Consider the following 60,362-nt stretch of genomic DNA (forward strand, 5'->3'; position numbering starts at 1 on the left):
TAAATGTAAGAAGAAAGCTAAAAAAGCAAAAAAGGAATATCCTCTCTATATATAGTCACAAAAAAAAGTAATTGAATAAGAAAAATCTCGCAAGCTTTTAGAAATCAACAAGGAAGAAAGAAATATACCAAATCAAAATCCCATATACACGCAAACACAATTGGCACGTTTGGAAGCAAGAAAATATCTCATAGAAAAAAAATTGCCTATGAGAAGTGTTGATATGACAGGTTTCTCAAAAGAATTTTGTTTTGCTTGTTTGTGTAGCATGAGAAAAAAAAAGGATGGAAAAGTAAAAGAATTTTTTTGCTTGTTTGTGTGTTGAAAAAAAGGGTTGAAAACTTTTTCTTCAGCAAATCATCAACACCAATCAGATCATAAAACCACATGAAGGATCTCCCAAGATTAAAAATTGACAACCTATTATCGTCCAACCAAAATCTCACTTTGAGAATGGGTAGATCAAGTCCCAAATAACACGACCAAAATCTCACTTTGAGAAACACCACCACCCATACAAAAAGACATACATAAAATTCCTATTATTCATCAGAAAAGCTGAGACTCTCAAACCAAAAAATCATGAAACAAAGACCAAAAAATAAGAGATTATCAACCATAAACAATCCCATGAAAAAGCAAGAAGAAAAAAAATAGCACCAACATGCACAATTTTCACAAAAACTCACAATCAACAAACCATCATAGAAAAATGCGTCCCACTAACGAAGTGAAAGAAAAACAGGTAGAAAAATTTTAATTCGTCTCTTTCAACCATACCGACACCATTTCAAGAAGACCAACCATCTCTACCTTCAAATTCCTTCAACCGAACCAATATCATTTCAAGAAGAGACTCTTTGCAACATCGAACAAAACCATTATTTGCAACATAATATTAAGCATCCATAATCTTAGAATTACAACCATAACACATATCTAGTCCAAGCATTAAAATCATAATCATACAAACTTAAACTATTATAAAAATTTAACAACCATAGTCTTAGCATTACAACCATAATTTTTGAGAAGTGTTTTTCGTATTAGTCAAATTAATGTAAGACAGCGGTAATCTCTCCAAAGCATGCATTCAATTCATAGACAAAGAACTTTGTTGCTTCTTCACTCGATACATTGAAAGATTTTAGTTTCTTCATTAGGACAACGACTTAAGTTTTTGTAAATTGTGACATCTAGTTCAAACTGGTCAGCATTTGGGTTTTGCTTCAAAATAAAATTGTGAAGCATGCACATTGCAAGCACAATATTTACTTGTGTCTCATACTTGTATCGTTGAGGCATTTTAAACATAGAAAAATGAGTTTTCAATAAATCAAATGTGCACTCAACAACATGCCTCAATGATGCATGACGATAATTGAATATTTCTTCCTTCTGTTTCAGTGAATGAGCTTTGGGATTTGTGTATTCTTGTAAATTTTTTTAAATGGTACTAAGAATTGAGTTATATTAGGATAACCTATATCTACAATGTAGTATTTTCTATACATATGAAAACATGTAAATGAACATGTCAATATACCAATGATAACAAATTTAAAAAAAAAAATCTTTAGATTTGAAAATATACCTTGAGTTTCTCATAGTGGGTCGTATTTTCTTCTATAAAGTGCATCATACAAAATTTTTGAATCAAATGTTAAACCCTCCCATCCAGCCAATACACAGTCAAACTTTAAGTCAAAGCTTATTGTAACCATCACATTTTATGTGAGTTAATTCTTTAGATTGTAAAATCATGCTTGTTTTTTTATTAGTACACATACAAGTATATGAGTTTTGTTAATGACGCTAATGCAGCCTTGCAAAACAGTATTATTATTTTAGACCTATAATTATTATGAATTAATGTCTTATAAAAATATTATGAATTACAAAGAAAATTTGATTTCCTTGAATTATGAGTATAACTAAGGGTCACTACTTATTTTTGGTGGAATTCTAGTGCCTGACATTTTAATATACTTTGGTATAAATGCGCAAATTGCATCTAATACTTTAATAAAATGCCTGCTAATAGTTTCACAGGAATGCAGAAATACATATTGAATAGCTCAATTGTGAACAAGAAAATAACAACTCCTTTTATCATTACCCTTTGTTCGCAATATATTACATAATTATTGAAATGTCTTAGGATTCATATATAGTAAATCAAGCAACTTTAACAATTTTCATGTAACAAGTTGTGTACAATATCCACTCTCTTGTGAATGAAATCATGAACAACATTTTTCATACAACATTTTTTTATAGTAACTCACAAGGATGAGAAGAAAGAGAAAGGGAGGAAGACAGGGAACTTGGGACAAGAGAAGAGCGAACGACAGTGAGAAAGGACTCTTAAAAAGGTTATGAGTTATTATAGAATGAAAATCAAGATTCAAACTTTTTTTTTGGTGTGAAGTTACTCTCTATGCAGCTTCTTTTTTCATGTGGGAGCTGGCTCCTCTATCACATAAAGTTGTCCAGTGAGAAGTAATACTAGTTGTGTGATGTTTTCATGATCCAACGGCTGTTAAGCCCGTACCACCATATTATGATGGTATCAAACCATGGTATATATATATATATATATATATATATATATATATATATATATATATATATATATATATATATATATATATATATATATAGTTTGGACTCAGTACGTGGGAAGTAGTGCAAAAGAATTGAATATGAGCCAGATTAAGATTGATGCAATCTGAAATTTCAAGAAATATATATGTCCTACTTCAAATTTCAATTTGGGTTCAAATAAGATCTAGTGAACTAAGGATGAATCTGAAACCAAGTTTTATAGGATATTAATTTTATCAGATAAGTTTATCTATATCTATACTATTTATAAAGGAGCAATGAGGGGCAATAATGTACAAAAATATTTTGCTTTATATATATTTTAAAATGACACAGGCCTTTTTTAAAAATTGTGAGCGTCTTAACCATTAGGGTAAACACTTTTTCTTGTTAGTTTTCAACAAAACAAACCTACCACATCATGTACCTATATGAAATGAGCTAATTAATGGGGATAATCGAACTTAATTGAGCTTGACTGCCTGTTCAAGCTTGACTCGATTTTCTATATCGAACCCCAACCATTGTTCAAAGTCAGTTCATTTAGTTTTCCAGACCAGTTCGAGCGGAGCTTAAATGGGCCGAGCTCGAGCTAGCTCGGCTAATTGTGCAGCTCTATCCAGGTTTGATAAAAATGCACCTTGTAGATCCCATTTTAAGGCTCGTATATTTGAGACTAAGATATTGGTTTTGGACTAAAGCTCAACAGAGCCAATCCATTTTCCATCACCAGTTGAGGAATTGGGCGTAATTGGTGTGATTGGCTATGGAGATTGGTTTGAGTGTAGCCATATGGGTCCAGTTGGTTCTTTACCCTAATTGGTTCAGATTTTACATATAAATAGACTCGAACGCCAATGAGCATTGTAGGTGTCTTACCACATTTGGTTATGAAACACCCCAAACTATCTACCAACATTTGAATATGAAATAATTTTTTTTACTGAATTCAATCGATTGTAATCAATTAGTTGCATGAATCTGTCCTCATTTTTCATATCGAGAGAGGGGTGTAAAATGGGAAGATTTTTATATTATCGAGAATTGGCAAAACTTGGAATGGTATTTCAGGCTTTTCCAAGAAAGCCTTTCAATGGTGGTCTAAGTCCATCTATGGCAAATGGGCTGCATTCAGACTGGTGAGCCGATTGAAGGATCTCCATGGTCATATTATCAAATGGGTAAAGAAGAATGGGAGAGTTAGGCTCAATGAGATTCGTGGGTGGGAAGAACTATTAGCATCATTTCAAGCCCAATTGGACTCATTTTCAGCAGATGGCCCTTCTAAAGAGCAGTTGGTATCTGTAATGGGTGGTCTAAGCAGATCTATAAGAGCTTGGAGGCATCGGGATGAAGTAAGTTGGAAGCAAAGGTCTAAAATAAACCAGTTAAAATGTGGGGAGCAGAATTTTTTTTTTTTTTACCTATGGGCTTCTCATGTAGACACACTAATAAGTTTCCCTTCATTAGGATTGGTGCTCAAGCATTTGAAGGTGAGCAGGAACAGATTATTTCAAAAAAAATATTTTCTAAAAAGGAGAGTAGTGGGGGACTGCTTCATAATCTTCCTTAGGTTGTCTTTCAAAGGATCAAGCTAATTCTCTAATTATGCCTTTCTCTTCTCGAGGAATTAAAAATTATGGTGTGGTCGCTTCCCTCAAGTAAGTCTCCTGAACCTGATGGATTTTCTTCTCATTTGTATAAGTACTTTTGGATAAATTGTAAGCTTCAGTTGCTGCAAATGATTTCAAAATTTCAAGATAATGGTGCTCTGTTAAGAGAGATTAATAGGTCGGAGTTTTTATTTATTCCTATAGACCTAAATGTGGAGGATGTTTCAAGATTCTGACTTATTTCTTCATTGAATAGTTTGTATAAGATTCTCGCTAAGCTTCTTGCAAGTAGATTAAAGTTGGTCCTGCCCAGTATCATATCTCCTCCTCAAACAGCTTTCTTTTAAAGATCGTCTATTGCATGATGTTCTTTTGGCCAATGAAATTGTGCATTCACTGAGTGCTTATGGAAAGCTTTTTTCCTTTCTTAAACTTTATGTTTTTAAGGACTTTGATTCAGTTAGATGGTTTTATTTAGAAGATTGTTTGAGGAAAATGGATTTTAACAAAAAAATTATAAAATTGGATTGTGGAGATGGTCACTACTGTAGAAATTGTGGTTACAACTAATGGTGTGAAAGGGCGATACTTAAAAATGCAACATGGCCTTCATCAAGGCTGTCCACTTTCGCTTCTCCTTTTTAATGTTATTAGTGAGGCTCTAAATACTCTTTTTAGGAGAACAATGTTGTCAAATTTTATTGATCAACTGGACCTGCTTGGCCTTGAGGGGTGTTGTTTGCTCCAATATTCTGATGATATTGTGATTTTTGGCTCCAAGGTTCTATCTCAAATGATGAGAATTTGGACTTTGCTACAGGTTTTTGAGGTGGTTTCTAGCCTACAAGTTAGTGAGGATAAATGCAAGTTGGTCTTGTGCAATTCTAAAAGCCAAAATGTAGCTTTTGCTGAAATTGTTTTTGGGTGTCAGGGGTTTTGAGTTTTCCAATCGATCACTTAGGCCTTAAAATTGTGCAAGGTCGTTTTCTTATGCAAATCTGAAATTCACTTGAGGATAAGGTGCTTTAAAAATTTCAGTCTTGGGAGAGACCTTTTTTACCGAAACCGATGAGGGCAATTCTTTTTAGGCATGTACTAAATTGTATGCAGTTAGCTTTGTTTCATATGCCAAAGAAGGTTGAAAAGAGAACAAATTTTTTTTTAGATCATTTCTTTGGGATGCACATGCTTCTTCAAATCATTAGTTAATTGGAAATTAATTACATCCCCGGTGGACAGAGGTGGGTTGGGCATCAGAAGGCTATCGTTTCTAAATATTGCTTTGTTATGTAAACAGTGGTGGCATCTTTTCACTGAAGAGATGCCTTGGTCCAATTTCTTAAAGGGAAAGTACAGATTAGTGGGGCCACCTTCAGCTCGGTCTTCAAATTCAACATGGAAGAAAGGTGAGTAAGTGTAGAAAGCAATATTTAAAGCTTTCGATACTTTCAAAAAGGGGTTGGTCAATATTGATTCATTGGGCCAAGTTAAATGGGCATTCAGTAAATATGGTTGTTTTTCTGTTGCTTTCCTGCTATATGGCATACAATGAAGATGGTATGTCTTGGCTCTCGGTTAATACTATTTAGTGCAGAGGACCTTCGCCTAGAGCGTTGTCTTTTGCTTGGGTGTTACTAGCTGGAAAGATAAACACTAAAGACTGCCTATAGAAGATTGAAATTTATTTAGCTAACAGATGTTGTTTATGTGAAAATAGCATTGAAACTATTGAGCATTTGCTTTGGTTCTGACCCTATTTTCAATAAATTTTCTTCCTTGTGTGGCTGGATCTTACAATGGAGCCAAATCAGATCTCCTGCTTCAGGTAATTGACAACTAGGCCTATGTCTATTAGGTTCTCATGCAATTGGAAGAAAGTCTGGAGATGGTGGTTCATATCAGCTTGGTGGAGAGTTTGGGAGGAAAAAAACAACAGAATTTTAAGAAGAAGAAATCTGCCAAAGTCAATTTTGTTGTTTATCCAATTCTGATATGTTTTGCACTGTGAGGCTTAATTGGAAGGATTCAGATCTCTCGTAGTTGGGCCACCAGCGAATAGAGTCTTTGGTGTGTCATGGTGTCTTGGGGGACGCTCAACCTATATAATATTGAGCACTTTCATTTGTAAACTTCTTCTGTTGTTTCATTTGTCTGATGATTCATCATCATCAGGCTGATCTTTATATTTTCTTCTTACTGATAGTTAATGAATTTGCAAAGGCTTTGAAGAAAATGAAATCAAGAAGAGCAGTTGGCCCAGAGGCTTGAAAATGCTTGGGAGAGAAAGGTTTAGAATGATTGACAAATCTTTTTAACAAGATTTGACGGACAAATAAAATGCCTAATGAGTGGAGGAAGAATACTTTGGTGCTTCTATATAAGAATAAGGGTGATATACAAGATTGCACAAACTATCGTAGTATAAAACTCATGAGTCATACTATGAAACTTTGGGAGAGGGTGATTGAGTCTAGGTTGAGGAAGGTTGTCATGATATCGGAGAATCAATTTGGTTTTATACCTGAAAGATCAACTATGGAAGCTATACATCTTCTTAGACAACTTATTGAGAGAAATAGAGAGAGGAACAAAGATTTGCATATGGTTTTTATTGATTTGGAGAAGGCATACGATAAAGTACCTAGGGACGTTCTCTGGTGGACAATGATGAAGAAAGGTGTTTCTCTCAAGTACATTAGTATGATTAAAGATATGTATGAAGGAGTAGTAACCAATGTCCGCACTTGTGGAGGGGTGACAACCAATTTTCCTATAACGGTTGGGTTACATCAATGATCTGCTTTAAGCCCTTTCCTATTTGCTATAGTGATGGATGAGCTTACGAGATCAATTCAAGAAAATGTGTCGTGGTGTATGTTGTTGGTTGATGATATTGTTTTGATTGATGAGTCTAGAGCTGGGGTTAATGCTAAGTTAGAATTATGGAGACAGACATTGGAAGCAAGATGTTTTAAGTTGAGTAAGAGTAAGACAAAATATATGGAATGTCGGTTTAGTAAACAATAAAGTAGTGATGGGAGTGTAGTGAAGCTTGGTGAGCAAGAAATACCGGTGGATGATTGTCTCAAATATTTGGAATCTATCATTCAAAAGTATGGAGAAATTGATGGAGATGTAAATCATAGGATAAAGGTTGGGTGGATGAAATGGAAAAGTGCAACTGGAGTGTTGTGTGATCGTAGAATGTCATTGCGGTTGAAGAGAAAGTTTTATAGGACAACTATTAGGCCCACTTTACTATATGGTACGGAATGTTGGGCTGCCAAGAGACATCATATTCAAAAAATGAGTGTAGCTGAGATGTGTATGCTTAGATGGATGTGTGGAAATACAATAAAAGATAAGATTCGGAACGAGGAGATACGTAAGAAGGTAGGCATTGCACCCATTGAAAATAAGATGAGAGAGAATCGTTTACGGTGGTTTAGACATATTCGATGAAGGCCTAATGATGCTCCAGTTAGAAGGATGGAGAAATGGGAAAATATATTAGTTAAAAGAGGTCAGGGTAGACCTAGGAAGACATGGATGGAGATGATAGAAAAGGATATGAATGCTTTGAACCTCACCGAGGATATGACATTGGATAGAAATGATTGGAGGAGAAGGATTCATGTGGAAGACCCAGAATGATTTTCTTTTTTGGTTCATATCGTTGACCCCAATTGTTTTGGGATGAAGGCGTTGTTGTTGTTTGTGTTGTGATAGTTAATGAATTTCCTTCACAAAAAAATAGTTTAACATGTATTTGAAAGTATTTGCTACCTTTGTAAGGAATCCATGCAGTCCCAATCAATTAGGGGCATGTGAAAAGAGAAAGTATTTGCTACCTTTGGTAAGAAATCCCCTAGTTGGAAGTTATAGGAGAGGTTGTTTGACCCCTCATAAATGCATTCAATATGATCAAAATAGTAGGAATAACACTCTGATTATATTTTTTCGATGTAAAAGCCGAGCTCATAATCAGTTTGAGTTAAACAAGCTGAGCTCGAGCTAACTTGTTTATAAAAAAATACATTGTTTTAGAGCAAGAGAAATAGGATAACAAAAAACATGTAAAATACATCTTATATTTCTTATTACCTAGTGAGCTTATACGAGTGGAGCATAACAGAGTACCTATTGTTCATATTCAGTTTGTCGAGCCTATTTTACAAGTTTGAATGAGTTCTTTACCAACATAACATGAGTCGAGCCACGAGCAGCTTGGCTTGTTTCCAGCCCTACCCACATCAAACAAAGAGGATCATAAATAGGAGATTCCTAAAACTCCCCAAAATAATGAATCGCTGACCTTGGAGGGTGCTTGGGCCAAAGATTCATGATCTAGAAACCCTAGTTTTCATATCGCACACGACTCACTTCACTTCTAAGAACTGAGGTATGCAAACACACCCTTAGAAACAAGCTTGGATTTGGCTGATCTATTTGCACCCCAAGCAAAGGTGAATAGTAAGCCAACCTACTTGATTTTTCATCGGTATGAGAAATGGCCCAGTCAAATCAGTCCATCCATTGTTTTTTTTATAGTCAAGCTCGGTTTAGGCAAACTGAAAAAATGCAATGAAGTACACCTCAGGTAAATTACTTATTTGACGGCATGTTAGAGCAGTTTAGAATACTTGCAATGAAATGTTCAAGGGTTTGAAAGAAAAGGCCATGAGGGTGGTGGAGAGTCAAATAAAAGATAAATTTGGGGCTAAATACACCTTGAAAAAAATCAAGAACAAGTTCAAGCATGTCAGACCTAACTTAATAATAATAAACCAAATAGTGAACACTTCGGGGTTTGGATGGGACTCATAACTAAAAATTCCTATGGTAAATACTGAAATATGTGTTGAATGTGTGAGAAAAAACCCAACATAGAAGAATTATTAGAAACCAGAAAATTAAAAATATTATGAATATGTTGTGGAGATTTATGGAAAATCAACTACTATAGGCAGTTATAAGACCATTCACTTAGAAGTACCACAACTACCATCTTCTGTCAAACATGGCATGTAGGAACTTAACTCATCATCACAAGCTTCAAGTGATGAGACACCCATGAGTAGCTCACCACCTACCGTGCCCTCATCTTCCAACAAGCATTCAATTAGAGAAAAGCGCAAATTCACAATGATGATTCTATCATGGATATGCTAGGCAGCATTTCTGCATATGTGAAGACCATCAGTGATGATTCTCCCTGCAAATTAGCAAAAGAATGTAATGTTATATTAAAAGAAATGTAGGATAATAGTCAGATTATTGCTCTCAAGCGCGTGAAGGCGTTGGACTTATTGATAGCCCCTTGGTATGCATCTACGTTCTTGAGAATAGATCCAAGATTTTTGAGTCATATGGTTGGACTATAAATTGTCGCTAAATATTTAGGTATGCATTTCAAAAGTAATCACTTATGATGCATATTATAACAATGTTAAATGTTCAAATATTGCATGTTATCACAGTGTTAAATGTTCATGTATAATATACATGTTTATTGCATTCATGTTAATCTTATTCGATTGTGTGCATGTTATTCATGTTTATTGCATGATTATATATGTGTATATAGAAGTATATACTTCATAGTTATTGTGTTTGCATTCATGTTATCACAATGTTACATGTTACTCATATATATTTCTTAATATTTGTGTATGCAGAATGATTAAATATGTATACACAAAAGTATATACTTCACAGTGATTGTGTTTGCATTCATGTTATCGCAATGTTGCATGTTACATATATACACTTCATATATTTGTGTATACAAAAATATAATGACTTCTCAAAAAAATCTTTTTTATTTACTCACTATGGTGGTGTTGATAATTTTTATACGTAGTTTGAGAAGTTCATATAGGACAATAGTTCATGATTCTATATATAGGGGCAATGATTTTGTATGTGATTGTGTGTTGGGTCACTGGCAAAATTGTTTTGACCTTTTATACATGAGAAAAGACACATACATATAATTATGCGAGACTCTTCGCAGAAGTAGATTATTACAAGATTCCCATGATGTAGGTGCTGAAGAACAAGTTCTAAATTTTTTATCGACACTTGATCACAATGAGTGAAATAGAGCAGTGCAGTATGTGTTTCAACACTCATGACAAACAATTAACAAGTATTTTAATTTGATATTAAATGTGTTGATGATTATTTTTAAGTATGGAAAGATGGGACTTACCTGGATTCACGAAATTCTTCTTTAAAATCGTACGAACACCATTGCAAGCTCTGATCGTGCTTTGCTTGACAGGAAGGTAAAGACGGGGCAAGTTTTCTTAATCTTTGTAGCTCAAATCGCACTGTCACGGATTTCATTATGCAAATCAAAAAATAAAACATATATAAGCACCTAATCCAAAGCATATATGAAATAAAAATAAGCGAATTAGAGATATGGGGAAATACCTTTTTCAGATTCGAAGGTTTGTTTTATCGTTCAAGCTCATTCTTCTATCTGTTAGCACGTAGAAGTGGCTTTCTTTAATGGCTTCTAGACAACGTACATATTGGCAAGGCTTAGGTAGGCTTCTTCTCTAGGGTTAACACATAAGTATGGGATTTTCAATTTTTTCGATAATTTTTAGATGCTTCAGGGTTGTGAGTCCCTATTTATAGATTTCAGCACACTCATCCAAGAGAGTTTTCTCGTACGAAAACTCGTCTCAAGAAGAGTCTGCCCATCCTGAAAGACGTGCAAGATGGTTGGAATCAGATAGAGATAAGCCTTGAAGCTTATCCACATGTTTGATACAACATACAATATTATGATTGTGTCGTCCCCTAGCAAATGAGACACCTTGTTCTGTCGTCTAACAACAGACGACGTTCCTGGTTCTGTCGTTCAGTAATGGACGGTGGTGCCTATTCTGTCGTCCAGTGAGAGGGGGCTCGATTCTTGTACCTACACACTTATCTTGAGAAGCATGTTAGTAATCAGACATCATGAAATTTTTGGTGTCTACATATGACCTTCTTTATCATTAATGGATGTGATTTGGTTTATGACAAAGAAGTAGGCACACAAGGTTTGAAACACTAAGTCATCAGGATTGAATCCATTCCTACCGAACGAGGTCAGGCTAGTGTTCGAAGGAGAACTGGATTGTCGAGACTGTGATTGGTATCGCCGAACAAGGTCGATGCCAGCATCTGAAAGAAGGGGTTGGGCTATTAAGACCATTATGAGTCTCATCGAGCGAGGTTGGATCAGTCCAAGGACAACTGGATTGCCAAGACCATTTGATGGTCTTGCTGAGCGAGGTCGGTGCCAGTGCCAAGTAGTGAATCAGGTTTTCAAGATTGTCTATGGTCTCGCCGAGCGAGGCTGGGCTGGTTTGAGAAATACTTTGTTTAGAAAATAAAATGTTAGGCGTCAGGCAAGGATAATACAAGATAAATGTTGCTCATTTTCATGCCTTTTAAGCCTGTTTTGATTTTAAATGCCTTTTGATTGATTTTCTTTTGAGAATTTTGTGAGGACAAATATAAAAAAATGTACACATTTTGTGGGTTCATGGATAGGGTAGAATTGTCTCAGTAAGACTTTAGGGTAGAGGTGACCTTCATAGTATGATCAATTTAGACGTAAAACTTCTTGCCCTAGCGAGGGGAGTTATTCACTGAGGAAAATGGCAGATCTTCATGTGTACTTCTTAGACTCAATAGCCCTATGACTAGACTATTTGATGCATTAAATACTCTTTTATGATATGTAGTGAGACTCGTGTATTTGTAATAAAGTGGGTAGTTTATGACAGTTATGAATTATTGATCATATAAGGTTACAGATTTTTGTTTTTTTCTTCAAAAAATTAGAATCTTCCTAACAAGTTAATTCCTGCACTTAAGATTCTTACACTTTAGACTTTCTTCCTCTTACGTTAGCCTAGGATAGCAACACTCGGCTTCATTAAAAATTTTCTCTTTTAATTTTGCCTTGGTTTCAAGTGACTAGTTATAGGGATATGAGATTAAGTCTCAAGGTATTCATGTTTGATCTAATGGTTCCCATTAAAGCTTGAACTCTCAAGGATTAGAGCTTGATGAGAACGTGTTCTGATGCATTTTCTTCTCCTAGGTAAATTCTCTAGAGTTTTTATTTTTAACTCAGAGAGCTTTATTCCTCACTTTTTGTCATCCTTTGGACTGAGGCCTAACAACCATGGATCTCATGACTTCTCAGTTCATGAGGGATGCCCCTAGCTACCCAACCTTTGGCTCTATAGGTCATATGACTGGAGCCTGCCACCTGGCTATAGGGCTAGAGGTAAGTATTGGTTATCTCCTAGCTCTCATTTTTTATTACAACCTCTACCCCTGAGCAATCGTGTGGTCAGAGCCTGCCACCACGTCATACATCCAGAGGTGAGTATTGGTTTCTTTTTTTTTTACTTTTCAATGTTTTCTTCATCGAGATAAAAGAAAACTCTCTTCAAGTGACCAAACTATGAAGTTGATTAGCATTGAAAGTATTCAATACCCAACCATTTTTCCTGAAGTGTTTTGTTGCCTAGGTGGGTTTCCATCGGATCCATATTCATGCATCGATAATAATCGCGTGCTCATATAATTCATCCATATAGACTCATGGGCTAGAATTATTGGATTAAAGTCCATTGGCTTCATTGTGTTGTTGCCTTATCTTTCCCTCAAGACTTGGATGTCTTACGTGGTAGACTCTCGTGTGCAAGGACCTACTTGAGAGAATGACTTTCTTAAAGAAAGATGAATATATTTTAGGAGAAATGTTTGACCTTTAATGATCTTTCAATGCCATGCTTTGCATCATGATAAAGTTATATCATCTTCCTATGACTATAGGAGTCAAGGTGAACTGGATTGCTAAGACCATTATGGGTCTTGTCGAACGAGGTCGGATCAGTTCAAGAACTGGGGCATTAAGATCGTTTGTGGTCTCATCGAACGAGGTCCGGCTAACGTTCAAGACAACTGAAATGTAGAGACCATTATGGGTCTCACCAAACGAGGTTGGGTTAGTGTCCAGTGGTAAACCGAGATTCCAAAGACCATTTGGATCTCGTTGAACCAATTTGAGATTTGTAACTGTTAAAGGTTTCTTCTTGTCTAAGATATTTAAACTTTGAAATGGTTTTACAATAACCTATCTTTGGGTTTTAGGTAGGTTCAGATTCCTTTGACATGTCCCCACATGATTTTGGATAGAAAGACATCATTGAGAATTGTGTAAAAACATGATAAAAGCTTCCTTGGTTTCATCAACAGGAATAGCATGCTCCCGTAACAAAGGGAATAGCTTGGACCATGATTTTTTTTTGAACTTTTTTATTTTTTTTATTTTTTAATTTATTGCAAAACTTTTCTATTTTTTAGTATTTTTTATTTTTTGATTTTTTTTGTTTTTGGTTTTTCAAAAAGCTATTTACAAAGTCTAGGTCTTGAAGGCTTACCTGGGGCCTAGGATGGTGACTCAAGTCAAAGATCTTTTTTTCTTTAGACCATGGTGGTTATGCCCTAAAGTGCGGTAACTTTGTTTTGAGCAGGGCGTCTTCCTTTTGCTGAAGGAGAGACGAAGGAGTCCAGGCTACCTTGTAACTTTTTATTTTGAGAGATGAGTTTTTGTAGGGGAAGAGTCAGTCATGTGTTGTCTCTTATGACGGGCCTCTCTACTAAGCTGATGTTAGTTGACCACTTTCTGCAATGCTTCTTCAGGACCCACATGAGCTTTTTTCTTTTTCCCCTTTTTGTTTGGGTCATTTGTAATTAAGTCCTTGGGTTCACACTCTGAGTGCAACTAGGACACTGGGGGAGAAACCTTTATATGATTGTTATCTGGTGTGCCCAGATCAATCATGTTTATTCGACTGGCTTCCTGATTTTCTCATGGAATTTCTTTTCCTTGTACCCTTTGCCCTCCTTGATAACAGTTTTGGGGTAGCAGATGCATCAAACACGAACAATTACTACAGATGAGGGCTCATGGAATATAAACCATTGTGTTGACAGAGGACCCTTGTTTCATACTATTTCTCAAGAACCAATTTTTTCTTGCTACACAAGCTCAAATCACCTTTTCTGTGGTGTGATTGTTGTTGCTTGAATCTTGTTGTTCTTCATTCAGAAGCAAATTTTCACTGTTTATGTGGTATTGAATAATATACCTGAGGATGAAACATTCTTCGATATCATGCCCCGCAGCTCTGTGATATCGACAGTATTTAGCTGAATTATTTTCCTTCATTTGCGATGGGTTAGACACTTCGGGTAGCCCGAGTAGGCTGTCTTGTAATAGCAAATCCATGACCTATGATGGAGGCTGCTTAAACTTGGCAAGCATTCGATCTTTGGTCTACTTAGGATTTCCCACATATAAATCACTAGAAGCCATTTTGATTGTCTGCCTTTCATTCCTTATCGTTGTTCTTTCTGAAGATTTGTCTTGAGGTTCTTACAACATTGACCTGGCCCTTAGACGTGTCTGACTTCCTGTAGATGTTGTGCTCTTTGTTGTTCTTTAGGAACCCATCGTACACTCCTCTCTTGATACCTACTTTGAAGGTTGTAGCCTTTTTGATGAGTTTGACATATGTTTCAACTTGAGCCATGTTGATCAGGCTTCATAGAGGTTGAGAGAAGTTATTCATCAAGATGACTAGTGCATGAGAGTCTGAGATCGGTTCATTCATTCTACTGGCCATGGATCACCATCAATTTATGAACTCATGAGTACATTCCTCTTTCTTATATTTCAGTTCATACAACTAGCTTATGGGAGGAAGGGCTTCAACATTAAACCTAAATTGTTCCATGAGCATGTTTATGACCTACTTGAACTCCCTGATGTTTTGGAGGTTTAAGATGGAAAACCATTCCAATGCATCTGGGAAACCAATTAATTAGCCTCCTATCGTTATTTCGATATTTGACCATACTTTCCATGAACAGGGATAAGTGAGTCCTTGGGTCTCCATTTTCACTGAATTTCAAGAACTTGACAGGTATATCATCATCTTCGTCACATTCCTCAGGTAAGAAATCATTCATGGAGTTTTTCCTCTGGTCCATGTCCATGTATTTCATACTTGATGTTAGGCTCTGAACCATGTCTTCTAGTGATTTGGTATTTCTGTCTGACTCAGACGACATGGTTTGGATTGGTCGGGTCAACCAAAATCTGTGGACTTTCCTCTCCAAATCAGACACTTGGGACTATCTCCACAGATTGTACTCCCGGTCTTCTTGTGGCTCTGGAGTCCATCTAGTTCTTCTTCTAGACTCTTTGTCGGACTGTGCCCTTTCATGTTTTAACCTGTGGCCTCTTCGAGCTCTTCTTTTGGCTCATGCTTGTTCCCGTTCCAATTGTTCTTGGATCTCTCTCATCTTATCTTTCATCCTTTTCATGTTCCATCTAGCCTGTGCTAGCACATCTTTTTCCTTGGATCGGGCTTTGAAATACGAGGTCCTAAGGGTTTGTCTCTTGGTGGACTGACCTGTGCTAGAATTGTTTGTCTCATAACCTATAGGAGGGACTTTATGAGACTAATGAGGGTGTCATTCTTTAGACCAAGCTTTGAAATGAGAGGTCTTAGAGACTTGTCTTTTGATAAACCCGTCCATGCGAGAACTACTTATCTCATAACTCGCATGGGAGACTTTGCGAGACCGATGAGGGTACTGACGCGAGTTGGACTCAGGAAGCATCGAGGTCTTTTCCCTTTTTCAGTCATCCATAGACTCGTCAAGAATGTACATGTCAGTCTTATCTTTAGGATCTTCATCGGATATGATGTTTTGCATCATATAGGGTGGCATCTTGTACGTGGGATTCTCCAGAGATGGTTCCGCTGTGATGGATTGGATTTTAAATTTACGAGTTTTAGATTGGGTATACATTATACCCCAAGCAATTAGTTTACACTAGCCCAAACAAATAATTGAGAGATTTCTAAAATAATTGGATACCCTAGAAAGGTTTATCCACTGATCAACAAAGTCACTTTAGGTTCTAGGGTTTTAAGGCTCCCTTCCAAGTCCACACTGATATACCCTAGGTAACAACTGAAGGGTATTAGTATGGAGAATTCAGATCTAATAATACCACCACCGATATACCCTAGCTAACAACTGAAAGGTACTAGTGGGGATCCAAAGATCTAAATGATATGACAGGAGAATTTAAAAAAAACATAATAAAAGAAAATGACTCTTTTTTAAGAGAATGGAAGATAAAAAAATAAGAGCACACAATGTTTAAAATAAAACCCTAACTTACTGGCGGTTATGTTTTTTCTAATTTCTAACTGAGCATGAATTTTCTCCAGCAATTGTTTCTAAAATGTGAGAATAACTTAAGCCTAATATTTAATGCATGAATCTAATGCAAAAGCAACCTATATGCCGAATAAACAAATTAAACAGGAAAATCACTGGAAAAAAAACTGCAGATACGAGGGTCTGCGGATAGCGCTGCCTGTCAGTGGATGACAGAACCTACAAATGCGAGAGTCTGCGGATGGCATTGTTAGTTAGCAGACGGAAGAAACTACAGATGTGAGGATCTACAGACGACAGTATCGAACAACAAATGTGAGGATCTGCAGATGACAATGTTTGTCATCACACGATGTTGTAAGTCAGTAGATAACAAAAACTGCAGATGCGAGAATCTGCAAACAACACTGTTAAACAAAAGACGATAGATCCTATAAATGCGAGGATCTGCAGATGGTGTTTGTCAGCCAACATATAGCAAAAACTACAGATGCATGGATATGTAGACGATCAAACATAACCGGACGTTGTTGTCAGTGGACGGTTTGACAGAACTTTTCGACAGACGTTGCCGAACGGCGAAATCTAGGTGGCTAAAGGTTGGCGGACGGCCACACGTGATGGACGACAGTCAACAGACAGCCAAATATGATGAACGACAGTCGTCATACAACCAAACGTGATGAACGACAGTTAGCAGATGGCAAAACTGAGATTGATGTCCGCCAAACAGAAAACCTGAAAAAAAAATAAAGTTTTCAAAAAAAAAAATCGTAATGCAATTCTAGCTGCGAAAGATTAAAAAAGTATGGCATCCCATAGCAGTCGCCAAAAACTGCTGATGATTATTTTTAAGTGTGGGAAGATGGGACTTACTTGGATTCGTGAAATCCTTCTTTAAAATCATATAGACATTGTTGCAAGATTCGACCATCCTTCGCTTGATGAAAAGGTAAAGACGGAATAGGTTTTCTTAATCTCCACACACTGCCAGAGATTCTAATATACAAATCAAAAGATAAAATATGTATAAACGCATAATCCAAGAATATATGAAATAGAAATAAGCGATTAGGGATCTGAAAAAAAATACATTTTTCAGACTTGAAGGTTTGTTTTATCATTCAAGCTCGTTCTTTTGTCTATTAGCATATAGATGTGGGTGTTCTTCAATGGCTTCTGGACATCATGTTGGCAAGGCTTGGGTAGGCTTCTTCTCCAGGGCCAACACATAGGTATAGGATTTCTAGATTTTTCGATAATTTTCATATGATCTAGGGTATAGGGGTGAGTCCCTATTTATAAATTTCAATACACTCATTCAAGAGAGTTTTCTAATACGAAAACTCATCTCAAGAAGAGTCCTCACATCCTGGAAGACGTGCAGAACGGTTGGAATCATATAGGGATAAGCCTCGAAGTTTATTCACATGTTCGGTATAGCAGACAACATTTTGATCATGTTGTCCCCTAGCGGACGACAGTCCTTATTTTGCCATCCAGCAACAGACGACATTCTTGGTTCTGCCATGCAATAATGAACGGTGGTGCCTATTCTACTATCCAGTGAGAGTTCTTATACTTGCACACTTATCTTGAGAAACATATTGGCAATCAGACATCATGAAATTTTTGGTGTCTACAAAATGCAATACCAAGCATTGGACACGAGTTCATGGATCGACGCAGTAATGATACCCCAACAAAAATTATGAGAGAACTATGATTCTACCCATATTTGAAGGTAACCAAGATTCTACACTTGTAATTGGATCATATATATATATATATATATATATATATATATATATATATGTGTGTGTGTGTGTGTGTGTGTGTGTGTGTGTGTGTGTGTGTGTGTGTGTGTGTAGTAGTAGTAGTAGTAGTAGTAGTAGTAACTTTCCTTCATTGTTTATGATAGAATTGCTTGGGGGCTATACATATAATACATGTTCTTATAAACGTATCAAAGAGAGAACAAATGAGGTTTCAAAATATAAAAGGGTAGTTGTCACAAAATGTCCTTGTTGTGGTGGGGTTTGACATGTGATTTCACTATGTGCTTGTTAGGTGGGAAGGAAGCACAACTGATGTGAAAGTATTGTACAATGCAGTTGATGATCATGACCAGCCTCTAGTAATGCTCAAAGGTAAGTAAATATATAATATGTGCATAAATTATATTGATTAAGATTTTTTGAATACATGAAAAAAAACAAATGTAAGTATATAGGCAAATATTATCTTGTTGATTATGGGTACCCATATATTGCTGGGTTTTTTACTCCACACAAAGGATATCATTATCACATGTCAGAATTTAATGCATATGATGCTAAACCAATTGAGAAACCACAAGAGTTATACAACCATAGACACTCATTATTGTGAACAACAGTAGAACATGTTTTTGGTTTGCTAAAAGCATGATTTTCAATTTTAACGTGCCAAGTAAAATATTCAATTCTCACTCAGGTTAAAATTGTTCATGCTACATGCATAATACATAATTTTATATTAGAACATAACTTAGATGCTGAACAATTAACAATTAAAAATGATAATGATATCATGCTTGAACCTGAATCTGAAGAAGAAAATTTCACACAACTAGTTAATCATGGTAGCAAGAAGGATATGAGAGATGCAATAACAACTCATATGTGGAATGATTGGTCACACAGTAAGTATATTTGATAATTTTATTATTAGTTATATAAGTTTCATAATTGCAATTGTATGATTAGCAACAATGTTTTATGTGTGCTTGATTGATAATATTATTTGTTTCTTATATTATCGTCTTAAAGAGCCGGAACGATGATTTCTTGCTATAGATATTATGTTGTACTCGAGGGTAGGTCTAAAAGCATCTACGACTCTTAGAAGACATGTCAATCATTGATTCTCATATATAGTGGGGCAGTGTACAGATCATTTATCAGCTTTAAAGAAGCTAATAGTCAGTTACAGGAATACATGACAAAGACAAGGTGAGTGCAGCAAGAGGTGCAAGAGCAAGAGGTGCACCAAAGAGCGATTACATAATGTTCGAGGGGATGCTGCATTTTTTGTCATGTTACTCTTCTTGGTTTTCTGCTTTTTTCAAGTATCTTGATGTATTTTTTTGTTGGGGTGATGTACACTTTTTGAGGCTTGGGTGGGTGGTTGACATAATATAATACTCTCGCATACTGTTGTTATATTGCTTCATTGCTAACATTTTAGATTTACGTATACTATGAGGAGTACATATATCTATAGGTTTATTTTAGATTGAATTACATGAATGAATAAATAATATTCTCTTGCAGGCTGATTTTTTAATGGATGGAATGAATGTGTGTATGAAAAAGTTGATTTTTGAATAGATTGAATGTATGTATATATGAGAAAGTTGATTTTTGAATGAATGAAATGAATGTATGTATGAATAGGTTGATTTTTCAATGAATGAAATGAATCTATATATGAGAAGGTTGATTTTTTAACAGATGAAATGAATGTATTTATGAGCTAAGTTGATTTTTGAATGAATGCAAAAAATATATGTATGAGAAGGTTGATTTTTGAATGAATGAAATGAATGTATGTATGCAAATTTTTATTTTTTAATGGATGAAATGTATGGATGTATGAGAAGGTTGATTTTTTAATGAATAGAATGAATGAATTTATGAGCATGTTGATTTTTTAATGAATGAATGGAATGTATGTATGAGTAAGTTGGTTTTTTAATGAATAGAATGAATGTATGTATGAACATATTGATTTTTTAATGAATAGAATGATTATATGTTTAAGAAAGTTAATTTTTGAATGGATGAAAGGAATGTATTAATTTTTGAATGGATAGAATAAATGTATTTATGAGTAAGTTGATTTTTGAATAGATGAAAGGAATGTATTAATTTTTGAACGGATGAAATAAATGTATTTATGAGTAGGTTTATTTTTGAATAAATGGAATGAATATATTTATGAACAGTTTGATTTTTTAATGGCTGAAATAAATGTATGTATGAAAAGGTTAATTTTTGAATGAATAGAATGTATTTATGAGAATATTGATTTTTGAATGGATGAAATGAATGTATTTAAGATGACTGATTTTTGAATGAATGGAATGAATGTATTTATGAGAAAGTTGATTTTTGAATGAATGGAATGTATTATTGAGCAGGGTGATTTTTTAATAAATGAAATGAATATATATATATATATATATATATAAACAGGTTGATTTTTGAATGAATGAAATGAATATATTTATGAACAAGTTGATTTTTTAATGAATGAAATAAATGTATGTATGAACTAGTTGATTTTTGAATGAAAAGAATGAATATATTAACATATTTTTGAATGAATAAAATGAATTTATTTATGAACATATTGATTTTTGAATGAATGGAATAAAAGTATGTATGAATAAGTTGATTTTTGAAAGAATAAAATAAATGTATTTATAAATTTCTGAATGAATATAATGAATGCATTTACGAGCAGATTGATTTTGGAATGAATAAAATGAATTCATTTATGAGCATATTGATTTTGAAATGACTGTATCTATGAGCAGGTTAATTTTTGAATGGTTACATATTTGTTTTATATAAGTTTTATATTGTTTTGGTATTTGAATCTAATTTGATATCTATATTCAAAGTACAAATTCATGATTTTAGGCATACATTTATAATTGAATCCAATATGATAACAATTATAACATTGAAATATCAAAAAAATAGTTGTGTATTTGTTTTACATAAGTTTTATATTATATTGATATTTGGATCTAATTTGAGATCCATATTTAGGGCAAAAAAATTATGATTTGTAGATACATTTATAACGTTGGGATATCAAAAAATGATTGCATATTTTATATTGTTTTAATATTTGAATCCAATTTGAAATCCATATTCTGAACAAAAATCTATGATTTGTGACACATTCATAATTAGACCCAATGTGATACCAATTATAACATTGGAATATCTAAAATCTTGTTAAAACATAGATAATGGTTGAATAAATCGAGTCATATGGTCCAAAACCAAGTTATCCAACCCATTATTCATGTGTATCCATATTGTCCACACGACGGATCTAACAAACATTAGACATAAAGAACAAAACTTTTGTAAACAAGCCACCAAACGTTGGATTAAGTATATTTGTTAGAGAAAAGACAAAAACATGTGTTATGTTTGTTTTGTTTCTTTTCATTCTGTCCAATCTGGGACAAGCCATCATTCTCATGGAAAGAAAGGGCTGTCATCGGGAAAAGTGCATGGTTTCTAAAAAATACTGTCATCTCTGCTTTACCATGAAAATGCTTTCATATTGGGGAAGGTATGGAAGGATTTAAATGTGAAGTAATATGTGGTGGGAAAACTAAGGCCAATTTGTGCCAGACACTTTTCCACCATGATAATTTGATGTTTGTTTCACTCATGGTGGAAAAGGGAGGGAAAGGGATGCTAGTTCAGTTTGCATGAAACAAACGGGCCCTGAAGCATCTGGTACCATTACACAAATTATTAAAAGAAAAACACAAAGAAAAACAAGCTCCTAAACTTCTTTGCTTATAAGGATTAAGCTAATCGCTGGGTAAATGTGCAGATAATGTCCAATTCTGATCATTTCACACTGTATTTAATCCATATTATATATATTTCAACAGTATCTACGTAATACAGCCAGTCTTCTGCCATCTCAATAATAAGAGGAGCATATTTCAGGAAATGGCCTGTGAGCGCTTTAAGCTACAGTAGGATTTGTGGAGCTATGATAATAAATCATACATGCAAGTCAAAGAACTGTACATAAAGATGCCCAATGCCAAGAAAATCCACATGAATGATATAACTAGGGGTGTCAACGGGTCAGGTTTGGTTCGAACCCAGGTGGAACCAGACTCGAAACCAATTTTCAGGTATGGTATTGGGTCCGGACCTGGGTCTAATCAGGTCCACTATAAGAGAAACCATACCTGGACTCTATAAGAACTACATGAACCAGACCCGGACCATACCCTGTAAAATAATATTTTTCATCACTTTTACATTAAAAAATTGTGGGTCTTAATGGGAACTCAGGTCTGGCATAAAATTTCACAAACTATACTAGGATCGATGTATTAATCGGACCTTCGGGTCTTCTTATTTATCACCATACCTGGACCCTATAAGGTTTGGTTCGGGTAAACTCCGCTGACACCTCTAGATACAACTGTACAATTAATATTATTGAGTTTGCAAATCATACATTGTTATATAGAGCAGCTGAAAATATCAAAGACATTGAGGATGCTAGTAGAGAAACAAAACCAGCAGATGTAGATTCTTTCTTCACAAAGCACCTCTCTCCTGTGAACAAGATTAAAAAATATCAGAATATCAGATATATATATATATATATATATAGAGAGAGAGAGAGAGAGAGGGAGACCTGTCCAAACCATCACACCAGCAGATGCCCCCAAACCGAGAATGTAAGCATCCAAACCTGAACGGCTTCAGTTAAAGAAAAAACAGTAAATTAACAAAAAGTATAAAAGAAAGCAGCAACCAACTGAAAAACAGGAACTGACTTGCCTGAAATGTGCAGCATATATAAGCTTCCAACTTTCACAAGATAAAAACACTAAAATAATTCCATAAACAAAAAACCACTCGAATAAAATGTGTATCATCCATTCATCCTAATCATCAGGCCTTACCCTATCCATATGGAAACACATACAAGTATAAGAATGTAAATCATTTGAAAGGACAGCTTGAGCCAAATTCATAGCATGGCACATCTCTTTCCACATAAAAGATGCCATATGAGAGAGAATGGTGCAGTAAATAACTGCAGATCTTTAATGGAGCAACAAATTGAGATCACATGCCTAGCACTTGTAGACAGCAAAATAATAACCAATTGTGTTCAAGTCTGCAATGGAATGAAACATCAGTAGGGCAACAGTACATATCTTCCTTGAAATTGTTAGGGTAAGAGTATTTTATGTATTGCACCGTCCAGTAGAATATAGAAAACCCTCTCAATGATGTGTCATGCAAGGTTTATACTTTATACTGATGTCATACCACATAAATGGCATATCGCTCATGCGAAATAATTTAAAAAAGAAATTTTAACATATAAATGATAAAAAGAACAGAAACTGCAGGAGAAAAAAAAAGAAAGAGCAAGCAACAGAGTGCCATCAGCATAAGTAATCAAACATGACCCTTTATGCACCAATCAACAGTCCAAGGATCTACACTGTTCTGACATAATCATGTGTGTTAATGATGCTCGCGCCTATCTCCAATAAGCCAAAACCCCATTGATAATTTCTTGATAACATTGTAGAGAAAAAGAACATTTAAAAGATTGTTTTCTCCTAGAAAGAAACAGCAAAAACAGATTTCCTTTCTGAAACATAAACATGAATGCCTCTACACATGCAGGGAGACATATTTCAATATATATATATATATATATATATATATATATATATATAGGAAAAGTGGTAGCTGCCTCCCACTTTTTTGGCCTACCACCAGCATACCAGGCTTTTGAAGGGTTTTTTTTATGCTTTCCTTAAATCTGACCGTACAGATGTGTTCTACACGCTCCATGAAAATGATTTCCTTAAGCTCACCATTAAGAAAAGTAGTTTTAACATACATTTGATGCAAATCTAGGTCGTAGTGAGTTACGATAGCGAGAATTATTCTTATCGAGGTGAATTTTGCAACACGTGAATATGTTAACATAATCTAATCCTTCTTTATGAGAAAAACCCTTAGCAACTAGTATTGCTTTAAATTTATCAATACTACTATCTAACTTAGATTTCTTTTTTAAAATCCATTTACATCCAATCAAAAGAGATGGTCAAAGATTTTTATAAATATTCAAGTCTTAAAAAATCATGTTCTTTATCGAAAAAACATGATCCAAGTGTTGTTTCCAAACACATCTGTTGGGTTAGATTTGCGAAAAACAACCTGAAAACACCCAAGCCAGAAAAGTGGTAGGCAGCTACAACCAAATATATATATATATATATATATTGTTTGCTCACATTTGTGCTCCCTATTTGAAAATTCATGAGAAATACACCTAAATATAATATTCCTTATAGAAAAAGCCATGCTAAACTCAATCAAATAAATAAATGAAGCGCATTTGAAGAATAGTTTTATGAAAAGATTTTACTCACATAAATGCCATTTTGGCACAAGGACATGCCATTTTGGCGGAATCCCCGGTGACACAATTGGGCACACATGACACGAGAGGACATTGTTCTACTGTTTTTAATGATTTTAGTAATATTTCAATAAATATGTATTTTTATATATTAAAATATCAATAAAATATCTTTATTGACCAAAAATAATAAAATAGTAACCTCTTGTCCTATTTTTCAAAAATCCTAAGAACTTGTGTCATGTTTTGGGTCATTCCCATATCTATGTGAGATAGAATTTAACCATTAGAAGTTCCAATTTGTCCCTTTATCCTTTACATAGTTTATACGTTCTTCCTATTTTCAATTTTTGCTCTTACTTTATGCCTAACTCTCATAATATTTTCATTTATCTGGCAGACTAAGTAATAATGTACAACTGTTAAAACATATGTAATAATATGTAATAATACATCTATATATATAAATATAGATGTATATTCACCATAATACCCTATAGGGGTATTATGGTCTTTTCACAAGTACCCAATAGGGGTACTTGTTTTATTTCTTTTATTTCACTGTTTTTTATTTTTGGTTTTTTGTTTTTTAAATGTATTTTTGGATACCGAAAAGGGGCTCCCAACGACTCTATTGGGAGCCCCCTTTGGTCTCCTTTTCTTATAAATAGGGGGAACCCCCCTTGTATGTTGTATTGCTCTTGAGAGCTCCTCTTCAATAATAGTGATATTATTTTTCATGTGTGTAGCCTTTTTATAAGGCCCTTCGTATATCCCTTAGTGGATTTCCTCTCTTATGCTTGTTGCATTTGTCCGTGTGGGACATAGTGAATGCTTTAGCATTCTTGGATTCTTCCGCATATTTCATTACATGGTATCAGAGCCATACGATCTTCTAAGGTAAAATCGTGTATCTCTCTACTTCCTTTTTTTCTCACACCTCCATTTTGTAGCAATGGAAGTCAAGATCGATCTATCATTCAAGCTCAATGGAAAAAATTACATGATGTGGGCATCCGCAATGGAGAATAATCTCAAAGGTAAGAAACTTTGGGGTTATGTAATGGGAACCGTTCCGGAACCCCAACTTAAGCTCACAAAGATGGAAGAAGATCAAGAGAAAGCACTTGAAGGTGATGCTCGTCTCAAGGCTATTGAAGATTATCATCACCAAATGGAAGATTGGGAGAGCAACCATGCAAAAATCCTAGCATGGTTTATGAATAATGTTTTGAACTTAAGGTATGTGCAAATATTGCAAAATTTCGCCGGGCAAATGAAGATTGGTTTTTTATGAAGGGTATGTTTACCCAAAAGGATCTAGAAAGAGCTTATTTTTTGCAAGAAAAAGTGAGAACCACAAAGCAAGGTGACATGAGCATACAAGACTATTATAGTGCTCTAAATCCTTTGTGGGATGAATTGGCTCTTTTAGAGCCTAAATGGGTGTCTATGGAGGATGTAGTACTAAGACAAAAACAAATGGAACAAGATAGATTGTTTCAATTTTTATTTGGGCTTTGTCCCGAATTTGAACAAGTTAGATCCTCACTTCTCCATAGATCTACGTTTCCTCCCTTAGAAGAGGCTATTGCCGAGATTACTCAAGAAGAGACTAGGCATAATATGGGTAAAAGCATTGATGAAGTTCTTGCCGTATCTAAACCCGGCAATCATGTCAAAACATACAAACCACCTCATTTTGGTAAGCAAGGGAGTGGTGGAAGAAAAATGATTATATGTCATCATTGTTATGAGCCGGGGCATATTAAACCCGTTTGCCCAAAGCTAAATGGAGCATTCAAGCCAAAGGTGACTTCCGTTGAAGAATCATCCACCAAAGAAGATGACGGCAAGAACGGGGATCTCAAAGATACTCTTGGACAAATTTCCTTGGCTCTCCAACAAATTCTAAAGGCTACTTCTTCCACCTCCGGTGCCGCCATTGCCTCATCATCACCTCCCGGTACGTACTCTTGGATTTTAGATTCCGGAGCTTCTTTTCACATGACTCCTCATGAAAATGCATTAACCAATGTGCACACCAATTCAAAAATATCTTGTGTCTCTACGGCCGATGGAACTTTTCTCAAAATAAATGGTGTTGGAACTCTTGATTCTAAAAATGTTCAAAATTTCCTTGTTCCAAAAGTTAGAATAGTTCCAAAATTAAATCTTAACCTCTTTTCCGTTTCTCAAATAGCCGACTATGGATGTGAAATATCTTTCTCATCCCAAGGGTGCTTTGTGCAGGATCTCCAGTCCGGGAAGCGGATTGGGCAAGGCCATAGGAAGGAAGACCTTTATTTTATGGATAACTTAATGCTTCCAAATACCTCATTTTGTACTTATGTCCAAGACAAAAATATTGAAACTTGACATAAAAGGCTTGGACATCCAAGTTACTCTAAAATGTATCTTTTTCCTTTTGGACACAAGTTTTGTAAAGAAAAAGATATCAATTGCAAAGATTGCATTTTTGGAAAAATGAAGTCTACTCCTTTTCCTATTAGAACCTTTGTGACAACAAGACCTTTTGAATTGGTGCATTCCGATGTTTGGGGACCATCTCCGGTTCTATCCAAAGGTGGTTATTCGTATTATGTTACTTTTATTGATGATTATACTAGATATGTATGGATTTATTTTCTTAACTTTAAATCGGAAGTTTTTAACTTCTTTAAAGAATTTCATGCAAAAGTTCAAAATCAATTTCAAAGTCAAATATCCATTCTTAGATCCGATTCGGGTGGAGAGTACTTATCAAATGATTTTCAATCATATCTAAAACAACATGGCATTTGTCATCAAAAATCTTGTCCAAGAACTCCTCAACAAAACGGTCTAGCGGAAAGAAAACATAGACATATTTTGGAAACCACTAGATCCTTACTCATTTCTAAAAATATTCCTAAAAGTTTTTGGGCCGAAGCCGTGTTAACCTCCACCTATTTAATCAATAGGATGCCATCTTCAAAATTGAACAATATCTCTCCTTATGAAAAACTTTTCAATATGACACCCGACTACAATCGTCTTCGTATTTTTGGGTGTAAATGCTTTGTTCTTTTACATAAAAGAGATAAATTGTCACCTAAAGCAATAGAATGTGTATTTTTAGGATATGGTGAAAATCAAAAGGGCTATAGATGCTTTGATCATAAAAACAATAAATTATTTGTCTCCAAAGATGTGACCTTTTTAGAAGATGAAAATGGATTTAAAATCTTGAAAAAACCAAATGAAATTGATTATATGTTTATCAATGATCTTTTAGAAGATTCAAATGATGACTCTTTGAGTCATCCGGAAGTTTTAGAAAATACTCATAATTCTCATGATAATTATGTATCACCAACTAACGGTGACAATCTCCAAGTTTACACTCGGCGTGAGGAAGCCCAACCTATTAGTGCTTTAGAAAAATTCTTGCGGCTTAATGAACCCCTAGAAGAAACCTCTCTTAGGCGTTCTTATAGAACATCAATTCTACCTAATAGGTTTGTCTCATATGAAACTCTCTCACCTAACTATAGAGCTTGTCTAATAGCCTTGCATTCTTACTATGAACCTTCCCATTATAATCAAGCAAAAAATATACCTCATTGGGTTGAAGCAATGAAAGTTGAACTAGATGCTTTAAATAAGGCTAAAACCTGGGAAATAGTTCTTCTTCCTCCAAATAAGAAAGTTATAGGATGTCGATGGGTCTACAAAGTCAAAACTAAAAGTGATGGTTCCCTAGAACGTTATAAAGCTAGATTAGTTGCCAAGGGATACTCACAAGAGTATGGCCTCGATTATGAGGAGACTTTTGCTCCCGTGGCTTGCATGACAAGCGTTAGAACTTTAATAGCGGTAGCATCATCTAAGAAATGGCCTATATTCCAATTAGATGTTAAAAATGCCTTTCTTAATGGTCAGTTGAATGAAAAGGTATATATGGACCCTCCGCCGGGAATTAGCGTTAACCAAGGTCAAACTCTTCGGTTATTAAAAGCTTTATATGGTCTTAAACAAGCCCCTAAGGCTTGGTATGATAGATTTAGTGCTATCATGTTAAAATTGGGATTCCGCTCATGTTATACTGACACTGCTCTTTTTGTTAAACGTGCAGGTAATAGTATCATCATCCTTCTGCTTTATGTTGATGATATGATCATCACTGGCAATGATGAAAGTGGTATTCTTAATGTTAAAAATATGTTAAAACATAATTTTGATATGTCTGATCTGGGTTTTCTCAGGTACTTTCTTGGTATAGAAGTAGCATACTCTCCTCGAGGGTATATATTGTCACAGATGAAGCTTGTTGCAGACATTTGTTCCAAATCTAGGATTTCAAATGACAAAAAGGTGGAGACTCCCGAGGTTATCAATGCTAAACTACGACTGGAGGATGGAGTTCTGCTAAATGATCCTACGTCCTACAGGCAACTCATAGGCTCCCTCACCTATCTGACTATCACCAGGCCGGATATTGCTCATGATGTGCACTCTGCAAGCCAATTTCAGCATGCTCCTACATTTGTGCATATGAGTGTTGTGCTCCGGATCATTCGATACATCAAAAATACTTTGACTAAAGGGCTATTCCTATCCTCACTCTCTTCTTTAGACTTACTGGCTTATACTGATGCTGACTGGGGAGGAAACCCAAATGATCGAATCTCAACTACTGGCTTTTGTGTTTTTCTAAGAGATTCGCTAATTGCTTGGAGGTGCAAGAAACAACAGAAAGTCTCATTGTCTTCTACTGAAGCAGAATACAGGGCTATGGCAACTACTACAATGGAGCTTGTGTGGCTTCGAAGTCTTCTTCAAGATATGGGAGTCGAAATTACCGGTGCTTCGAAGCTTTGTTGCGACAACAAAAGTGCCATCTACATTGCCAGCAACCACACCTTTCATGAGAGGACTAAACATATTGAGATGGACTGTCATTATGTACGTGATGAATATCTTCATGGGACAGTTACACTGCCATATGTCACTTCAGAATATCAACTTGCAGATTTCTTTACCAAAGCCCTGCCTGCTCCTCGCTTCTTGTTCCTTCTTGGCAAACTTTCGGTCATTCCCCAGTAAAGTTTGAGGGGGGTGTTAAAACATATGTAATAATATATAATAATACATCTATGTATATAAATATAGATATATATTCACCATAATACCCGATAGGGGTATTATGGTCTTTTCACAAGTACCCAATAGGGGTACTTGTTTTATTTCTTTTATTTCACTGTTTTTTATTTTTTATTTTTTGTTTTTTAAATGTATTTTTGGATACCGAAAAGGGGCTCCCAACGACTATTGGGAGCCCCTTTGGTCTCCTTTTCTTATAAATAGGGGGAACCCCCCTTGTATGCTGTATTGCTCTTGAGAGCTCCTCTTCAATAATAGTGATATTATTTTTCATGTGTGTAGCCTTTTTATAAGGCCCTTTGTATATCCCTTAGTGGATTTCCTCGCTTATGCTTGTTGCATTTGTCAGTGTGGGACATAGTGAATGCTTTAGCATTCTTGGATTCTTCCGCATATTTCATTACAACAACATAAAAAATAAATATTAGCAGTACAAAATCATTGATGGTTATTACGTTTATAAACTTGAAGTAATTGCATAAAACAACAGACCTTAAATTCAAAAGAAGCAAACAACCATTTAAACCAGAGTTACCGGAAGCTTCATAGATAGGTGGGAAGTGTGTTTCCTGGAAACTCGCTTCGGAAGCACGTTACTCCTCACTTCTGAAACTTGATGAGAATCTCGATTCTTCCATGCTTCTTTTATGCTTTCCATATGTTTCGTCCATGCTTCTTCTATGTTCTTTTGCTCTTCTTTTCATATTTTTTTTGTGCTTTCTCTCACACTTCCCACTCACTCCTCATGTGCTTTCTTTAAATTGGCAGTCAACTTTTTTAGATTTTAACAAAAAATTAATTCATAAACTAAAAAAGTCAAGAAATTTATAAATAGTCATTTTTATTTTAGTTTTTATTTGTGTTCTATTTTGATTTCCATTCAATTCTCCTATGGCTTTCGTTTTTATTCCTCACTTCTCGATTCCAATAAATTTTAAAATGCCCCACTTCTCACTTTCGCTTCCCATATCATTTCCCGCTTCCGCTTCCTAGTCCGCAACCTTGATTTAAACACCCATATGAGAACATAACATGTTATGATGGATAATTATGATTAGACGATATCAAATATCAGTTACTATATCACTAATATAAAATCTTTGACTCATGTGAACTAGAACTACAACATACACTTTCGGCTCCTGTCTCATGCAATGCAAGTCTCATGAATAAAGAACAGAATTAATAAATCACCACTGAAGCAAACAAATGAAGATCAGCTCATCAAATACCATGAATCAATACAATCACATATATTTGTTATATTTGTTGGATAAGCCTACAGAAGGCTGCAGGAAATGTTATCAACTTATAGAAATTTGAGGACTAAACTGAATTATAAGAAACCTAATTTCATTAAAAGGAAGGATAGAATGCTTTATTTGATCAATAATCTATAAGCAGCAAGTACTCTACAATGCAGATGCTAGCACAAAGATATCACAGTGTTACCTAAAACATCTCCGATTCTCCATATAGCAGAATAATCACCAAACTAATGAAACACAACTTAAAAGTATATGAAATTACAGAATTGAACCTGCCCCAAACAGCAGTGAAGGAAGAAAGAATCCTGGCCTCATTACAATAAGATGTGAGGTGCCAGTAAGCTTTCCAGGAAATGTAAAAGTAGAAAACTCAACTACTAGCAATCAAGTGAAAATTTCTGACAGCCCTGCTGCTATTCAGGTTGCTTTTTAACAAGCAAATCTGATTCATATCAATGACTCTATGTACGTGTGAAGCAGTCAATAACTTTCATCTTCCAGAAAGCTATGATTTTTATCCTTCACATGGTAAATAGAGACAACAATGTATTGAAAACTGGAAGCTTCTTTAAACATTCTCAAAGTGCCCTGATCATTTCATATACAAGAAATAAGCATCATCATGCCTTGATTTGGATGTTTTAGATTTAAGAATCCAAAACATCAACGATACATTTATGCAGGAAAAATTTGCTAAATCTGCATAGAGGAGAAGGTATGAGGGTATTGCTTTCCTGCCGTCATATTTTTATCCGTTCTAGTCTGACAACAATAACATACATTCTTATTGTTAATCGTTCAAGAAAGATCAAGCTTTCACCACCTATTAGATTGTTTTTTGTGTATAAAATTTCTGTCTACCCAAGCATCATGCAAGCAGGAACTGTTTCCCTGCTTTGGCATCACCATCAACAGATTTGCATGGCCACGTGTTTGAACTAAATGCTTCTATCACACTCATTTCATAAGTTTTGCCTTGTATACCGTGCAACAATGTTCTTTACCTATATTACCTAGACACCAAGACAAGCACTAGCGTCAGACACAGCGAGCCTTAAAAACCTAGATACGCTGGCACAGATACGTACATACATATATCTATGATTTGTACATTTGTTTGCATAAGAAAGTGGATGATACTTATAAAATATAAAATGTATAAAAGACAAGTACAAGTTGATTTTCATGACTTTCATTGATGTTCATATATAATGTACACATACAATTACAAAAATCATCAATATCATAGAAAATTGTTATAGATTCGAGGGCAAATCTTGTGTTCTTTTACTTCTACAATTTTTTTGACATTTTAATTTAAAAAACCTACAGTTTTAGAAGAAATAATGGCTAGGTTTTCAGAAATATAAAACTCAAATTCTTTAGATTCCTAGGGCTCTAAAAGTTTCAAAAATGCAAGAAAATTGTACCTAGATTTTCAGTGAGAGTCTCATGAAGGTGCAACATCTAGTGCTTGTGGTAGTAGGCAGTGTTCTAGGCCGTGTCAGCGTCAGTGACAGTGTCCAAGAGTGTTCGACACTGACACGCTGGAGTCCAGACGTAAGGAAACTTCAAGGTAACATAATCTTTACATTCGAGTGATTTTGCATATCACCATATCCACCAAAGTAAAGTGCTGTCCCACACCCAAATCCTGTAATCTTCATGAAAATCTGTTTTCCTATAAATATGGTAGTCTCGGAGAGATTCCTTGAGCATTATCGACCTCATAGCACAAATTAAAAGACGCCTGCTGCTGAACAAGCAACATAAAAGTCACGGGTCCCATTCCTTCGTTGTATCTATTCGTCAAAGACTTATAGTTTATTTATACCAGTGAAAACACTGCGTTTCTTCTCATTTACTGTCTTGTTCTCTCCTGGTGATCATACCAATAACAGTCCTTCCAACAATCAACAAGAAAGTATAAAAAACATGCCATTCGGCACCTTCGGAAATTAAAATTTCTCCTGCTTCACAACCCAAACCTTATCCGTATAATCTTGTTAGGATTTCTATCAAGAAAATCAAGCCAATAGATCCATCTACAACAACGAACTTGGTTGAAACTCACTCCTCAATCAGCCAAATGGTTATTCGGTTTCGGTTAACAAGAATCAATTCAAGAAAAAAGGCGAAGAAAGGACGTCCCGCAATATCAGTACTTTTCCTCGGTTGCGTTCTAATCTTTATCCAGCAAAAAAACTCCAAAACCGAACAGAAAACACGCCAATTTCGCCACAGAATTCAACCAAACCATCCATCCCCAAAAATTCAAAAAGCAAATCAACAAAGAGGAAACGTTTCGTAGTTACCACTTGAGACGAAGCGCGGACAGCAAGAGGAGGCAGAAGAGCCCGACCCCCGTCCTCAGGAACCGAACGTCCAGGGCTTTGTCCCTCGTCCACACGCCGACGCAGTAGCCGAGGTGCACGGACGCCAGGACGACGGTGAGAATCGGCAAGAGGAAAACGTCCTCGCCGCCGTTGTCGTCCCCGCAGCCCTCCCCATCGTCGTCGTCTCCGCCGCCTCCGCCACCGCCGTCGCCGCGACCGTCGTCCACGCGGCCACCGCCGGGTCCGCCGGTGATCGGCCTCGGCGGGGGGCGACGGAGACTCTGGGTCATGCCGACGGCCCAAGGGCCGTACTTGACGCCGGAGAGAGCCCCAGGGATAGGGATTACGGCGTCCGGCAGGAAGGGGGTGTCGGAGAGAGGGGAGTCGTCCTCCCTGAAGCAGACGACGGCGGGGAAGGAAGTGGAGAGCTGATCGAGGGCCGTTCGGAGGAGGAAGGATCGCAGCTTCCAGGCGTTCGGGTTAGGGTTGCAGGGGAGGAAGCACTGGGAGGAGGCCATGCGATAGAGAGAGAGAGAGAGAGAGAGAGAGGAGTAAGAAGGAATACGATCGACGATTTAATCTTTTTTGTTTTTTGTTTTTTTGTTAATTTGCAGATATTTTGTTTTCCATGGTTATCTGCAAAGCAGGAGCTCTCAACGGGTCGGGTTATGGATCAATCGGATCCAAGTCTAGGGTCACATGGGATTTTTTTTAGGACGAAGAACCTCGCCGATTCAGTCATTTTCTTTTTTCAGTTACTGTCCTTTTCTAATTTTTTTAAAGTTTGTTTTTTAAATTTTTTTTAATCGTACCCGACGGTGTTACCCCCTTGCTGGGTCGGGTCCTCAATAGGTCAAGATGGGGTCGGATCTATCAGGTCAAGATGGACGGATCAAGACGACACAATGTTCTCCCCTTATTATATATGTAGGCTGTAGATTAAAATGAGAGAGAGAGAGAGAGAGCAACTCCGTTTAAAACATGTTCCTTTCAATTAAACCTTGAAAATGAAAAAACAACTGAAACACTTTTAAAAAAAAATGCAAAAAAAAAAAAAAAACTTCGCTTAATAGAAGCATTTAGAATACAAAAGCTTAAATATAAGCAAAAATACTCTTCAAAAAACGTCAATCACAAACCAATTGGATTGGATATTGGGTTTGGGTCATAATGATTCTTGAATCTAAATCTCATTGTTCTTATGTATCCTAACTTGTTTTTTATATATACGTCAATTTTTTTGCCACATTTCATAAAACTAATGCTGAATTAAACTGGTACGTATTGTTTTTTGATTTTTTTGTGTCTCATTTTTTTATATCGTTTTTTTTCAGCTGTAATTTTTAATGTAAAACCTTTCAAATAACATATTCAATATTTAACGATTTTCTGTCATTTCACGTATTGCTAACAACGATGAGAGAGAATCGACTGGGCTCCCATTGTCAAGGTAGGAGCAGCTAATGCACGTAGGGGTGGCAATCGGGTCGGGTTGGCAGGTCGGGTCAGTGGGTCGGCAGATCAGCATACCTCAACACGAACTCGACCCATTTATTAAACGGGTAACCCGACACGACACGGTTAACCCGTTTAATAAACAGGTCGGGTCGGGTAAACGGGTTGGCAGGTTAGCGGGAGGGTTGGCGAGTCGGGTTCATGTTAGCGGGCAGGTCGGGGTCGGGTAAACGGGTTGGCGGATCGGGTTCGGGTAAACGGGTTGACTCACCCGCCTAACCCGTTTATTAAATGGGTCAGCCGGGTTGGCGGGCGAGTTGGCATACCCCTAACATGAACCTGACCCGTTTAATAAACGGGTTAGGCGGGTCAACCCGTTTAAGCCAAACACGAACCCGGCTAAGAAGCAGGTTGACGGGTCGTGTCAGATTTTGCCACCCCTAAATGCACGTCTCCTTCTGTCAGGACTTTGCAAGTTGAAATGAGAATGATATTTGTAAAACTGGTAAGGGTCTGCCTAAGGGTGTCAATGGGTCGGGTTTGGTTCAGACACAGGTGAAACCAGACTTAGATCAGATTTTCGGATATGGTATCAGCTCCAGATCCGGGCCTAATAAGAGAAACCATGCCCGGATCTGATATGAACTACATGAACCAGACTTAGACCATACCTAATAAAATAATATTTTTTTATCATTTTTTTACATTGAAAAATTACTTGTCTTAATCAGAACTCGGGTTTGGGTCTGGTATAAAAATTTTACAAACTATACCAGTGTTCATGTATTAGTCGGACCTTCAAGTCTAAACTCGGGTCTTCTCATTTGTCACCAGGACCTTCAGGTAAACCGGACTGGTTGACAGTCCTAGGTCTGCCTAACCCCAGCTTGCCTATTAAAAAATAAAAAAACAATGATGACAAAGAGGAGAGTGGGCCATGCCTATCATGGTAAGTAATGTTTGGATACTTATAAATTGGGTCCACGTCTGGTGCATATGTACACGGATCCCATCACTTGAAATAGGATGGGTTTTATCATATATCTAATCCTAACCATCCAATCAATGGCTAGATGGTTCTGTTCGATGGGTAGGATTGAACGTACGATGAAACCCATCCGATTTCAAATGATGGGATCTCGTGTTGGGTGGGTATAGGGCTAAACACTAACTCATGTAATGAGCTGTATATGATACTTAGAGCTGTACATGAATGAAGTTGTATATGAATAGATGACACATTGGTACTTAGTGCTGTATATGAATGAGCTGCATATATGGTTAAATTTGACTTCATTCCAGAATCATGGACGCCTGTAGGTTGTCAAGAATGTTACATCCAAATATCATAGCTAGTGTTTCGGACAGGTTTAAATGGAGATAGAGTTGTTTACTTTATAAGGACTGTTGGGTTGTAAGTAGGATTTAAAAAAATCATCAAAATAAAAGCAGGATCGAATACATGTCTTCGTTAAATCATTGATATCAAAAAAATAAAATCAAACTTAATAAGCGATACCTAAATCTATAGTACTCTACTTGATGGTTGATGATATGATCATCCAGAACCTGTATATCTGACATTTTTAAATTTTTTTAAACTTAATGAGGGAGGGACTAAATTCTCTTTCTAACTTATGGGGAGCCTGAAGAGATGACCATTATATAAGATTTGAAGACCATAACCTAATGTGTTTAGGAGTCTGTCTCTAATTCAGTCCATTATAGAATTGTAGACATGGTACGTCTCTTCACATAGTGTACCACACCATATGAGATATCACAGAGCCCTATCGGATTCGATTACATGAACCAGGCCTGAACTTAAAATAGCCTTACACTATGTGGTTCAATGTATATAGGCACACATGATTTTCTAACAATCTCTCACTTGAGCCACATACGTAACCTTATAATCATACATTGTAACCTTATGAGCTAATTAAAAATACTGCCTTATCAATTGATATCTCTACTAATCAGGTTCGTTGATCATGTCAATATAGAACCAAAGCGATTTTCATTACAAATAACGTAATTGGATCCATCAATAATCATATATATAGACATAACCAAATGACATGGATCAAGTATCGATGTGAATCATGAAAATTATATGCAATGTGATCAAACATGCTTATTTCCAACTGGTCATTCATGAAAACTTTAGTGAGATCAAAACATAATGAGTACAGAATGAAATTGAAATTTTAAGTTTGTATCAAAGCGACAAAAGAAACTTTATTATATCATAGAATATCCAAATACAAACTTCATGTATGTGGCATCCCGCAAAGTCAGAATCAGAATACCCAATTATAACTTCATGTATGTGAACATATAAGCTTTTGTTTTCTGCAAATATCGCATAACCCGTTTAGCTGCTTTTCAATGATCCATATCTATGTTACTAACATATCTGCCTAACATCCCAACAATATATGCTGAATTCGGATGTGTACATACCTGAGCATACATAAGACTCTCCATAGCAGATGCATAAAAAATATGTTCCATAGCCTTAATTTCATACTGGTATTTGGCGCATTGAGCGAGACTAAACGTGTCTTCTTTAGCAACAAGAGTATCCTCTGGTTTGCAATCCTTCATGCCATACCTTTCAAGAATTCTTTAGATATAACTTTTTTATGATAATCAAAGAATACTCCGAGAATGATCTCGATGTATTTGGATCCCTAATACAAAAGAGGCATCCCCAAGATCTTTCATTTCAAATTTCTTTGTCAGAAATCTCTTAGTTTCGTGTAGTATGCTTGTATCATTACTGGCAAGCAATATGTCATTCATATACAAAACTAGAAAAATAAATTTACTTCCACTGAACTTATGGTATATGCATTCATCAACTACATTCATCTTAAAACCAAACGATAGGACAACTTGATAAAATTTATAATACCGCTGACGGGAAGCTTGCTTAAGTTCATAGATGGATTTTTTTAGTTTGCAAACCATTTTCTTGGCATCGCCTGAGACAAAATATTCTGATTGGACCATGTATATTGTTTCATCAATGTCCCCATTAAAGAATGTAGTCTTAACATTCATCTGATACAGCTCTAAGTCATAATGAGCCACAAGTATCATCATAATGCTGAAAGAGTCTTTCGTATAAACCAAAGAGAAAGTCTTTGTGTAGTCAATGTCTTTTCTTTGAGTAAACCCTTTTGCAACAAGACGGGTCTTATATCTTTTCATATTACCCTTTAAATCCCTTTTGGTTTTAAATATCCATTTGCAACCAATGGGTTTCATACATTCAGGCAATAGGACAAGATCTCACACGTCATTGCCCCTCATAGATTTAATCTCCTCATGAATTGATTCAATCCACTTTTGAAAGTTAGAACTTTATGTGGCTTGACGGAAGTTGATTGGATCATCTTTCGTTAGGTCACTATCACCCTCATGTTCTTGTAGATAGACAATATAATCATTTGAAATTACCCTTCTTCTCTCTCTAGTGAATTTCCTTAATGACACTGGTTCTTGAGGTTGTTGAGTTTGAACTCTAGAAGTAAAAGCTTGATTTTGAATAGAGAGATCTAAAGTATTACCTTGATCTGAATTTGTGAGAATAATGTTAGGAATGAAAATATAATCATTGTGATCCATAACTGTAGGAAGAGAAATAAACGCTTCTTCAAAAGTAATGTCTTTTACTTTATCACTTCTCTCAAACTCAGTACCCTCAAAGAAACAAGTATTTTCCATTTCGAAAAATGACTTATTCACAGGGTCATAAAACTTATAGCCTGTAGTCCTTTCAGAATACCCAACAAAATAGTAGCTAACTGTTCTGGAATCCAGTTTTTTCATATGGCCTATAGGGTCTAGCCTCAGCTGAACATCCCCAAATATAAAAATGTTTCATACTAGGCTTTCGACCTGTCCACAATTCATATGGGGTCTTGGTTACTGCATTAGAGGGTACCATATTCAAAATATAAGTTGTAGTCTTTAATGCTTCTTTTCAGAGAGACTCTGGTAAAGTAGAATGAGAAATCATACTCATTATATACTTAAGAGTCCAGTTTTATCTTTCAGCAACACCATTCATGCTAGAAGTGCCTAACATGGTATACTGAGGGACGATCCCACATTCTTCTAAGAACTTAGCAAAAGGCCTTGGATGTTGTTTACCTGATCTATCATATCTGTCATAGTACTTACCACCACAATCAGATATGACAACCTTAATTCTTTTGCCAAGTTGGTTTTCAACTTCGGCCTTAAACGATTTAAATACATCCAGGGACTGAGACTTTTCATAAATTAAATACATATACTTATAACGAGAATAGTCATCTATGAATATAATAAAATATTATTGACCACTCCAAGAAGCTATAGGGAAGGGTCCACAAATATCAGTATGGATTAGTTCTAAGACGTTTGTTCTCCTTTCAGCACCTAATTTTTTTATGTTTGTTTGTTTTACTTTTATACGCTCAACACAAACCTAAAAGTCAGTGAAATTAAGGGAATCAAGAATCTTATTTAACGCAAGCCTTTCAATTCTTTATTTAGAAATATGACTTAAGCGCTTATGCCATAACAAAGCAAAATTATAATTTATCAATTTTTGTTTTGTACCACAAGAACTTAATTGTAAGGTTTTATTAAATAAGGTAATAGTATCAAGTAAATAAAGGTTATCAACCGTAGATAAAGAACCGATGCCAATAAGGTTTGAATCACGAAATAATTTAAATTCATTATTTCTAAATAAACAAAAATAACTGTATTTGTCCAAACTGAAAATAGAAACCAAATTCTACCTAAAAATTACACAATAAATATTTCTTTTAAATCTAAACAATTTTCAGTCTTTAATAAAAACCTAAATGTTCCTATTGTCTCGACTTAAACTGTTTTGTCATCACCCACATAGATGAATCTTTCGGCATCAATTGGAGGTCGACAACTTAGGCAACCTTGCATAAACACACTTATGTGAGTGGTAACACCAAAATCCTTCCACTAAGTGTGTTCGGGCACAGAAGTCAAATTAGAACAAACCAAAGTAAGGAGCGTATCTTTCTTCTCACGCCTGGCATGATACTTGGTATAGTCATTTTTCATGTGACCCTTCCCTTTGCAAAAGAAACAACTAGACTTTGGGTCCTGATGTTTTTTTTGTTTCTTCTACGATTGAGGGTCAACTGTAGCCTGCTTAGTCATTTTCTTTTTCTTAAACTTGTCCTTAGAGGTTATAACCAAATAAATACTCTCAGTCTTCTCTTGCTTCATCATATTTTTTTCTTGCATACAGTGTGAAATGAACTCATTAAGAGTCCATTTATCCTTCTAGCAGTTATAACTGACCTTAAACTGGTTGTACTGTACAGGAAAGGATATCAAAACTAAGTGCATGAGTAAGTCTTCAGACAACTCTAACCTTAGTGCCTTGAGTTTTGAACCAAGATGAGATATCTCCATGATGTACTCCCGAATATTTTATTTGCCCTTATACCTCATTGAGACAAGAATCAAAAGAAGAGTACTTGTCTCAGCCTTTTCATTTTTTTTAAAACATTTTTCAATTCCTTCAAGAAAATGTTTGGCATTTGCCTCTTCGGACATAGTGCCCTTGAAGGATTCAGGAATTGAACGTTTCATGATCATGAGACTCATGCGATTAGATCGATTCCACCTCTCAGAGTTCTTTTTATCCTTAATAGAACTCTTGTCCGTAAGAGCAGGTGGTTGATCTTCTCATAGTGCAAGATCCAGATCTATACATCCAAGCATAATCATAATATTTTCTTTTTAGTTCTTGAAATTAGAACCTCTCAAAACAGGAATGAAATTAATGTTTGCAGATATCATAGAAGCAAAAGTATTAACTGAATAAAGAACAAACAAACTCACGATTAACATACATTTCTCACATGCAATAACATAAAATAACATATTTAAACAGTGGCGAACCCCATTACAAGATACTCAGCACAACATTGATACTTAGTCTTTGAATAGAAGTGTCAACTTGTAAGTGATACTCTAAATACAGTAATCAAAACATGGACAATCAGTCCTATCAAACAATGAGTCTTTCTTTTGACTGACTCGTTATTCACATGAAAAACTAAATGATTGTCCCATATTTATTACTGAAAGTATACATTTAGGCTCGACCAAATAGTAATCTTCTTTTGGGTCGATCACTATTCGCACGAACCACAAACATATAAACATCACAATATTCTAAAATGAACTAACCTACACAACTAAGGTTACTTTGCTAACGTATTAATTTAATTAATTTAATTTAAAATATTGGACCCAGAATAAAAAATAATACCAACGTTCAAATATGTCAACAGATGCACATGAATAATAAGGTAAGCATAATAACATACATGGCAAAAAGTAACTGAATATCGACCCACCAAAGTGATTTGTGATGCACGCCAAATAGCCCTATAAAATCATTAATTTTTTTTTATAAGGCATAGTGCACAGGTCCAGTCGAACCCGAGTACAAACTTGCACCGCCGGGTTGAGTCCAACCAGATCTGACCCACAAAATGGTGCAGCTTGACCCAGTTCAGTCCCCAAAACCAAATGGGGACTGAACCAGTCATGTGCCCCATGATCGAACAAGACCTGAGCCAGTTCGACCCGACTAGTAACCGAACTCGGTTCAGGTCACCAAAGAGGGGCTTGTACTCAGTAATGTACATGATCGAATCGACCCTGGATCGACTGAAGAGGGCGCTGAACCGACCCTGGCCTGACTGAGCTGACTGAAGAGGGCATTGAATCGTCCTGGCAGTCCCAGTCGGCTAATAGGCGCTGAATCGGCCTGAAGGTCATTTTGCTTAGTTCGACTCATATGCCTCATCCCGAGTGGACATCAGTGTGATTCGTCAGAATCCAATGAGGCTCTAACGAATCATCAAAAACTCACTGGCAAAGGGTCGAGTCTCACCGGCGGGGTGCCAAATTCGTCCACAATAGCCACCAACCTGCAAAGATCGCAGGTGTTGGCCGAATCTGGCCTGGATGGCATCCATCCTCTGTCGTCCGGTGAACAGAAGAAAAGAGGGGGGACCTCCGCCACCCACCGTCCGACGACCAAAAAGAAGGTGGCGACCATCCTGTCCTTCAGTGATGGTGTCAATAGGGCACTCCACTGTTGGACATCCTGATGAGGGCCGTCGTTCGTTGCTCGATGAATCGAGTAGCCGACGACCCCTCCTGTCGTTCGGTGACCACAAAAATGGGGGAGGGTCGAATGGCCCTCCCGCATGCTCTAAAATACTATGTCAAGCCCTATCGTGTGGTCACCTGAGTCGTTCAGTGATCATAGCAGGCAGATGCCTGTCGAGCGATCGGACCGAGCGTACGCTCGAACAACGGTCAAAAAAGGGGCAAGCCCCCACACCACTCGGCGGTAGACCGACGATCAAAAAAAAAGTAGGGAAGGCCCAAATGGTCCTTCTGCCCGATCGACAAAGATAGGATGAGCTCAATGTCTATCCTGTCCAACAAACCAAATGGAGACAGAACCCCATGTAGCCCAGCGGCGATCCGCAACTACCATGGATCATCATCGGAAAACCAAGAATATATATATATATATAATCATAATTTTCCAACGATTTAACAGGAACATGCACTCTGATACCATTTATAGGATATAAAAATCCATCAAAATAAAAGCATGATCAAATACATGTCCTCGTTAAACCATTGAGATCAAAAAAATAAAATAGAACTTAATGCAGAAGCGATACCTGAATTCATAGCGCTCTGGTTGATCGTTGATGGTATGATCTTCTAGAACCTGTATATTTGGCCCTTTTCCTTTCTCTAGACCTAATGAAAGAGAAACTGAATTCTCTTTCTAACTTTTGAGGAGCCTGTAAAGAAGGCCATTATATAAAGTTTGGAGACCATAACCTAATGTGTTTAGGAGTCTGTCTTCAATTCAGCCCATTACAGAATTGTAGATAGGGCAAGTCTCTTCACATAGTGTACCACACCATATGAGACATCACATGGTCCTACCAGATTCGATCACATAAACCGGACATGAACCTAAGACAACCTTACAATGTGTGGTTCAATGTATGTAGGCCCACATGATTTTCTAATATTGTATTGTTTCATGGGTGTACAACATGAAGGTGAGCATTTGATTTTACTTGAAACTATGGTGTTGCAGTTTATTCTTTAACAATGGGAAACAAGCAACTCTTCAAACTTCAATTGGTATTATGAGTAACAATAAAACCTAGAAATCACTGTTTAGACAGATTATAGAAGGTCAGAGAAATCTAGCCCCTGGCTATGTAGGAATTCAAAGATTTGTGTAGAATTTTGCAATGTTGGAATCAATGCCTTGTCTTGAGATATGTCTGTTGCTCTCGTTAAAGCTCAAAAATGATGATTGCAGTGCTTGGTTGTCTATGCCAGAAGAATGGGACCTTGTGTCTGAATGTAACATCCACTTGAAGTTGATGATGGTTTGTTTCTGGGTTTATACATATTGTTTCTTTTTATATATTTTTGTACATGGTGAATTCGATCAGGTGGATCCTCACAACTTTGGTGTATTTGCAGAAAAAAGTGGCCATGTTGAACTTACTGACTCTTTGGTCAAATACAGAAACATGTAGCCTTTTGGGGTGGCCTCAATTAATTTTGTTAAAGATATGATTATGCATTCATATCTTGGCATTTCTGCAGATGGGTGTGGTTTCTATCTCAATAAATGTTGAGATGGATGGTCAGCAGTGTTGCATGCTTCAAAAAGTTTGATGCAAGGTCAAGCTTTAGAACCAACGGCTCTACATATTTGGTATGTGTTGTTAGTGCATGTCACCTTGTATTGAGACGTTGCAAGTTCAAAACCCAATGGTGAAGTTGTATAATTGGTGGGGGTCTGCCTAACACCAGTTTGCCTGTAGAAAAAAAGTCAAGTGTAAGAAAGGCTCTCAGGGCTTTGCTTTCTGCTGTCTCGGTTGTAAATCTCTACAACCGAGTTAGTTTAATATATTTTTTCTTTAATGAATCACTTTGTCTTTCTCTTTAAAAAGAAAAAAAAAAGGGCTTGCCAACGGGAGGTCGGCTAATGTGCGGTTGTTGATAGGATGTTTTTCATTGGGGGCATGTTTGAAATCAAGAAAAACTCTCATAGAAAATGAAAATTTTGCCTATGAGAAGTTTTAATATGATAACTTCTTTTAGAAAATTTTTGTCTTGTTTGTGTAGGATGAGAAAAAATTTTGCTCGTTTGTTTGTGCATGAAAATATTGTCCTCTTATGTCAAGTGTTAACAAATGGTATTTTCACATTTATTTTTTGGATTGCATTGAAAAAAAATCCAATCACCTAAACCCCAATAATAATATATAATTGTTTTTTAACCATTTCTAGATATAAAGGCTATTGAAAGCGTGTATTTGAGAAGAAATTACATTTTTCATGTTCCTTGCTTTCACATAGAATTGAAAAAACATATTGATCTACCTGTTTATGGACATACAAGCACAAGTTACTTTTGTATTACGTTGACAAAAACAAAGTTATTGTTGCCTTGTGGCTTGTAAGCTTTTGTGTTTTGAAACAATAAAAGGCATGTTGGGGTAAGGCTTTGTTTCATTAAAGTACATTAACTATACAAATAGACAAAATAACTAAGAGAGTCGCCACTATTGCAAGTGATTAGATTAGGGAGGTTTGAATAAATAAACAACAAAGCATGAATAAATTTTTCATAATGTTAGAAGAAAACCTAAAGAACAGCAATTGAGCATCCCCAATTTTGATCAGGTTCAGAAGCACTGATTTTTCACCACTATCATCAGGAGAGAGAGAGAGAGAGAGGTCACCTGGCTATTGTCATCTCCCCTGCTTCTCCTTTGTTGCCATTGTGGTGGTTGAGATGGTGGTGGTGCATGAAAGGAGAGGGAGGTAGGAGTCGCTAGTGGGGATGGTAGTGGTGCAAAAGAGGAGAGAGAGAAAAGATATGTGGAAGTCGATGGTGGTAAAAGCTACCGAAGGAGGACGCTACGAGAAGGCATCTCTCCCTAGCTACAATAAAACAAAAAAGGAGTGAGAGAGGAGCTTTATGCCTTAGCCCAGAAAAACTTTGATATGAAAGATTCCTCCACCTTCATGTAGAGCAATCTTTTCTATAAAAAATGGCTTTTTTTAAAAAAACTCTCTCAAAGAGAAAATTTCTCTCGTTTGGAAGGGTTAAAAAAATCGTACAATTTTTTCACTTTGTATCATTTTTCTTACAGATTTCTGTGGTGCCCCAAACCCCAACCTTAGAAAAACCTTTGATTTTTGAGGATTTTTTTTAAATGGTTTTTATGACAAACGACAAAAATCATCTAAAGAGAGAGGTAAACAAGGAAAAAAGGCCACAAGCCTAAGCGGATCACACGTAAGTGATATATAATCATCAAAGTCCAAAGTGTATAACCCAAAGTGTTTAAATACAAAATGAGACAAAAGTACATCAATCCTCACAGTCTCTCAAAAAAATAAGAAAAACATCCCCTCAAAACCCCAAACCAACAGGAGTCAGGATCTGCAACTAAGTGTGGGTATCCAAGCCTTCACCGTGTGTCATCGCACCACCGTTGTACCTATTCATCATCTGCATCCCCATGAAATGAGGTCAACACTCTTGCAAGGTGGTGAAGAAACAACATCATATATCTATTTTTCGAAGGAAAAGCATGGAACATGTGACAACATGTATATGTGCATGTGTCAGGTAAGTGTATGTGCTATGAGTCTAAGTAGCAACAGAAGTATAAGTACAACAGGCTGTAACAGTAAAACAAGAAATTAAGCAACTACTATACACAAGTAGCGAAGAATAATAAGGAAATAGAACAAGGATAGTAGCAAGTGACCAGTAAAGGAAACCACTAAAGTAAGTTAGCTGTGATTGATTAGTATTTATGTTCTTCTGATTACTCCTTCGGGTACGCGAAGGAACCTCACATTCTATGAGCCATACACATGGCGTTTGTTATTCAAATTCTAATATGATAATTGGGGATGCTACAGACCGAGTAAAACCTCATGCGAGCAGCACACAGCTGAGAGAGACCCTCACATAGGTAAGGATTGCAATCCATACTACTGCAGTAGTAAGGTATCTTAAAAGATCACTTCGACCTCCCTAACTCTGAGTGACTGGAGGTCAAAGGACGTTATAGCTCTTGTCAAAACATGTGTCGTAGTAACGACTAGTCACTCAGGGTTGTACCATTCACCCTCTCTAAAGTGAACCGTTTTGTGAATGGGGCGCGGCAGTTTATCTTTTTTAGGCTCATTTATCAAGTCATACATTTTTTTGAGGTGTTTATGCCTCGTGGTCCCCGCGGGGTACGCAAATGAGGACTTAGCCTGCCCATTCATGTGCTCAGCCTCACATGGCCAACAAAGAGCACATCGCTTGTGAAAGCGATCATAACGCCATTTTATTATCTTCATATCTAGGGTATAGACATACGTGAGCTCACTCACGAACAAAGGGCCATCGCCCAAAGACTCCAACTGAGTCTAAAAAACCACAACAGTGTGTTGCTCATACCCTATGATGTTCAAGTTTTTGTGTCATTCTTTACATCACATGTATAATGTGCACTTTGTGCACTCATCAATGCCTCAAGCACGAGACCAAGATGTACCTCTCGAGGTACGTACTAAGCAGTACTAGTGTCAAACTGTGCTATGTGCAGGTGCGAGTCTAAGTCACACTTTCTCAAGTCATTCGCACAAGTAATACAATAGAGGCAAGCTACATATGCATAATTATTCCAACAAGTGGCAATATGCGAGTGAGTGTACCAGTTCGCATTCTGGGAAATAAACAACTCTAATAGCAGAACAATATCAGAAGTATGTGAACATCAAGTTATAACAAATATCGCAAACCAAATTACAATTTTCTAAGCTCAGGATTTCTAAGTGTCATACTTTGACAATTTTCATTTTTTAGGACCAGTTCTATGATTCTCGACACACCCACGTGTTAAGGTTGAAATCTAGAATATTCTCATTTGTATGAGAATTATATTCGCATTTCCAAGGTTGGTCGTCGCACTTATGGGAAAAATGATGCAAATACGATACAAAGGACAATTATATATATATATATATACACACCAATAATGTTCCTCAAACATCTCGCTCAGATGTTGACAAAACATAACAAATTCCATAAGAGAATTCATGAATTCAACATACTTACATATCAAGAATGAAGTCTAGAATATTCTCAACTTATGAGAATTACATTAGCATCACCACGGTCGGTTATTGCACTAGCGGAACCCAAAGATGTTGATACGATGTTTTTAAGCGTAACTGTTGGGAGGTTAAAATGGAGAAAAACCTTTATGTGCTTATGGGCAGCGTAAAGCTCACCCAGTAACCCATACTTATGCTGCCAAGGCGGAACCGCGGAGAAACACGAACCCAAACGCCATTTCGGCTACCCGAATGACAGACATAAGGTACGAAGTACCGACGCGTCCAAAAAAGTAAATGGGATCCGTATGGTCACCAATCATATACTTGGACAATGCACACAATATGCCAAAAGTCCAACTGGGTCTGCTGGACAGCGGACCCACACATTCCAACCTCTACTTGGTTGCGGTCAACTAATTAAATTCTTTCTTTTATCGTCACACACACACACACACACATATATATATATATATATTAATGGATCACTTTGTGAGCTTGCGGCAAAAAGGGGATGATTGCACTCATATAGCAAGCAGCAAGAACCCAACCTAATCTGGTCCAGATGGGACCAGACCCCGCTAGCTCACCCTTGCCTAGATCTGACCACAGATGGTGGCACAACAAGAGTGGGCCGATTGGAACTCCCTGGACTTGTGCGGTTCGGGTGTTCCAACCCAAAACAAGACCTATCCCGAGAGGTAACAAGGGGCACTGGACTGAACCTAAAGGTTCAATTCAGGCACTGCACTCGATGTGCAGTCTGGATTAGGGCCCATCAGGCCCGGTTAAATCACTCGGGTGCATTAGCACCTTGCACCCAAGCCCACACTCGTACTAGGGCAAAAGGGGCAAACCGCGAGAAAACAAGTGGGTCTGGTCCAAATGGGACCAGACCTCAGTTAAGGACTAACTCTGGTCTGAACCTAGAGGTTCAGACCGAGCTGCCAGGTAGCAGCAGACCCGGGACAAGGGCCCAGGCCCGTGCGCTACCCGGGTGCAACTAGCACCCGGTGGCAAACTGGGTGCCAAGGCAAAAATGCAGGAAAACAAGAAAAGGGGGGGAAGGGGGGGGCACTAGTCTGGTCATCTGGACGAGATCCTGGCCATGATGTGGCCCTGGTCTGAACCCCAGGGTTCAGACTAGACCTAACCCTTGGGACAGGGTCTGCACTCAGCGCCTCAGGGCTATCGGACTACCCGGGTGTTGTTGGCACCTGAGAGCCTGCCACACGCGCCAAGTAAGAGAAATGCCTTGATGGCCGAGGTGGCTAGGTGCATCTGGTTGAGCCCTGCTCGGACCAGAGTGCACCCAGCTAGGTCTGTCCTAGTAGGGGACAGACCACGCGAACTCCCTGCAAAAAAAAAAAAGAAATGACAAGAAGGGAAAACCGCTGAAAAAAGGGGGGTTTGAGAAAGAAGCAAAATAAGACGGGGAGGAGCAGCCATGGTTGGACTGGACTACAACCATGTTCAGTCCAGAACTTCAGTTATCATGGAGGTTCAAAGGATGGCCCCAGCCTCCTCATGGCAATGAGAGGGGCTTAGGACGCATTAGCTCAAACACATATAAGAAAAAAAAAAGACTTGTGCGAAACCTAACGAAATGGCAAGAAAATTGCACATTATCATGCATGAATTAAAAGAAAATACAACATCCAACCTTATTGAATAGAAACAACACAAGAAGAAAAAAAAGAAAGGCAAAGTTCACGATGCATTCCAAATGAAAATATTTTATGAAACTAGAAGGCATAAGGTGATTCTACATATTTTTTTTGAAACAAAATAAAAAATGCAATTTAAACGAAGCCTTTAAACCGAGTATGAAGTCGGTGGCCTTGAGCCCCTTCTTGTTCTATGAAAATTAAAAGAGAGGGTGCTCAAACAACTAAATAGATCCACTAAGGTAGCTAATCCGCCAAAGGTCATGCATCCATATATGCGTCTGACTCCATGGCTTCATGTTCATACCGTGCACAATTTTTTTTTTTTTGAGAATCCAAAAATAGTGAGTTGAAGCTTCACCTTGATTATCCGGAAGAGGATGGAGGAGAAGCTACAGTGGAGATGAAGCTCGGTTGCAAGGGCTTCACGAAAGTGGTGGAGGTCACACCCCACACAGCTAAGGAGAGAGAGAGAGATGGGAATGAGAGAGAGATGAGAGCTCAAACTCGCCAACCTCCTGGAATGCTCTTTCTCTCCTTCACTAAAAGTTTTTAAACTCTATTGGCGAATGAACCAAGGGCTGGGATTAATGTGGAGGAGATGAGTGACTGGGGTCAATCACACCCCCCCTCCCCCATAGCTGCCCAACATCCTCCACTCGCCCCTTAGGATTTGAAAAGGCTAATAAAATTTATAAGTGTGCCATGGGGCTACCAACCTTGCACCCAATGAGAGCATCCCTACTCATCAATGCTCCCTCTTGGAAAGATCCAAGATGAGATTTCAAAAATCCTATGGGGCGCAACCCCATGCTAATGCTTGAAGGGGCGCCCCACCCTCATGATGATGCCCCTTGCATCATCATGAGGTCATCCTTATGGGTAGGGCCAATCGTGACCCTCCCTTTTGATCATCCTCCAGATCTAACGAATATGCCATTGTCCCAGCTGGTCTTCGTGGTTAGAGACGTTCAACCTTAGTAGAAGTGGTCGACCAAGGGCTTGGTCAACCATCCCCTAGTCGGCCCTAGCTCAAAACGTGATAATGCTTCATAACTAAAATTTATTTAAGTCATTAATGATAATTAAAATATCATAATATATTTTTATTCTAAAATCCCAATTACAATCAAATCCTCATGCTTATCTCAAGAAAAATTTCACCTCTCACGAAATTTTCTTTCGTTATGACTCATGTTCTATTAATGCATGTTTCTAGTAATTCACATGCAATAACAAGGTTTTTTCCTCGTTTGGGTCCCAAATTTGGGGATAAACTAAATACATATATTATAAATTTACCTTAGAATTTTTAGAAGTTAATTCATCACGGAATGCCTTCAATTGCTATTTACATTTCACTTACGTGATTTCGGACCTTGTATATCCATACATGTATAATAATGAAAATTTCTCAAAATCATACAAGAAATTTTCATTTCACTGAAGCACATCGTATAATATTATCTTAAAAATATTACTTTCAAATGTGCTCTTAGGGTGTCGGATTTTTAATTCGAGTAAAATATATTGGTTGGCATCCTTATCACCTGAATGGAATAATGAGATTTCTTATCCGTCTGAGATATCCCACTTTAATTGGACTCTTGACGATTGTTGGTATCTTATCATATGCATGCATATGTATATTGTATCTCTTTCTCTCTGTTTTGTGAATGAATAATAAGGTCTCTTTCTTTATCGTGGACGTAGGTAAATACTGAACCACGTAAAAACCTATTTTTCTTCTCTTCTTTGTGATTCGCGATCATCTGTTATTGTCTTTATACCATTTAACATGGTATCAGAGCAAACACTGGCCTACTGATCTTAACCCACCCGCTATTGTTCATGTTCTTCTTCGACAGAGGATGCTAGTTATTGTTGACCTCCATTTACCATGGGAGACAAGAATGAAAACTTCAATGAGTCGACCATTACCACCAAGATTCTGGTGCAACAACGGAACCCAACCTTGAAGATAACTACCATGCCCCTAAATGGATCGAACTACCTTTCTTGGTCCAAGACAACGATATTGTTTTTTAGTGGCAAGTCAAATATCTTTTCGTCAACGAAAAGATTACTCCCCCGAAAAAGAGCAATCCTACATATAAAGAGTGGGAATCTAGGAACCACCTTTTGATGTCCTGATTCCTTAACTCCATGAAACTAAATATCACTAAGGGATTCTTGCTCTTGGAGATGGAAAAAGATGTGTGAGATGCCTTAAAAGAGATCTACAAAGAGAAAAACAACCTTGCAAAGTTGTACCAACTCGAGCAACATAGCTTTTGATTCTTAAAAAGCTGATCGAGCACTCAATGCTTACCACAAAGAGTGTGAGGGGCACTATGGTAGTCCTTGTGTATGTTGATGATATAAACATTATCGGGGATGACACACACTTAATAGAAAAGTTGAAATAATACCTTAATCAATAATTTGAAATCAAAGACCTTAGGCACCTCAAATACTTTATTGGAATTGAAGTTGACCACATAAGAAAAGGGGATATTCATCTGCCAGAGGAAATATATCATAGATTTCTTCATGGAGACTAGGATGCTGGATCCAAACCCATTGACACGGCCATTGAAATGAACAAAAAAAATAAAAAAGATGTAGGAAAGCCCACAAAAGGGTGGCAAGTTTTCAAAGACTAATGGGATGCCTAATATACCACACGATCACTAGAGAGATATCACATATGTCGTGAGCTTGATCAGTCAATTCATGCATGCACGTAGACAACCCTATCTTGACCTTTCTCATAGAATCCTAAGGTATCTCAAATCCACTCCTTGAAAGAGAGATCTCATAGGTAGGAACAAACATAAAAACATTATTGGCTACATGCATATTGGGTTGGGAGCCCAAACAATAGGAGATCTATGTCAGACTATTGCACTCTAGTAAAGAGCAATTTAGATACATGGAGAACCAAAAAATATAACATAGTTGATTGATCAAGTGTAGAAGCAGAGTACCACGCCATGGCATCAACTACGTGTGAACTCATGAGGATAAAAACTCTTCTAAAGGACATTGGTGTCTCCCAAGATAGTCCTATCGAGATAAGATGACAATCAGGCCATCATTCACATAAGCACAAATCTGATTTTTCATGAGAAAACAAAGCATATAGAAGTGGATGGCCACTTCGTCAAGAAGAAAGTTTCGTAGAAGGTTATCACCACACCACATGTAAAGAGCAATGATCAGCTGACATACATGTTCACTAAAGCATTGGGCAAGGAAAGATTTCAGTATATCATTACTAAGTTAGGGCTGATCGACATCAATGCACCAACTTATGGGGGAGCTTGTTAGGTTTTAAATTCGAGTGAGATGTATTGCTTGATATCTTTATCACTTGAATGGAATCACATGATTTCTTCTCCGTTTGGGACATAACATGTCAGTTGGACTCTTGATGATAGTTGGTCTCTTGCCATATTCCCATATATGTATATTGTATCCCTTCCCTTATGTTCTGTGATAGAATAATAATCATTATCTCCCTCTTTGTTGTGGACGTAGGCAAATGCCAAACCACATAAAAACTTGTTTTCTCTTTTCTGTAATTCATGATCACTTGTGCTTGCCTTCGTACCATTTAACATTGGGTTGTCACTAAAAATGATTATATATATATATATATATATATATAGAGAGAGAGAGAGAGAGAGAGAGCTTTGTAATAAGAAGGTAGTTGGGCATTATGTTCTGCTTCAACAAAAGTTTGATGTTGAAATTTCTTGCCAAAGAAAATTTTCAATTAGATATTTTTGTAGTGTAAAGTGTGTTTGATGGCGCATCCAAAATTGGACTGAATAACAAAACACAATAGACTGAACACATGTTATGTCTATTCTGTAATAACTGTACTGTGTCCAACATTTGTTTCGATGAAACAAGTTGTTATTCTTGTATTTAACATTGATTTTTATATTGTGCAGACAACTTTGAACGCATGGATATGAGTTGGATAACTTCATTTTGGGCGGTACGACTCAATTTGTCCAACCATATGAGTATTTTTAACATGTTTATTATGGATTTTTGCTCTGAATGTGGATCTCATAGGATCTAAAAACTAAAAAATATATAAAATTTGGGTATTTTAAGAAAAATAAGAATTGATATTTTTTTATATATAAATGCTTTAATCAATATCATATTGGATTTAATTATAAAAGTTTATAAAAAAATTATGTATTTTAGCCCCAAATATGGATCTAAAACTGGATCCAAGTAAGAAAAAAAAGTCTAAATTTTGGGTAATTATACAAATAGAAAAACATAAATAAATCATAAAACCCAAACATGCAAGAAAGTAAATCATAAATAAATCAAAAAACCATAAACTATAAGAAAAATAAACTATAAAATCATAGAAACCATAAATAAACTATAAAATTAAATACAAAAAACCTTAATTCAAATTCTAATAAAAGAAAAACAATGTTAATCAAATTAAGTATAAAAAGCCCTAATTAAATTTTTTTTATTCAAAACCCTAATCAAAGAAAAAAAAAACCTTAATCGCATTAAATATCAAACACCCTAATTAAAGATATTTGATTCAAAGCCCTAATCAAAGAAAATTAAAGGAAAAACCCTATCCAAATCAAATGACAACCCTAATAAAATTAAATAACAAAAACCCTAATTAAAGATATTTGCTTCAAAACCCTAATAAATGAAAATCAAGGAAAAAACCTTAATCAATAAAAAATTTAAAAATTCCCTAACCAGATTAGAAAATGAAGAAAGAAAATAGATATATATATAGAGAAATAAAGGAGAAGAGAGAGAAGACAAGAACAAAAACAAGAACAAGAAGAGAGAAGAACGAATAAGAATGAGAAGAGAGAGCGAGCAGGACTCGCTGCTTGCTATTGGCCCCATCGTCGGCCTTGTTGCCCGATGCTACATAAGATATATATATATATATATATATATATATATATATATATAGAGAGAGAGAGAGAGAGAGAGAGAGAGAGAGAGAGAGAGAGAAAGAGAGAGAGAGAGAGAGAGAGAGAGAGGGAGCGAGGGAGGGGGTTGGGGTTGGGGTATGACCCCCCTCTGCCCTAGTCTTTTTTTTAAGTGGCACCCGTGTCCCGTTCTCGTCATAATGGGAGGGGGGGGGGGGAGTGGGAGGGGTGGAACGGTGTTTCACGGATGTAACGAACGCACATTCCACACATCCACCATGCCCAATGTTTGATCATCACAACATTCTCCGCATTCGCAGTGTCCCGTGTGATGTGCGAGATGCATGATCAAACACCAGAGCAAGGACATATAGGTTCTGCTTGGATGTTGTCCCACATTTGATATGCAGAAACCAAGTGATCCCAACAGGAACCACTTGCTTCCCGCGCCCTTTATATTTGGGGGTGTGCCTGGTAACGACACGTGGTGTGTCCACTCAAGACGCCGAGAAAACAAATAAAAAAGCAACATATTATTACACCAAAAAAAAGAATAACATTTGAGAGAGAGAAGTGTCGATCCTTCTCCGGCCAGAAAAGGCATGTCTGAGGCCACCTGAGCCAAAGAGAGAGAGAGAGAGAGGCTCGCAGCATGTGTGTCCCATCCCCGTTCTCGGTGTAATAGGGGGGGGGGGGACACGGTGGCTGCATCCAGTCTTTGATTGCCGTGTTGGGTTCCCCATACAGGAACATCATTACCGATACAATATTGAAGAGGGATCGGTTATCCAACCGATCCCATTAAGAATGCTCTCTTCTACCAAGAGCATCATGGGCAGCTCGAGGTGAAGGGGAAGAGACGCCAGGGAGGTGAAGGGTTAACTCACCGGCCTATAAAGTGGCCTGCGTCCATGTGTGCCAGGGTTGCTCGGCTGAGTTTAACCACTTCACCGCACTCCACTTGCTGCTGCCAGGGACTCTCTGCGACTGCCTGAGGAGCTCCACCGTTCACTGAGGCTTCATCCCGAATCCTCCACTGGTCCGGCGAACTCCATTGCTAGAGTGAAGACTGAGCGCTGAAGCTTCACGGCTCTTTGATCGTCCATGGCATCTCAAGGTACACACCCTCTTTTTCCCTCTGTTGTTTTTGTGTTACAGGATTCTTATTGCGCCAACAATGGGTTATGGGCCCACACTTGTCTGGAGAAGCAACTGCTTCTGAATCCTGTAACCACCAGCTCCCACTGCGTGCCTTTGTCTGCCTGCGTGTGTCTGTCCCTGTGACAGAACCGAGACTGTTAAGTCTCTGTTTTCTGTGATTTGTTTATGCAAGCATGATTCTATATACAGAATGCAAGCATGTGTTAGTAAATATATGATGACAGCATGTTTAGACGTATTCTGTTAAGGTTTTCATGCTCGCCGGAATTTTTTTTTTTCTTTTCAATCACCGGAAGTTGCAGCGGTCGATTTTTCCGGCCACCCTAAAATGCATGTTTTAAAAACGAATTTCTTCATGTTTTCGTTTTCTGTATGCTATAAACATGCTGCTATGATGTTATTGTTTGATTTTGGGCAAAAGCCCCAATTTTTCCCAAAGAAGACCTCCGACTGAAATTATTTAATGCCGCAACGTTTTCTTTTAATTTTTGCTAAAAGGGGCTTGCGAAAGATATTCTGTTTATTTCCAAAAAGGAACCTCAATGTTTCTGAAAATTGCAGAACAGTGTTTTTCTGATTTTCTTTTCGGTTTTACTGTCTCGATTTCTTCTGAAACCGATACGGAACAGTTTTAAACCGATTTTTGAAATTCTTTCACCGGTTCCTGATTGCAGAATATTTGTTTTGTATTTCTGTATAAAAATACAGTACTTCATTATTCGGTTATTGGGTTATTTCTTAAGAAAAGTTTCTGTATATCGGTTCATCAGGCTCTGAACCGGTTTTAAACTTTAAATAACCGATTCGGGAGTTTTCTGAACCGGTTTTATGGTTTCTCAGACCGGTTCCTGCAGAAATATAGTATGTTCTATCTAAATGCATGCTTATTTTTGCTGCGTATGTTTGATTTTATGCATATACATGGAAGCATGCATATTGGCATAAAGGATAATAGATAATATTTGTATGTTTATGTCACCAAAGTGACTAAATATACGTATATATATTATCAGTATAAATTATCATTCAGTTATAAGCCAATATAATATTGTACTTATTTTCATGAAACGATAAATAGCCCAAAGGTTATTTTATCGTGTTTAGAATTTAAGTAGGGTAAAATAAGGGAATGTGAATTGAGATACATGGCACATGTGTATCCAAAGATACCTTGTGTTAATGGTCTGTATTCACATGGACCTTAGTTTTACCAAGTTGGTCGATAGGCGAAGTGTTTTCGCGTATCAGAACTCTTACCAAAGTAGGATTCTGATGACCCCCCACTCGCCTGGAAATTAGCATATAAGGGGCCAATTTTGCTTATTTCCATTAAAGTTTTAGTCTCAAATAATGCGATTTTTGATACGAGTCTTTTGTCCATGCAGCTTCTAGTTCTGTGACCCTAGATGGCTCTAACTCTATCCCCATTTTAATTAGATCTAATTTTAGTGACTGGAAAGAAACTGTACTCTTCACCCTAGGGTATATGGATCTAGATCTAGCCCTCAGGAAAGATGAACCCACTGCCGTCACTGATGAGAGCCCTGCTGATCAAAAGGCTGCTTTTGATAAGTGAGAGCGCTCGAATAGGCTTAGTTTATTGCTCATGCAATCTAAGGTAGCCAAGAATATTCGTAGCGCAATACCACCCTGCAGGACAGTGAAGGAATTCTTGAGTGCCGTTGAGGCACAATTTGTGAGTTCATATAAGGCTAGAGCCAGTACCCTGATGTCCAAATTAATATCAATGAAATATTATGGAGGAGGAAACATTCGCCAACATATTCTGGAAATGAGGAACATAGCGTCCCAGCTGAATGGCATGAAGGTCACCATCTCAAACTCGTTCCTAATTTTTCTGATCCTGTCGTCCCTACCCCTTGAATATGGACCTTTCAAGATTTCTTACAACACGCATAACGATGAATGGACGTTCAATGAATTAATGTCCAAGTGTGTTGAGGAAGAAGAAAGACTGAAAGGCGAGAAGGTGCACAGCGCACATATGTCTTCTCATACAGACAAGATGGGACCCAGGAAGAACAATTTCAAGAGGAACGGGAAGAAGAAACCAACTGGGGACAAATCGTCCCATGACAAGCAGTTCACCTCCACTTCCATGAAGTGCTTCTTCTGTAAGAAGAAGGGACATGTGAAGGCTGACTGCATCAAGTACAAGCGCTGGTTGGAGAAGAGAGGTAACATGTCATTTGTAACTCATGAATGTAATTTATTGCAAGTTCCTGAAAATAGTTGGTGGATTGATTTGGGTGCCACTGTGCACATTTCCAACTGTTTACAGCTGTTCCAGAACAGAAGGGAACCAACAATGCATGAGAAGAGCGTCTACTCAAGAAACAAGATGCGTTCGCATGTGAAGGCCGTTGGAACCTGCACGATCTATCTGGAGACAGGCGCAATTTTGGAATTACATGATGTCTTTTATATTCCATCATATAGCAGGAACCTTATTTCAATTTCAAAGTTAGACAATTTTGGATATTGTTTCAAGTTTGAAAATTCAAAATTATCTATATACAGGAATTCAATTGAAATTGGTTCAGCATTTATTTGTGATGGTTTGTATCGATTGAATGTGATGATCCAAACTAAGGAATCCCTAAATTCCGTATGCGCCTTAGTTGGAAATAAACGTAGCCGAATCAACGATAAATCTTACATGCTTTGGCATCGAAGGTTAGGTCACATCTCTAAAAAGAGAATAAAGCGTTTAGTGAATGAAGAGATTTTACAATCCCTAGATTTCACTGACAGTGACCCATGTGTTGATTGCATAAAGGCAAAGCTAACCAACACATATAAAGAAGGTGCCAAACGCAGTAGTGAGATTCTAGAGACAGTCCATACGGATGTATGTGGACCTTTTCCTCCGTGTTATACAGGCGAAGATACTTTGTCACGTTCATAGATGACTATTCCCGGTACATGTATCTCTACTTAATCAATGAAAAATCTGATGTATTTCAGATGTTTAAGGATTTTAAGAAGGAAGTAGAGAAACAAACCGATAAAGTTATTAAGATAGTCAGATCTGATAGAGGTGGCGGGTACTATGGTAGGTTTACAGAGATGGGACAAAGGGAAGGACCATTAGCGCATTTTCTCAAAGAGAAAGGCATAGTGCCTCAATATACCATGCCTGGTAGTGCCTACCAGAATGGTGTAGCTGAAAGGAGAAACCGCACGCTTAAAGAAATGGTCAGAGCAATGTTGAATTATTCAACACTTCCCATAAAGTTGTGGGGTGAAGCCCTTAGGACTGCAGTGCATATTTTGAACAAGGTACCTACTAAGGCTGTTCCTAAAACTCCTTACGAGTTGTGGACATGTAGGAAACCGTCACTGTCATATATGCACATATGGGGATGTCCTGCAGAGGCTAAGTTATATAACCCCCACATTAAAACCTTTGATCCAAGAACGACCAGTGGATATTTCATTGGTTACCCAGAGAGATCAAAGGGATACATATTCTATTGTCCATCTCATTCACCACAGATAGTGGAAACTGATAAGGCAAAATTCTTAGAAGATGGATCGATTGGACTATGTGCACTTCAAGACATTAGTTTTGAAGAAATGCAGGATCCAGTTTTCTTACCTGCTATAGAGAACATCGAACGATATCACGTCATTATTCCTAATGATGTCGTGATTGATCATTCGACTACAGAAGCACAAGTCCAAGCTGAACCTGTTGTGGAACATACGGAAGAACCCGAATAGGATGATCAGGTTCAACCTGAACCTGAAGTCCGACCTGTTTGGAGATCCACAAGGATTAGGAGACCTGCCATACATCCGGATTATGTGGTGTACCTACAAGAGCCTGGTGATTTTATTGATATTGATGATGATCCGTTGAGTTTTATGGAAGCTGTTGAAAGCAAACAATCCTCACACTGGATTGATGCCATGAAAGAAGAGTTAGACTCTATGGCTAAAAATCAAGTGTGGGATCTTGTCACATTACCTGAAGGAGTAAAACCCGTAGGGTGTAAATGGGTCTTTAAGACCAAGAAGGACTCCAAGGGTAACATAGAGAGACATAAAGCACGATTGGTTGCTAAAGGATTTACCCAAATGGAGGGCATCGACTATTGTGAGACATTTTCTCCAGTCTCCACTAAGGAGTCGATGAGGATTATCCTTGCCCTCGTAGCTCATTTTGACTTAGAGCTACATCAGATGGACGTGAAAACAACTTTTCTCAATGGGGACTTGGATGAAGAGATTTATATGGAACAACCTCAGGGTTTCTCTGATGATGATCGTTTGGTATGTAAGCTTAACAAGTCAATATATGGACTTAAACAGGCCTCCCGACAATGGTATATTAAGTTTTCCAAAATCATTGTGACCTTTGGATTTACAGAAAACATTGTTGATCAATGTATATACCTTAAGGAAAGTGGGAGTAAGTTCATTATATTGATGTTGTATGTGGACGACATCTTACTTGCGACAAACGATATAAAGTTACTTTCAGAGACTAAAGAGTTTCTAACGTCACATTTTGATATGAAAGATATGGGAGAGGCCGCTCATGTTCTTGGCATTGAGATTCGTCGAGACCGAGCAAAAGGATATCTAAACCTTTCCCAAAGATCCTACATCAATAAAGTACTAAAGCGATATGGGATGGAGAATTGCTCTCCTACTTCGTCACCCATATCTAAAGGGGATAAGTTGAGCCTGAAGGATTGCCCACAGAACGATCTTGACAGAGCACAAATGCGTGCTTATCCATATGCATCAGTTGTTGGCAGCTTGCAGTACGCGCAGACATGTTCCAGACCTGATATTTCTTTTGCAGTAGGGGTACTTGGCAGATTTCAGACTAATCCAGGATTACTCCATTGGAAAGCTGCAAAGAAAGTTTTGCGCTATTTGCAGGGGACAAAAGACTATATGTTGTCGTATCATAAGGTTGACCACCTGGAGGTCATTGGCTACTCAGATGCAGACGTGGGAGGATGTGTCAATAGTAGAAAGTCTACTACCGGGTACGTCTTCTTACTTGCTGGGGGAGCGATCTCTTGGAGGAGTGGAAAGCAGAAGACCACTGCTTCACACACCATGGAGGCAGAGTTCATCGCATTATACGAGACCACATCGCAGGCTATATGGTTGAAGAACTTCATTTCACAATTAAATGTGGTCGATTCTATTGAGAAGCCACTTAGAGTTTATTGTGATAATGAAGCTGCAGTGTCTTTTTCTAATAGCAACAAAAGCACCACGTCTTGCAGGCATATGAAATTGAAGTGCTTTGTTGTTAAAGAAAGGACAGAGAATCAGTTAGTACAAATTGTCAGTATTGGTACCAAAGAAATGATCGCTGATCCTCTTACTAAAGGGCTAGCACCGGGATTATATTCCGAACTTGTAATGAGGA

General features: G+C 37.1%; 1 protein-coding gene across 1 annotated transcript; it reads right to left on the reverse strand.

The window, feature by feature from the left end:
• Window positions 1-22,166: 22,166 nt before the first annotated feature.
• LOC149816428 (uncharacterized) lies at window positions 22,167-33,997 on the reverse strand. Its single transcript, XM_089987425.1, has 3 exons — window positions 33,448-33,997; window positions 22,962-23,026; window positions 22,167-22,879 (listed from the first exon to the last, which is right to left on the reverse strand). The coding sequence occupies exons 1-3, from the start codon at window positions 33,984-33,986 to the stop codon at window positions 22,773-22,775; spliced, it is 711 nt and encodes a 236-aa protein (XP_089843551.1). The 5' UTR covers window positions 33,987-33,997; the 3' UTR covers window positions 22,167-22,772.
• Between the last annotated feature and the right edge of the window lie 26,365 nt (window positions 33,998-60,362).

The sequence above is a fragment of the Nuphar pumila genome, chromosome 14, assembly GCF_984573655.1.
Source record: "Nuphar pumila chromosome 14, dmNupPumi1.hap1.1, whole genome shotgun sequence".
Classification (NCBI taxonomy): domain Eukaryota; kingdom Viridiplantae; phylum Streptophyta; class Magnoliopsida; order Nymphaeales; family Nymphaeaceae; genus Nuphar; species Nuphar pumila.

Coding starts and splice junctions, on each gene's coding strand:
- LOC149816428 (XM_089987425.1), bottom strand. CDS start 33,986: ATGGCCTCCTCCCAGTGCTTCCTCCCCTGCAACCCTAACCCGAACGCC. Junction 23,027..33,447: donor TCCGCGCTTCGTCTCAAGTG/GTAACTACGAAA, acceptor CTTTAACTGAAG/CCGTTCAGGTTTGGATGCTT. Junction 22,880..22,961: donor TGGTGTGATGGTTTGGACAG/GTCTCCCTCTCT, acceptor TCTTGTTCACAG/GAGAGAGGTGCTTTGTGAAG.